The sequence below is a fragment of the Lacerta agilis genome, chromosome 2 (assembly GCF_009819535.1).
Source record: "Lacerta agilis isolate rLacAgi1 chromosome 2, rLacAgi1.pri, whole genome shotgun sequence".
In the NCBI taxonomy this organism is placed as follows: domain Eukaryota; kingdom Metazoa; phylum Chordata; class Lepidosauria; order Squamata; family Lacertidae; genus Lacerta; species Lacerta agilis.
This window is the reverse complement of record NC_046313.1, coordinates 19,330,098-19,394,015: the sequence shown is the minus strand read 5'-3', so window position 1 is coordinate 19,394,015 and position 63,918 is coordinate 19,330,098. Positions and strand designations below refer to the sequence as shown.

General features: G+C 45.6%; 3 protein-coding genes across 4 annotated transcripts; 2 read left to right on the top strand and 1 right to left on the bottom strand.

Annotated features, from left to right (window-relative positions):
* Positions 1-3,952: 3,952 nt before the first annotated feature.
* Positions 3,953-9,088, top strand: PYM1 (PYM homolog 1, exon junction complex associated factor). 2 transcript variants are annotated; one of them, XM_033138817.1, is made up of 4 exons: positions 3,953-4,076; positions 5,004-5,117; positions 6,284-6,377; positions 8,115-9,088. In XM_033138817.1, exons 1-4 carry the CDS (start codon positions 4,046-4,048, stop codon positions 8,626-8,628), a joined length of 753 nt encoding a protein of 250 aa, XP_032994708.1. In that variant the 5' UTR covers positions 3,953-4,045; the 3' UTR covers positions 8,629-9,088. The 2 variants fall into 2 exon arrangements, with proteins under 2 accessions (XP_032994708.1, XP_032994709.1); XM_033138818.1 differs by lacking the exon at positions 5,004-5,117 and having other exon boundaries at positions 3,954-4,076.
* Positions 9,089-31,741: 22,653 nt separating this feature from the next.
* On the top strand, positions 31,742-47,007 carry MMP19 (matrix metallopeptidase 19). Its single transcript, XM_033138815.1, has 9 exons — positions 31,742-32,130; positions 34,975-35,063; positions 35,745-35,875; positions 38,878-39,093; positions 39,930-40,175; positions 42,513-42,641; positions 43,436-43,600; positions 44,288-44,415; positions 45,998-47,007. The coding sequence occupies exons 1-9, from the start codon at positions 32,023-32,025 to the stop codon at positions 46,223-46,225; spliced, it is 1,440 nt and encodes a 479-aa protein (XP_032994706.1). The 5' UTR covers positions 31,742-32,022; the 3' UTR covers positions 46,226-47,007.
* Positions 47,008-49,555: 2,548 nt separating this feature from the next.
* Positions 49,556-63,183, bottom strand: LOC117040807 (transmembrane protein 198-like). The gene is made up of 5 exons (XM_033138816.1): positions 63,036-63,183; positions 56,442-56,679; positions 54,398-54,973; positions 52,252-52,400; positions 49,556-51,137 (listed from the first exon to the last, which is right to left on the bottom strand). The coding sequence occupies exons 2-5, from the start codon at positions 56,620-56,622 to the stop codon at positions 50,991-50,993; spliced, it is 1,053 nt and encodes a 350-aa protein (XP_032994707.1). The 5' UTR covers positions 56,623-56,679; positions 63,036-63,183; the 3' UTR covers positions 49,556-50,990.
* Positions 63,184-63,918: the final 735 nt, after the last annotated feature.

Sequence of the window (63,918 nt, the reverse complement as noted above, 5' to 3'; positions counted from 1 at the left end):
TTAGTTGCAATTCAGCAACTTCTCTTTCCAGTCTATTTTTGAAATTCCTTTGTTGGCATTTGATGACATACACAAGTGTACCAATTATTGGCATTTGATGTTGGCACTGTTGGCATTTGATGGCATACACAAGTGTACCAATTATTTCGAGTTGAGTGACTCAAATGCTCAAATGAGTGACTCAGTAGATTGTTATAATTCTTTTTTGTAATCTCAAATTGTACCACTGCCACTTTAATTCTTTAGCAGACCACACCTTATCTTTCTCTAAAATTCCACAAACGCATTTGAGTCACTCAACTCGAAATAATTGGTACAGTTTGACCTGAAAACTCTAAGACACTAGTAGGTAAGATTAACTTTCCCTGTACATTTCTTTGTATATTTCATACATGCGTTTGTAAATTTGTAGATGACTAAATCTGTAGACAACTTCAGACTTTCAATATGATAATTAACATAGGGTCTCGTAATCAGGGGTGTAGCGAGCCGCTTTGCCGCCCGGGGCGGCAAAGCAGTGGCACCTCCCTGGGGGCGGGGCGCCCCCTTAACGCGCATGCGCTGTAACATCACAGCGCGCACACAGCATCCCAGGTGGACAGCTGTGCAGTCCACCCAAGATGGCAGGTCCAAGCGGCAGGCACCCCTTCTGACCGTGCAGCGGCGGCACAGCAACTTTTAAGGCTGCAGTGCACAAACAGCAGCACAGACACTGTACTGCTGTTCACACGCTGCAGCCTTAAAAGTTGCTGTGCGCCGGGAGCGCCGATCGCAGGGGTGGGGCGCCACCCCAAGTGTCACCCCCCAGGGCGGTACCTGGGGCAGCCCGCCATCCCCCCACTCTTAATTTTCCAGCTGAGGAAGAATACCAAAACAAGGCCTTGTCCTGGCATTTTCATCTCATTTGTATTACAAATCTCAAGGAATTAAACCTACAAGGGGCTTGTATAATTTATATCTATCAAATCATTACTTTGCCCTGAGTCCTTGGTGTCCTTTTCGCCTCTTTTCCTGCATTATTCTACCAAGAACTCCAATTTCCTTTAGTGAGGGTGCAGTTCCTAGGATCTGGACCAAACATTGATATTTTTTGTTCTTTTCTAGTTTCATAGGTTTATGTTTTGGTTCTAATGATGTAATAGGGGTGGGGGCTCTTTAAATACCACACACTCCTTTTCTTCTTTAAAAAAATAATAATTTCCCCTCGTTTTCAAAAGCACATGCATTGTCTCTTTCTTCAGGTTCTTCAGTTACATTTGTTGTGAGACATTGGTGTTATATGCAGTATAGGGTTGGGAAGAAAAGAGGGGGAGGGCAGTTTTATTCTCACCCAGTTCTGGTACCACAACTGAACCAGGAAAGAAGAGAGAAGGGAAGAGACTGGGGGGGGGGGTTGTTGCCTTCCTCTCAGCACATTTCTTTTGTATGAGGTTAACCCCTCCATCCCTTATGTAAACTGGCAAATGTGCTTAAACTTGGTCCTCACTTTGAAGCCCTTTTGAACAAAGTGGTCCTGACTTTTGAGACAATAAACATATCTTCTCATTTTAGAAAGGAATATATATTTATCCCCAATATCAATATCCTAAGAACCACAGCCACCCAGCCATTTTAAAAACAGGCTAGAGGGTTTCAACCTTTCTCTTCAATATGGCCATTGTTACAGAAAGTGATATAACAGATAAAAGGGGTGGTTGATCAGCACAAAGGCACTTCAAAGCTGTCTTCCCCCTGTATGTTCAACAGTCACAACTGGGCTATAAGAAAGAGATGTACAGTGCAATTGCATGAAGGTTTGCTGAGAGGTAAGTCCTATTGAGTTCAATACTACTTACTATATGGTACTTAGAAACTATTCTGTTCTGACTCCTCTCTGGAAGAGAAGTTCTTACAATTTCCTTACCAGGTCTGGAAACTGGCAGAATTGATGTAGCCATCCCAACGTTATAGTCTTCTGGGTGAATTTTTGAGTATTCTTCTCAAGGTTCTGCTTTTTTTTTTAATGAAGTTACATGTTCATGTCTGGTAACTTTGCATCATTTCTTCACTGTTGTCAATTTTGAACCTGATTTTTATGTATAGGTCACATCACTTCAAATTTCCTCACTGTTTAGATGTCATGAGCAGGCTGTCCATACCATTATATACCAGTTCATTTGAGAAATTCTATCCCAGGAAATATTTTTCTACAAATTATCTTCCTTGTCTCCAGTCAAAGTATATTTGGGTCTTGTCTACAGGTGTCCTGTAATCTGGATATCCTCAACAGTGGGCCTTGATGTAGAGTGTGGGATACAATTCTTTAAAGTGCATAATAGAACAAACCATTGGGCTGAGTTTTCTGTGGAGCCCCTATATCCCTATGGTTTTCTTCAAATAGCACCACTTGCGTAATCGTTATCACTACTCTTTTATACCCAATGCTTTCATCATGTCTTTTTCAGTAGTTTATCTGCAAGTATTTGTGTTTCAATAGAAACTCAATGTTTGACTACCTGGCATGTGAGGAGGACGTTGCACAAGTTTATGCACAGCTCTGCATCTGAGGAATAGCCTAACTACATCACATGTTCAATTTAATTCAGTGCTATCGTTTGTAATTAAATGAGCAAGCTTGTCTTTATAGAGTTAATTTCCACTCATGGAGATAATCACACATTAGGGTTTTAATCCAGTCAAGAGACTTTAAGATACATAGGCAAGCTTTTCATGCCTGACTGATAAATCTTCCTTTAAATCTTGAGTTTGGAAGCACACCATTATCAAGTTGAAAACCAGATTCTTAAAAATGTCTGTTGCCTTTCAAAATGTTCTGTTGCTGTGGATAGTTCTAAAATGTGAGTAACACAATTCAGAGCCAGGATATGACATTGTGGTGCCTGCGGCCGTCAATATGATTCCTCCCATTTCATGTACAAAAGCCACCAAACTGGCAGCTGACTCTACATCAGCAGTGGTGACAGACTACCACCACACTAAGAGCAGAAGGCTAGCTTAGGTGTCACAGTCACAGTTCACACAATTCTTTTTTTCATCTCTGGCCCTCACTATGCCACCTAATGGCAGGGCCAGCACTGTTCAGATTCAAAGTCTCAGGTATGTGTAGGAATGAGTTTTTAAACTCCACAGAAGACAACCATGGGCTTAAGGCACCACTCTCCTAAGGTGCCCAGTCCTAACCATACTTACTTGAAACCAAGTGCCACTGCACATGAAGATAATCTTTGTTGCCTAAGATTTCAGTTATGATCTCCCTTATTACTGCACTTTGTGACTCAACATTTCATAGCATAACAATGAGAATCGTTCTGCACTTGGCAATGTCCTCTCTGCTCTCCAGGTACTTAAAATGTCCACAAACATGGATTTTCGAAGTCACAGAAAAGATTTAAAACATTTAACAAAAGGGCAGAGGAAAATGAGGAAGAGCAAAGGCCCTCCTTTCTTTGGACATTTTTGACCGGCCTCCACTGACAACCCCCTTCCTGTCAGAATAAGGAAACCAGACCAGGGCCACTTAGGCCAGGCTTGGTGAACCTGCGGCCACATAGGAACCTGCTTCTATTCCAAGTCATTCCTCCGGTTAACGTAGCTCTGTATTGCCAACACTGGCTGGCAACAACTCTCGGTAGTTTTAGGTCGCAGCTTAGTACATGCAAAACATATGTCTTCCTAACTCCCACCATCCTTGGCTAAGGCCAATGGGAAGTGGGAGACACTGGGAGTCCCAACAGCATCTGCAGCGCTGCCTTAGGGGTAAAGTTGAGACGACTCCGCTTTCCACCTCAGAAACGCTGGGTTTTGCGTTCTGACGTGCTTATGACGCTTGTCGGCGACTTCTATCCAGCCCCTGAGCTTTCCGAAACCCTAGCAACGACGCCGTTAACCCTTCAGCGAAGAGAAGGCGCTTCCTCAAAAACAAAATGGCTGCACAGCAGCTTTCTCTTCCTCCCTCTCCTCCCTGCCCGCACACACTCTTCTCCTCCCAATTACGCCATATCCGGAGGCGGAGGCGACGCGACCGGAAGTTGGTCGCGTTTCCAAGATGGCGACTCCCTATGTTACCGATGAAACCGGTGAGTGGCGGGGAGCCGCGGCTAGGATGGGAGGGGGGCTCTCGGGTGCCGGCGTCCCCCTTCCCGCCACTGCCACCACCCTTCCTTACGCCAACCCCGACAGGTGCCTGTCCCCACCCCACCCCCGTCCGGCCGCCGCGCTCCTCGGTTATATGACGCCCCTCCCCTTCTCCATCCTTGCTCCGCCTTTCCCTTCCATTCTGCTCCGCGACCACGCCCCCTCTGAAGGCCTTTCCCGCTCCCCGGTTGCGGCTTATCCCGCGCTGCCTTCCGTTGTGGCCCCGCCCCTTGGCTGCGGAGGCCCCGCCCCCGCGACCGTTAGAGCCGAACCTCCCCTCAGTCGCCTCAGATCCCTCTGGCTGGAGGGCGGAGGCGGCCTCTCCTCTCCGCCTTTCTTTTAGGACCGGCGCTATTGAGGAACAGCGATTGGGGAGGCGGGCGGATTGGGGAGGCCTGCGGCTCGCACTCTAACCTCCGTCCCGCTTTATATGAGGACAGTGATGGTGTATAAATCATGAGACCCTTAGTCTCAGGGTCATGGGTTCGAGTCCCACGTTGGGCGAGAGATTCCTGCATTGCAGGGAGTTGGACTAGATGACCCTCGCGGTCCCTTCCAACTCTACAGTTACATATATGGTTCTGACATTGCATATGGCTACTCTACGTGGTCCCTCCCTCCAGTGCCGGATTAAACCATGTGGAGGACTCCAGGTGGTCAAAACCTTGCAAATGATCTCCTAATACGTTTTTGTAATTTTCTTTCAAGATCGCATCGGTGTTATTTTGATCTGTTGTCGCTGGGCCCCTAAAAGTGCCCATTTGGTAGCTTTTCCTCACACAGGTATCCCCCCTGTTAAGCCAAATGCTGCTAGGGTTTTAAGACTGCGAGTGATTACAGGCCTCTTTTCTCCCACACCCAATACCAAGAGACCAGATGCAAAGTAGGAAACTTGGATAGTTGTGCAGAAGATGAAATTTCAGCAGGGATGGAAAAAGCTGCACCTGCTGCTGCTGCTGCTCTTTCTCCTCTAACAAATCAAGGTACAGAAGAAGCCCTTTCCTCAAATACATGTATAGTGGCAAGGCTTCGTTTTATTTCTGTTTGCTTACTGCATTTATATCCTGCCTTTCCTCCAAAGAGCTAAAGCAGCACCCATGGCTGTCCTTGCCTTTATTTTATTCTCACAAGACCTCTGTGAGACTGAGGTAGTGACTGGCCTAAAGTCAGCCAGAGAACTTTGTTGCTGAATGAGGATTTGAACCCAGTCTCTCATATCCTAGCCATGCTCAAACTGTTACGCTGCCTAGGCTCAAGTGACCAGTGGATTGTGCACCCTCTGACAGATAACGGTGGTGCGGTGCTTTCTTTTTTCTTTCTTTCCTACGTTGCATTATGGTAGTTCCAATACTCTTCCTCATGACTTCTAGTGAATGAAATGATTTGTGCATCAGCATATGCTGGGCACATGCTTATTTCAATATGGGATTTAAAATACTGAACTAGTTTACTCTCTGTGATCCTTGCAGTAGCCCTGTAAGTGAAGTGTTATAGAAATGTTAAATGGTCTGCAGCAAAAAATCCACTTGTGGGATAATCAGATGGGATGAGCTGTAGGGATGTTTTCACATTAATTTCTGCCTGCAAGCCACTTCCTAATGGGAACATGCAAAGCTGCTAAATAAAGTATGGTTCAAATAACTTGACTTGTTTGAAACTGATGTTTCTTTTTATTGTTTTGCTTTGGGAATGGTTTTATAGTAATTTAGTAAGTATATTAAATAACTATAAAACCATTTCCAAAGCCAATTTGCATAGTAGCAAAATTCCTCTTGCAGTAAAAATCAGAAATCAGTATGTACAGGCTAAAGCTCATCTGTTGGCTAGCAAGGCTGATTTTACACCTTAATAACTGTTGGTATTTATTATTGTGGTACTGTGTATTTTGGGTTTATGGGCCGCAATAAAGCTGTGTGTATGTATATCAAATTTAGGCACATCTTGAGCTTTGCTTTTTAAAAAGTTATTATGGTGTGATACAGCTTCATTGTTTGCTGCCTTGGGTGGACATGGTCCAGAAAGATGGCTTATGAATATTTAAAATAAATGAACATTCACAGGATTTTTTAGAACACTGAAAAGCCCACATGATCATGTAGAGATATGTAAAGATAGGGTATCTTTTCACAAATATTTTTGAATGTTTTAGGGAAATACATCGCTTCCACACAGCGTCCAGATGGGACCTGGAGGAAACAGAGGAGGGTGAAGGAAGGCTATGTTCCCCAAGAAGAAGTGCCCGTGTAAGTTAAACACTCATCTCTGCTATCCTCTCTTTCTTTCTTTTCTTCTTTCTCCAAACAATGCATTACCCTAATTTGGTGCAAGCAACAGGTACATTGCTTGGTATCTTCCCAACTGTACAAAGGAAATAATGTAGAAGGAAATATAGGTCTGTTCCATCTGGAAATTTGTGTGGGGCCCATCTATTGTATGTCACATCTTACCCGTTTACACGTATATGTAAACACAGCTCCTAATTCCATTAACACTATTTTATTTTTATGTATTTAATATAAATTTAATAAAATACTGTTAATGTAATTAGGAGCCATGTCGAGCATGTAAACAGATCAGATGTGCCATAAAACAGGCAGAACCCACACTAATTTCCAGATGGTACAGACCTATGCTCCTTTCTCCATTCCTCCCATTTTACCTTCCCTTCAATCTCACCTTCAGATTATGATTATGATAAACCTAAATATCTGAAAGAGTGGCTGGGGAAACTCAGCCACATGGGTGGGTTAGAAAAACTAAATTATTATAATAAGAAACAAAGGACAATCTTGTTGAAACTTGTTTTTCAAGGAATATCTTCTCCCCACTGCCCTCTGTTATTGGAAATGAGAACAACATACAGTTCTGTTTAGACATTTTGCATATCTGCAGTTATAACATCACAAACCAAACAGAAACTCCTGTCTCAGTAGTTCTCAGTGTGAAAGTGCAGCAAGAAGGAATTGCAGCAGGGATGGTAAACACACTTGTGTTTGACTTTAGATGCTCTCCCCCTCAATTTAAATAAATAAGTGGGGTGAGATCCAAAGAGCCACCAAATTAGTTCTGTGCCGCCAAAGAAGCTTGTTTCTCAAACAGCTCACTCTGCCACACAACATACCGCTTTTGAAATTGAGGGGAATTTCAAAAGCAATTTGCAATATTGTCAGGTATGGGGAATGGTTGTGAAAATTCTCCCTAGGCACTCCCTGGCCGCTCAGAATTTGTAAGGTATTTATTTATTTATTTCCATCCATCCATCCAGTGGTCAGGGACAACAGGACTAGTAGCCCTACAACATCACGAGGTTCCCAGGTTTCCCATTACGGCCCTAGGACCAGGTGCCTAAATGTGAAGATTTAGTATCATAAATAAATTAATGTGGCTTTATCACCCATGTCTTTCTGGCTTTAGAGACACCATTGATGTATCAACAAAAGTGCCCTGAAGGAAGCCATTATACCAGGCAGCAAAATAAATAAATAAATTCTGTACCTGCCACCCTACCTTTTGTAGGTGCTGCTGCTGCACTTTCCCCACCAATCAGTGTTTATGGGGCTTCCCCACCAGCACCACCAGCAAAATAACAAACCATCATAGCTAAAAACGTCCCTTTAGACTTGGGATGGGCGTTTACTGAAGCAATTACTCCAGACTGCAGTATGCGTCGTCCATCTGAGAACCAAAAGGTGGCATGGATTTTTCAGTGCACTTGCATGCAGTTGCAAAACCAGTATCTGCCCTAAGTAAGCAGCTGCATAGACACAACATCACTCCTGCCCCAGCACTTCATGCTGCAATATCTGCTGCTTTTTTATGGAAATGAGCTGGAATTACAAATGGACAGTTCTATTGTATTTTTTAGGGGTTCCCCCCGCTCTCATTTCTTATAGAAGCACTGAAGATAGGATTCCTGCCTCCCCCCCCCTTGATTTCAAGTACTGATAGAAGAGAGTTCTGATATCTTTTGTTCCATGCAGGTACGAGAATAAATATGTGAAATTCTTCAAAAGCAAACCAGACCTGCCTCCGGGCCTGAATCCAGAGGTCAACACCCCGGTGGCCAGGCAAGCTTCAAAAGGACCAGAAAGTGGTGAGATAGGTCTCTCCAAGACGGCCAAGAGGAACCTAAAACGCAAGGAGAAGAGAAAGCAACAGCATGAGAAAGGGGATCGTGATACAGATGATCTGATCCAGTCATTAGAGAAAACTACCTTGTCAGTGACACCAGGCAGCAGTGGGGATGCTAAGCTGGCTGTTCCCGATGGTAGCACAAGGCCCCCTGCAGGCAGCGGTGATTCCTCATCTGCCACAGCCAACTTGGAGAAGAACAAGAAAATAAAAAACGTGAAAAAGAAATTGCGGCAGGTGGAGGAGCTGCAGGCACGGATTGACTCTGGGGAGATCAAGCAACCGACCAAAGAGCAGATGGACAAGCTGGCTCGAAGGAAAGCTTTGGAAGAGGAACTCGAGGATCTGGAGTTGGATTTGTGAGGGGTTGGAATTTCAACCGGACATAGTGTGCATAGGAACAAACCGTCCCCAGGGGAACATTCTGAGAACTGTGCAACACACAGACCAGAAGAAGCTGTCTTCAGGCTCTTCCTTTGTACCTTTTATTTTATTTTATGTTGGGTGCTGTCTGAATTTTTAAAAGTATTTCTCCCAGCTATTGATGTGTTAGATACCTGAGGACTCTAAAACCTATTTGCCACCCTCCTTAAATTTCCTCCTAGTCTCTTCCTGCCTGTTGAGGTGGGTGGCTGGGAATGTCATGGCACAGGGGGGTGGCTTTCAGAGGAACCTGAGTGGGTGGAGTGTCCCCTATCTTCCTTCTCCCTGCCCCTGTATAATACTCAACACCTTTATGTTCTCTGTAGTGGCCACTCCACCTCCCATCTTCTCTTCTTCCTCATTTTTAAAAGAGATGCAATAATAAAAATTGCAGTAGTGATCTCTGCGTCTAGGATGTTCTTCCTCCCTTTTAATCCAAGCAGCCTCTTGGTCTAAAGCTTGTTTTTTTGTTTTTTGTTTTAAAAAGCTTCTCCATGGTAGCAATAATTGTATACCCTTCCCTTTTTTACGCTGGTAAGTAACTCAGTTAAACTATTCTTTCGTGTGGCAATTGTGAAAAGGGTAAATTCAGTGTGAGGGATTGAAAATAAAGCTGCCAGTATTGTAATGTATTTATGAAAATCTACGGTGTAAGGTAAAGGATCCCTGGGCAGTTAAGTCCAGCTTTTCCGGGTTATGGCCAGCATGACTAAACCGCTTCTGGCGCACGAACACTGAGACGTGCCGGAGCACAAGGAAATGCCATTTATCTTCCTGCCAAAGCAGTACCTATTTAACTACTCGCGGTGGTATGCTTTTTAACTGCTAGGTTGGCAGGAGCTGGGACAAAACAACGGGTGCTCTCTACGGTATAACCACATTTGGGACACTGGTTTCCACATCTCCCGAAGGATATTGTGGAGCTGGGAAAGGTATGGTAAAGGACAACAAAAATGATCAGGAAGCTAGTGTACTTCCCCTGTTACCAGGTTGGGAAACTTGTGGCCCACCATAAATTGGACTACAATTCCCCTCATTTCTGACCATCACTTGCTGGCTGGGGCTGATGGGAGTTTGTGATCCATCAGCATCTGAAGGGCAACAAGTTCCCTATCCTTCCCCTATGAGGAAGGGTCAAAGTGGTGTAGTGGTTAAGAGCAGTAGACTCGTAATCTGGGGAACCGGGTTTGCTCCTCCGCTCCTCCACATGCAGCTGCTGGGTGACCTTGGGCTAGTCACACTTCTTTGAAGTCTTTCAGCCCCACTCACCTCACAGACAAAACAAAATAAAAAATAAAAAGATTCCTTCCAGTAGCACCTTAGAGACCAACTAAGTTTGTTCTTGGTATGAGATTTCGTGGTATGAGCTTTTGCACATGAAAGCTCATACCAAGAACAAACTTAGTTGGTCTCTAAGGTGCTACTGGAAGGAATCTTTTTATTTTTTATTTTGTTTTGACTGGCAGACCAACACGGCTACCTACCTGTCACCTCACAGAGTGTTTGTTGTGGGGGAGGAAGGGAAAGGAGAATGTTAGCCGCTTTGAGACTCCTTTGGGTAGTGATAAAGCGGGATATCAAATCCAAACTTCTTCAAATGCGGAGAAAATGGGTTCGAGACCTTTTTCTTCCTCATAATACGTGAGCCGAGTATCATTCGATGATATCGATTGGCAGCAAATGAAAGGACACATTCAAGAAAGGAATTCCACGCCATGTGTAGATTTATGGACTTCGCTGCCACAAGATGTGTTTACGGCCACAGGCTTAGTAGCTTTTAAAAGGGGATTAGACACATAAATGGACTTGTCAAAGTATGATCCCTTTGAGTTATGGACCTGCTTTTCTGCCTGGCTGTGTTTAATGTTGTATCTTGGACTGACAGCCTTAGTACATCCTCTCTGTCTCTGTTCACGAGCAATGAGCTGAAGCTCTGAAAAAGCGAATAGCACTGAGTTACCCACCCATCCCAAACTAAAACACTGTACACTGTTCCTCTGCTAATCGTGTTCTCTGCCAGGAAGCATAAAAGCAGGGCTGGAAAACCTTCAGTCGGAGGGCCGCATTGCCTTGTGGAGGCCACATGCCAGTAGCAGGCAGGCCCAGAAGCAAAAGTGTTTTTGCAGGCTTCCTCAACTTCGGCTCTCCAGATGTTTTTGGCCTACAACTCCCATGATCCCTCGCTAGCAGGACCAGTGGTCAGGGATGATGGGAATTGTAGTCTCAAAACATCTGGAGGGCCGAGGTTGAGGAAGCCTGGTTTAGAGCAATGGATGAAAATATTCCTTTTGCTTCCACACACATCTGCCCATCTTGTGTTCTCACGCAGCCAAGCAAGAAGCACCAGAGTTCAGTTATGCATTCTATACAGGCAAAAATGCCTAGGGAGGTTGCAAAGCAGGGCTGGTGCAGGGTATGGTCTGGGGAGAGGCCTGGAAGGGCACATTTTACCCCTGGGCTTGAGGTTTGCCATCCCTGCTCAAAAGACAGGTCGGATAATGAGAAAATAGGATTCCATGTCTTGCTCTTTATTGTTACTGTCCAGCAGGTGGCACCAGAAGGTCTTATTAGTTGTGCAACATCCCAATACAGAATATTGTTCTATTACTGGAGTGTTGAGCTATTTTGCCCTTCCTGAACCCCCCCCCATACAGTAGGGGGAGGTAGTAAAGGATCCCCTCCTTTTTTTTTTAGCTGAGAAGGTGAAATGCCAGTGTTGGTTGGCAGATTCTGTAGCTGTCTTTTTAGGTCAGTGTGGCTGGCGGTGGATTTGGGGAGTATAGCTGACCTAGTTCCCATCCCAGACTCTTGATTATTTTCCACCCGGCAGCATCACCACCCAGTCTTCCAGGGCACTCCATGCTCCATATTCCTCAGGATCATTACAAGTGCCAGTCACTGAGATCATGGCTGAGAATAAAGCGGAAATTGCACCAGTGTGGAAAAAACAAGACTCCATTTGTGTGTGTTTTTCTCGGTTTGCACAGCTGGCATAAGTGGCAAGAAACTGCCTGCTGAGTTGCCAAGTGGTGCACTTGAGGTTGAAATTTTGCCCTTGGGAGACTACTGCCCAAATAGCTGAGGTTTGCTAGCCTCTTCGTTCAAATATGGTGCTTGTCACTTTAAAAGCACTCAGAAGAGGGGGCAGTTTTTGATCCACAACAGACAGGATAAAGGATGGTCAAATGAAAGATTAGTATGGAAAAGTGAATGCAGCCGCTGCTTTTCCCGCCATGCTTCTCGGTCAGGCCGGTTAGCTCCCCTTTCTTTTTCCACCTACTTGAACCAAAACAGATGTTCACATTTCTGGAAGCAGAGGGTAGTTGGTAGAATCAAGTGGTGTAGGCTAGGAGTTCTCCCTGAATCAGATGAAACAGAACTGGCACACTGGCACCTGTCCCTTCCAGACATGTGATCCTCTCTTCTGCGTTGTTTTAATTTCTACTGAAACCTGTGTTTCGAGATTACTGCATTTTATATCTTGCTGTTCCATCTAAAGAGCTTGGGGTGGCATCTATATTGTTCTGCCCATCCCTGATGTTTGACTTAACAACAACCTTGCGAGGTCAGCTAAGCTGAGAGATGGTTTATTAGCAGTCCTAATTTTCACGGCTTTGGGGATTCGAACCTGCTTTTCCTTGGCCCCAGTCTAGCTCCTGCTCCACTCTGGTTCTCAGAAATAGCAATAAATGATCCTCAAACTCATTTGTGCCCAAGCTGAGCAGCATGCAAAAAGCCCTCTTAACTCTCTCCTCCCATGTGTGAATAACAGCTGAGGCTTTGACAGTTGCCCACCAGGAACAAGCAAGAAATTTAATACTGTATCTCCCTCCCCAGTGCATTGCACAGAATGAACAACAGCTTAGGCTCTGTCAAGAGTTCTCACCTGCTCATTCCTGCCCAAATGACTACCTCATTTTTGTAGTATCCATATACATTCACAGTTTGCTGACATCTATCTGTGGATCGTTCCTTGCGGTGCATTTCGTGCTGCGATGATCCAATACATAGTCATAAACAAGCGTGGAAGACACTTGATTTTAAAACTTCCTGCTCAATTTTTATTACTCAAAGGCCTTGCCAGTACCTGTAGTAGTTCTAGTAGCAAACCTATAGTAAAACAGGCATCATTTCGCCCATGCATAAGGCAGTGGTTCTGCACATACACACTTGTCTCGCCATACTCTCCCCAGGCAAGCAAGAAGGATTATTACACTTCACGGACACATTGCAACCTGGCAAAAGCACTTGAGGATGCAGAGTCAGGCCAGCGGATAGTGCAACCTGTAGAACAGAATGGCCTGTAGAGAGACACAATTGCCTTCAATTTTATTGCATGCCTGCTATTACCCCTATCATTATGAACTGCCCCTTCCCAGCTGATGCTATTTATGGGGGGGGGGGACACCTGCACATTAAATGCAAATATGCATTTAATATTATGTCACGTTAGGCGTTCAGTGTATCGCCATTTGCAGTTTTGTGAGGTTAGAGGATGTCAAACCTGGATTCAGTTCCTGTTGAGTCATGAAGCTTGCTGGATAACCTTGGGCCAATAAGTATTCACAGAATTGTTAGGATAAAATTAGATATTTCTTATGTATGTTGCTCTGAGCTCCTTGGAGGGACAGGGTGCCTGCCTCATGTGATCCATAAATGATAATAATTTATTTCTCCTTAGTTTTGATATTAAATAACTCGGGGTAGCCTTTTATTTTAGAATTTGTTTCTGTCTTGTTTTTTTTTTAATATATAATTGGTTAACTTTTATTGACATCATTACCCCTCTAATTTCTGAAACAGGAAATGCTGTTTGTTTGAAGAATGGATAGAAAGGAGCAGGAGGAAGAAACCCACCCTGTTCTTTTTGAATGTTGCCAAATTTTATTCACACAGCATCTTGTTTACTTCCCATGATAAGAAGAATCCCTGTGTGTATTGCTGAAATTAAACACAAACATTTTGGATAAAGAAGTCTAGCAGGCGCATGTTGAACTTAGATTGCATAGGCTTGTTTGTAGGGAGCTGGTGCTGGGAATCTGGACAGGAAGGCATTTTGAGCCCTTCCGAATATGATTCTGCTTGGAGAAAGGCCAGCTCATTATATTCTGCTGCCTGAGATAGACAAGATGGAACCCCCTTTCCACATATAGTTGTCACCCAGACTATCAGTTGAATTTTATTTTAAAGCTTCTGCTGCTACTCCACAACCACCCACCCCACTATCCACTGCCTGAGGCAGCTACCGTACTCTGCCTAATGATAGGGCTGGCTCTAGATAAGAAAAGCATCAAGATTTCTGAGAGGAGCTGTATGTGCACATTAAGCTGTCGTACAGTGAGTCAGGGGGATGCGGGTGGCACTGTGAGTTAAACCACAGAGCCTAGGGCTTGCTGATCAGAAGTTCGGCGGTTCGAATCCCCGCGACAGAGTGAGCTCCCATTGCTCAATCCCAGCTCCTGCCCACCTAGCAGTTCGAAAGCACGTCAAAGTGCAAGCTGCTCTGGTTCACCAGAAGCAGCTTTGTCATGCTGGCCACATGACCCGGAAGCTGTATGCCGGCTCCCTTGGCCAGTAATGCGAGATGAGTGCTGCAACCCCAGAGTCGGACACGACTGGACCTAATGGTCAGGAGTCCCCTTACCTTTACAGTGAGTCAGACCATTGGTCTGTCCAACTCAGTGTTGTCTACTCTGATTGGCAACAGCTCTCCAGGGTCTTGGGCAGCTGTGGTTTTGTTTTTTGTTTTTGGCACTTTCACCCAATTTCTTTTAAGCAGCGATACCAGGATTGAACCTGAAATCTTTTCCATGCAAAGCATGGGCTCTCCCACTTGCCTCTCACACAAGTTAGCCTTTCATCTGGATTGCCCCCTTATAGAGTGATAAATACCCGGTATACAGTAATATGTCTCTCCTCTCAAAACATCTGTGCTACACAACCAGCTGTGCTCTCTAATGCTCTGTTGCCTCATAGCTTGTCATTCTTGTCGCAATAGGTTTTTATTTTGATTTATGCTTTGCCTCGTCCCCAAGGCACAGAGCAAATCACAAGATTTTTTAAAATCTTTTTTAACCTCGTAATGGCTAGTGTAACAGCAGAGAGAGGTAAGTGAAGAATCTGAGGGTTACAACCGTTGTCATACTCAAGGAAAACTTTCCACATGGGCCTGTCTGCCATAGGAACCTCTGAGCATTGCCAAGGATTCTAGGGGACACTTTAGTGTGTGCACCCATTTCATGTGGAAGACGAGTCAGCCATGTTGGATCTTCACTATTGTTCTGCATGAACCGAGGTTGTTCCCTAAAACAGGAGTTTTCAGCTTATTCCGTCTGGGAGCTATCATTCACCCAAACATATTGTGACATGCCATCCAGATCTCCGAGCAGTGAGAGATTCCAGGTGTTTACCTAGGGTTAATGTGGAAATCAGGCACAGCAGAGACTGGAGTGTCTTTATTAAATATGTCAAAACAAAATAAAAAATAAAAAATCCTTCCAGTAGCACCTTAGAGACCAACTTTGTTCTCCTTAGAGACCAAGTTTGTTCTACCTGAGCTTATGACGGAGGGGTTACAGTGTTGGCACCCCAATAGGTTATTGCTTCTGCCATAGCCTCAGCCTTGGATTCAAACATAAATCAAACTTGCTCTAAAATGTGGCTCTGACCCTTTCTCCAGCTTGCTGCATTTTTCAGACTGCAACATCGCTGCCAAAACCCAATCTGATCTCAACTCTAAAACTTTGTTCTTCTCTTCAGACCAACTTGGAACTGAGGGAGCGGCCCCTCCCATTTCCCCCCTGGCAGGAAGACCTCTATTTCTGGCTTTCCTGATACCCCATTACTTTTCCTTTGTCTTTGATTAATGGCTCGTCTCCCAAGCGATTTCCTGAGCATGGGAAGCTGGTATGACCTGTGTTTTAACACTTCACTAAATCCATTGTCTGGCAGTCAATTTTAACACTCCAAGCATTGATTAAATTCTAACACCTATCAGACCTAGGAATTTAGGGGGATCTGGAAGCTACAAACCCTGGCACCCACAACTCATAACAATATATTTAGGGACCCAGTTTGCATGTGCATCGTAGACCTGCCTCCAAATAATACCTGTTTTACATGAATGCGTTATTTCTAAGACAAGGTTTTTTTTTTTTGTATTCAGGGGTGAAAATAGACTTAATCGCTTGCATGAATGCCAACATTTTTATTACTCTGGTGGTAAAAGCCCTGGTTTCTTCTCTCCCTGGTGAAGAGGCAGGTTCCAGTCCTCAAAAAATGGGTATGTGCCACTCATGTTAAGGCAGGTTCTTGTCGCTTGTAAATAATAAATGTCTCCACGTTACCAGGCAGGGAAACTTAAATAAATTGGAAATAGGTGTTGGTATTTTAGGCCATCAGTGTGCCAAAAATGACTGACAGGTGTGTGGGAGGGCAGACAAACTGGTATATATGCTAGTGGGCCAGTATCTCTGGTAAGCTTAGTTGCAAAGTTATTTTACACAGATTTGAAAGCCAAGCTTCAAGAGGTTAAGCATCACCTCTCCAGTGTCTTATAGAGCATATTCATCCTTTGCTTTTTGTTCTCAACACCATTATTCTCCATTTTTTTTTACGTACTTAATGAATTCCAGATGTGAGAAGGCCCAGCTGTAGGTTCGCAGAGGTTAACGATCTGCAGTTCCTTGCTTCCATGTGTCTGTGTGTGTGTAAGTGTTAGCAACAGTGTTTGTTGGGAATAAAAGTTTGTGACTAATTAAAATATTCATTGCAGGGGCCGGGGAGGTGAGGAGTGAATGCCTTGGGGATGTTTCCATGGTGACCGGCCATGATGACTAACCCATCCACATGCCAAAAAACAAAGCAGCTCTGATCTGTCTGAAGCAGGAATGCCAAAGCATCGCAGCAAAATATATTTCAAAGTGTGTGATAAGTAAAAGAGGCAACTATTTGGGATAGCGCAGTTCCTTTCTGCAGAGATGAGACAAAACCTTAGCCTACTTCGTTTCCCAAACCTCTGCTACTATTGACACATCCTGGGTTGTATTTGACTAACCCAGGGAGCGGGTGGCGCTGTGGTCTAAACCACTGAGCCTCTTGGGCTTGCCAATGGGAAGGTCAGCAGTTTGAACTCCCAGGACGGGGTGAGCTTCCATTTCTCTGTCCCAGCTTCTGCCAACCTAACACTGCAAAAGCACACCAGTGCAAGTAGATAAATAGGTACCGCTGCGGTGGGAAGGTAAACAGCATTTCTGTGCGCTCTGGTTTCCATCACGGTGCTCCGTTGTGCCAGAAGCGGTTTAATCATGCTGGCCATGTGACCCGGAAAGCTGTCTGTGGACAAACGCCGGCTCCCTCGGCCTGAAAAGCGAGATGAGTGCCGCACCCCATAGTTGCCTTTGACTGGACTTAACCCTCCAGGGGTGCTTTACCTTTACCTGTTCAACTTTGAATCTATCTTTGCAGCATCACCAACTAACTGACTCAAGAGTAGACCCATCAATGTTAATGACCACATCTCACTTTCACTCCATTCGTTTCAATGGGTCAACTCAAAATTAGTTGGCTACCCTCCCCACCACCACCCCGTAAATGTAATTGTGAAAATGCCATTTCTTCTTTGATAATATCTCTAGGAGGCTGCTTTTGAATTCCGCAACTATCTGCTGTTCTAGCAAATACCGTTGCTTGGTCGCCCACATCCTTTCCCTCCTAAGTGGGGAAAGAAGGATGAAAATAGAAATAAAGTATTAGCTCAGGAGGACGTGGGGTTTGCCTTGCCACACAAATTTCCTAACTGACCTTGAGTTAATCATTTGCAGGATGCGTATCTATTCCTTGCTGGTGATGGTGGGATGCTGTGCCGTGCTCGGCTTGGCGGTTTGGCCTCCTCCGTCCTCTCAACAGTGGGGGCCCTGAGCACTTGCTAAGGAATATCGAGGGGGCTGACAACACCTCTGCCCCCTAGAGTTGCCTCTCCTGTTGTCCAGTGTTATTTATCATCCATATTACCCTTCACTCTAAGGTCCCAGCACAAGATACGGCATACAGTGTAAAACAAGTTGCAGTCATAAAAACTGTCTGTTCCAGCCTTCCCCAACCTGGACTACAACTCCCATGGGCCTCAGCCAATGAGGCTAATGGTCAGGGATTATGGGAGCTCTATTCTAAAACATATGGAAGGCGGCTAGTTGTGGGAAAGTAGGACTTCTTTGACTGCCAGTAGCTTTCCCAGTAGTAATGTATGGAAGTGAGAGCTGGACCATAAAGAAGACTGATCGCCGAAGAATTTATGCTTTTGAATTATGGTGCTGGAGGAGACTCTTGAGAGTCCCATGGACTGCAAAAAGATCAAACTTATCCATCCTTAAAGAAATCAGCCCTGAGTGCTCACTGGAAGGACAGATCCTGATGTTGAGGCTCCAGTACTTTGGCCACCTCATGAGAAGAGAACACTCCCTAGAAAAGACCCTGATGTTGGGAAAGATGGAGGGCACAAGGAGAAGGGGATGACAGAGGATGAGATGGTTGGACAGTGTTCTCGAAGCGACTAGCATGAGTTTGGCCAAACTGCGGGAGGCAGTGAAAGATAGGCGTGCCTGGTGTGCTCTGGTCCATGGGGTCACGAAGAGTCGGACACGACTGAAGACTGAACAACAACAACAACAACAACAACAACAACAACAACAACAAGAAGAAGAAGAAGAAGAAGAAGCTTTCTAGGATCCTGGGGCAGAGAGGTCTTTCCCATCCTACTTGGTCCTTTTTTTCAGCTGCCAGTAATCGAACCAGAAACCTTCTGCATGCAAAGCACACTGAGTAATGATGGACCCCGCCACCCCCACCCCCCGTCACCCAGCTGTTAAAGGCACAGGAACTTGGCCAGGAAAAACTAAACTAAACCAAAAGTAGAAACTCAACAGTGACAGGAATACTCCCTTTTGCAGGAAGAAGGAGATGTGATTAGATAAATGGGATGGAAAACTTTCTGATTAAGCAATGGAACAAGTTCACAGAGGGCGTGAAGCCTCCTTCCTTTCAGTGTTTGTTGAGATGTTTGAAGAAACAGCCCCAGTCCCTGTTTGCTGTTCACTTCCCCAAAGGACTGGAAGTTCTAGGGGCAACTGACTTGTGAGAAAAGAGTACCGGAGACTGGTTTTACAAAAGGTGGTATTAAACACTAGTCCTATTCAGCATAGACCCACTGAAGTTAATGGACATGAGTAGATTCGTAGAGTTTGAAAGGACCCCTGGGGTCATCTAACCCAACACTCTGCAATGAAGGAATCTCAGCTAAAGCATCCATGAGTGATGGCCATCCAACCGTTGCTTAAAAACTTCCAAGGAAGGAGAGTCTATAACCTTTCGAGGGAGACCATTCCACTGTCAAACAGCTCTTACTGTCAGAAAGTTCTTCCTGATGTTTAGTTGGAATCTCCTTTCTTGTAATTTGAAGCCATTGGTTCGAGTCCTACCCTCCAGAGCAGGAGAAAATGAACTTGCTCCATCTTGCATGTGACAACCCTTGAGATATTTGAAGATGGCTATCCTATCTCCTCTCAGACTCCTCTTTTCCAGGCTAAACATACCCAGCTCCTTCAAACGTTCCTCGTTAAGGCCTGGTTTCCAGACTCTTTGATCGCCTTCCTCTGCGCATATTCCAGCTTGTCAACATCCTTCTTAAATCGTGGTGCCCAGAATTGGACTAACCAAGGTTCATTAATTTCAGTGGTCTACTCTGAGTAGGACTAAGTTGACTACAACTAAAACATACAGTCAGAGTGAAGGGCGGACACAACAGATGAGCAATCAAGCATCATTAAAAAATAATAGTAGTAGTAGCATCAGTTTCCCCAAAGCACCAGCATGCCTTTCGGGCATTTCAAGGCTCCCCTTGTCTGGCCAGCTACTAAGAACTAGGGTTATAGTTTGTGGTTAGTGAGGAGAGAGGAGAGAGCTTAACTATGAGTCCTGGTTTGTATGACATACTAAGCCAAACCTTGGCTAAACTCAACATAGGGAGGTGGCAGTATAGCAAAAAAGCAAAAGAACAGGGAAGAGCAATGAGGCTGCAAGCCTTTCTACAGGAAACACCAATGATTGGCTTAGTGTGTTGTGAAAACTAGGATCTCAGGCTTTATGTAGGTTGCCTTTTATTTATTGCTTTTAACTAGAAATTCATTCCACGGTTTTTTATTTTTAAAAATCCCCCTTTCAAAAGATTTAAGACTATCGCCCCCTTATATATATATTTTATATAAGTTACAATATTAACTTACGCAGTTACCTGGGAGTAAGCCCCATTGAACTGACATGTTTAGAATTGTACCGTAAGGTGTTTATTTTCATCTCCTGTCTTCAAGATTTTACTACAAAAATGAATAAAGAATGATCACCACCCCAAGAAGAAATAAGCTGTGCCTCAGATGTAGCTTTGCCTAACTTTGAGCACCGAAACTCTCTGGGGTTGGGGGCTGAGCAGAAACTGGGGCCCATTTATTTCTAATCAGAATTCACCATGAAAGGAAAATGTTGGCATGTAAATTCCTTCATTTAACTTCCACGGAATGGTAAATTGTTTTCCCCTCAAGATACATGACAATTGTATCTAATCCAATCATGCTGTCGCAAACTGTTCCCGCTTTGCGCTTAATACCTTCTGAGAAAATACAACATTTGGCAAGATACAAAACTCATTTACATTGATTGCTGGAGTCTGTTCACTCTTAAGCCCATCAGCAACAAAAGAGAGTAAAGAGGTGCTTCCAGAATGTCGCTATTTTTAGCAGGATTCAATCACACAAGGGTTGCACAATGGAAGTTGATTCGTTGCTCTTGTGCAACAAACCTGTTAACCGATCCCTCCCGCAATCAGACCTGTTGAAATTCATTGGAGAGTGTGAGATAACATTTGACACAGCCTCCCTCCCCTACACACATACACAAACAAATCAGAATGAATGCTCAATATTGCCTAATGTAATCTAACCTTCCTGCAGACTTTGGGCAAACAAATCAGGACAACTTTCTCAAAGAAAATAAGTATGTCGCTTCCATTTGTTATTTCCCCTACACACACTCTCGTTTCCCTTGAGTGAGGGGTGGGGGCTGGCTGGTGGCACCTATGTGTACCGGTATTTATTTTTGGTACTTAATTAAAAATAATAATAATTCAAGCTTGTAGTTTGACATATTAGAGCTGAACGGCTGCAACAGAAAAGTTGCGGATCGTAAAGTGGCTCAAGCTCCATCTTCCATGATGATTCCCTCCACCAGCGCTTGCCTGGATACATTTGCATAGATAATATCACTGTGCAATGATTTGTCTACACAGTGTGACTGGCTTGACTTCCAGGCTTCTTTGAATTGTAACTGATAATCAGAGACCATGGTAAAAATTTAAAACAACAACAACAACAACAACAACAACAACAACAACTGGCTGTTAGCCGTTCATGTGGAACCTTGCAAGTCACTGAGCACAGTTCCAGATCGGAAATAGTTTCATTGCTGTTCTCTGCCCCATCCGCTACCCCACTGATTTAAAGTCCTCAAGGGAGAGAGACACACCAGAGAAGCGAAAAACCAAATAATTGCTTCTCTGTGCCCAGCACAACCAAATGCAAGCAGGAAGACATACAGTCACCCGTGTTACTTTTAGACTGTGTGCATCCCATACACACATAAAACACATTTCCTCCCTCCCCCCAAAGAATCCTGGGAAGTTTGCAGTTTGTTAAGCATGCTAGGAATTGCAGCTCTTTTGGGGGCGGGTAAACCACAGTTCCCAGCATCCTTTGCTGGGTGCGCGTATCTTAAATCTGAAGTGTGCAAAACACAATATAGGAGTGGGAAGCGAAGGATACTATGGGCAGAGGTTTGCCTCCCAGATGATGTGGCCAAGAAGAAGAAGAAGAAGAAGAGTTTGGATTTGATATCCCACTTTTCACTACCTGAAGGAGTCTCAAAGTGGCTAACATTCTCCTTTCCCTTCCTCCCCCACAACAAACACTCTGTGAGGTGAGTGGGGCTGAGAGACTTCAAAGAAGTGTGACTAGCCCAAGGTCACCCAGCAGCTGCATGTGGAGGAGTGGAGACACGAACCCAGTTCCCCAAATTACAAGTCTACCACTCTTAACCACTACACCACACTGGCCAAGGGCCTAACCATGCAGTTATTTAGGTTTCTAGGTAGGATGTCGAAAGCCAAGAACTTCAAGGTAAATTTATCTGAAATGCTACTTGTTCCATGCGTAGGAAAAGCAGCAGATTAAAAAAAGGGAAAGAAATGTTTTGATTTGGATTCACCCAGTGGCATCGTAAGAGGTAGTCTAGGGTTAATGATTTCCCGTGACCCCCTTCCAATCCATCAGTTCTATCACTATAAGCTACAGGAATAACTGGACGTCATTTGTTTTCTAGTATGGCGACAACAGATAAGTGATGCCTCTTGGCAGATATAGATTTCTGCTGGGAGCAAACGGGACATGGATACAATTGGAAGTGGTATTGCAGTGGGTGATTTATCAAGTGACAAATCCGGCTGTTTCTGCGATATAAATAGCATGCCCTCTCTTTTTCTCCTCTTCCTTCAATTGGCACTTTTTGTACTTTCTTTGCCTTGTCAGATCCGTGATTCATCACGTCCCCCCCCCTTTCCTCCCCCCCACCCCGGCCATCATTATGTAGGAGTATTTCTGGACAATTGTGCCACGCACATTTCCTGGCATAGTTGCCTCATCGCTATGCCACCTGCGCCAGTTTCACCCCACAAGATGCATGTGGGATTGCTGCCACCATCGCCCACTGAATCATTCTGGGGAAACAGCTGAATCCCGCAAAGGAAGCTGTTCAGAGTCATTGGTTTGTCTTTTGTGTGAGAAGGTTAATTTTCTTCTTGGCTGTAAAACTGGAGTCATCGTCCTTCTTCCAGCCAAGTTCAGAATAGGGATAAGTACTACTGACCAACCTTACGGTTTCACCCTCCCTTTGTCATAATGGGTACCCAAAAGACAGAGGTATCTCTCAGGCAAAATTGGAATGTGGGGTAGCCTGCGGATGGGACGGCCGGTAATGCTGGAGTCCTGCTCCCACCGCGCCGTGAAAAGGGTCCGCTGGCCACGATCTGAAGGTTTAGCTTGTGAGTTCGGAATGTTGTTGCCTCAGAAGTTTTCTGTGAGAGTCTGTGAGTTCCGAAAGGTTCCGGAGAAGAAGAAGAACTAAACAAAAGGGTGGCCAAAAACTAGACGGCCAAATAAAAGGTTTTTAAAACCGAAAATGAAATAAATACAACGGAGACTGCAGTCTGGTGAAGAAGCCTACCGCTACCCTGCGTGGTTGGTTTCAGTTTCTCTTTCTCTCTGTGCTTGCCACGCAACGATGTTCTTACTCGGCTTGCCTCGCGCTTTCTCCACACCACAACAGGGAGCAGCCGCGATTTATTAAAGGGTCAACCAACATCATAACAAGCATAACAACCAATTACAGTCCTGTTACCGTGCTAAGTTTAGGCGGGAAGAAGACTAATGACTGTTACCTTATTTAAAGTTAGAGCGCCTTTTTTACCCGCGGAAGGATCCATGCAGTGAGCTGCCTGTCGGATCCTTTTTACCCTTCCTTCCAAGGCGGAAGGATATTATAAAGTAAACATAAATAAGCACAGGTGCAAGGGCATCTATGAAACATATTCCCACATTGGAAAGAATTACACCAGGGTTTCCCTAACTCGCTTTGGTCTACAACTCCCATCATCCCTAGCTAATAGGACCACTGGTCAGGGGTGGTGGCAATTGTAGTCCAAAAACAGCTGGGGGATCAAGTTTGATAAACCCTGGATTAACCCTATCAGGAGAAAGCCTAGCACCTGCAGAGTTGGGATATACTGTATATTCCTAGTAAATGAAGGTTTCTGCAGAGACTTGGGGAGCCAGAGAGCAGGGGTTGGCAACATGGTGTCCTGCAGGTGTCGTCAGCCAGGGGATGATGGGAGGCGTAGTCTGAAAATGTCTGGAGGGTGCCATATTAGCTATCCCTGCCTTAGAGAAACACCCCAGGGTGTCATAGGCACCCAGCAGATAGGACAACATAACACTGTGTGGTATTAAAGTTGTTCAGGGCTTTGTAAATCCATTCAAGAATCTTGAACCCGGCTTGGTAGCTCATAAGCAGCCACTGCATTTATTTGAACAACGGTTAAATTGTCAAATGTTAACCAAATGTGGGTGGAGTAGGGGAACTAGGATCTACCCACTGTCCGTGCTCCTAACATCTTTTTTACGCAGGCAGAGGTGTGAATTAGGGACAGAAGAATTTGCCGGTTTTGGTTCTCTTAGTTTCTAATGTTTTCAGTTTCTCGTTAAATCCAGTTCTGCTCATTTCTGCAGCGATGTGATATTTTTTAAAAAAAAAACAAAACCCCTAATGAAAATTTATCAGCAATTCAGTTTAAATTTCTCTCAGTTAACACATTTTTTGTATGCCGTCTAAACTGACGTACACATTTTAGCAAGCAATTTTTTCCTAATATAATACATTTCGTATGTTATTTTCGTGAACGTATTTATATTTACGGTATTCATTGGTTCCTCTAATAAACACATTTTTCTAAATGTTGTTTGGTTGGAGAACTGCATCACAAAATTTGTGCAAGTTTGAATGTTGAAGGATGGGTGTTTTCTAGTTCTCCCCCATCCCTAGTGTGAGTACAGACCACAAATGTACAAGTTGTTCATTCATATCCCCCCCCCCTCTCTCCTTGACTGGGAATCCTGAAAAGGGTTAGGCTACCCAATACTGGATGAATCCCAAACCGGAATTAAGATTGCCGGAAAAAATATCAACAACCTCAGATATGCTGATGATACAACCTTGATGGCAGAAAGTGAGGAGGAATTAAAGAACCTTTTAATGAGGGTGAAAGAGAAGAGTGCAAAATATGGTCTGAAGCTCAACATCAAAAAAACTAAGATCATGGCCACTGGTCCCATCACCTCCTGGCAAATAGAAGTGGAAGAAATGGAGGCAGTGACAGATTTTACTTTCTTGGGTTCCATGATCACTGCAGATGGTGACAGCAGTCACGAAATTAGAAGACGCCTGCTTCTTGGGAGAAAAGCAATGACAAACCTAGACAGCATCTTAAAAAGCAAAGACATCACCATGCCAACAAAGGTCCGTATAGTTAAAGCTATGGTTTTCCCAGTAGTAATGTACGGAAGTGAGAGCTGAACCATACAGAAGGCTGATCGCCGAAGAATTGATGCTTTTGAATTATGGTGCTGGAGGAGACTCTTGAGAGTCCCATGGACTGCAAGAAGATCAAACCTATCTATTCTTAAAGAAATCAGCCCTGAGTGCTCACTAGAAGGACAGATCCTGAAGTTGAGGCTTCAGTACTTTGGCCACCTCATGAGAAGGGAAGACTCCCTGGAACAGACCCTGATGTTGGGAAAGATGGAAGGCACAAGGAGAAGGAGACGACAGAGGATGATATGGTTGGACAGTGTTCTCGAAGCTACTAACATGAGTTTGGCCAAACTGCAAGAGGCAGTGGAGGATAGGCGTGCCTGGTGTGCTCTGGTCCATGGGGTCACGAAGAGTCGGACACGACTGAACGACTGAACAACACCCAATACATAACCTATGCACAAACTCTTCTATACACATACATTCTATTCAGACGTCTGGCTGAATGACTAGTGGTTGAGACATTGATTCCATCTTGCTTCTCCCTCCATGTGGTTGTCTAAAAAGGCCTCTAGGGCTTAGGGAAGGACTATTGGGATTGAGGAAGTTTCACATATCAGTACACAATCCAGTACGGGAATGAGGAACCACTGGCCTTCCAGATTATGGGTGTTGGGCTACCCTTCCCATCGTCCCTGGACACTGGCCATACTAGATGGAACTATGGGAGTTGGGAAGCCAAGAAGACCTGGAGGCTCCTCCACACCCTTTATCTAGTCTTTCTGCATGACACTTCTTTGCTTGGATTGTTGGCAGAGGAGAACATGCCCAGGGACATGTTGGGTCCTATAAGGTGATGTTGTGACAGAGGATCTCAATATACGTTAATCCAGTGCAGTCCCCTTCGACTATATTTGTTTAAGATGTTGGGATGGCAATGTCTGCGGAATACTGATGTATGTTCTGCACAACTCCACCCTGTCACCGCCAGAGCTAGTAATGCCTGCTGAAGTAGCCTGAGGCCTTCTTTCAGTGCTTGCAAACAAGGAAAATATGTGACCCTACAAAAGCAAGCAAAGGCCATGCGAAAGGGAGATATGTTTGGCTGGGTAACTGTTCTGGCACTCTGAGTTGCTTCCGGACAGTCCTAGCGATTCCCTTGGCAATGTTGAAATCCTAATTTTCCACACTATCGTCAGACTGTTTATTTTTATTTTTTTAGGTGGGTGTATTATGTAACATGTTATGGTAGGGTGGCAGGGTTGCCATACGCCCGGAATTTCCCGGACGTACCTGGAATGCTGCAGTTGGAAGCCGTGTCTGGGCGGAAATTGCTCACATGTCCAGACATATGGGAACCAATGTTGGAAGTCTAGATTTTGGCAGTTTTCCTTTAAAATAGCAAAAAAATAAAAATAAAAAATAAAAATAAAAACTGATTTATTTTTTTTAAAAAAAGATTTTGCACTAATGGTGGGTTTATAATCACAGCATTCCACTCCATTAGTTGTTCTGCGGTGCTTCCGCAAGGTTACTGCATTATTGTGCACCAGCAGTGTGGTGATGCAAAATAGTAATTTTAGAGCCGCATGCCTGTTGTTTTTGTCCATGGAGTTTTCTTGGCAGGGATATGGGAGTGGCTTGCCGGTTCCTGTTCCAGGTGGATCACGTTTAGTCAAAACTCTCCACTATGGCCAGTCCGTCTTGGGTGGCCCTGCACGGCATAGCTCATAGCTTCTGTGAGTTATTCAAGCCCCTTCGCCACGACAAGGCAGTGATCCATGAAGGAGAGACCCATGGACTGCTAGAAGATCAAACCTATCCATTCTTAAGGAAATCAGCCCTGAGTGTTCACTGGAAGGACAGGTCCTGAAGCTGAGGCTCCAATACTTTGGCCGCCTCATGAGAAGAGAAGACTCCCTGGAAAAGACCCTGATGTTGGGAAAGATTGAGGGCACAAGGAGAAGGGGACGACAGAGATGGTTGGACAGTGTTCTTGAAGCTACTAACATGAGTTTGATCAAACTGTGGGAGGCAGTGGAAGACAGGAGTGCCTGGTGTGCTCTGGTCCATGGGGTCACAAAGAGTTGGACATGACTAAACAACTAAACAACAACAAGAGCCGCATGCAAGGACCATTGAGACTGGAAGCAAGTGGACAATGAAAGCCAGACAGCTTAAGTTCCATGGGGGCTTAAGATAGTGCCAGTGTTATCTTCACACTAATGACGAGTTACTCAGACTAAGGAGTGAGTGCTGAGAGCAGGGCTTTATAGGTCAGGGTGGGCAAGGATTTTTCCCTTGGGGGGTAAACTGGCTTAATACTCAAGCAGGCTGGCACAATAGATCATAGAAATGTAGAGTTGGAAGGGACTGTGATGGTCATTTTAGTCCAACCCCTTGAAATACGGGAATCTCGAACCCACGACCCTGAGATTAAGAGCCTCACGCTCTACTGAGTGAGCTGTGCTTCAGGGCTGTATGTGATGGTGCCCATGATTCGCATGATTCAGTCTGCCAGGCTTGCAGTGGGAATGGAGCAACGGGAGTGGGAAGGGATAAGGTATCAGAGCCTGGGATCCATTGTTCGAGGCACGCAAGACTGCAAAAACAAACAAACAAACAAACAAACAAACAAACAAACAAACAGGTGTATTGTCAACCATCCGGCATGCTACAATATTTGTGGCTGCTGGATTGTGTTGACCCAAGTGAGACACATGGGAATGTGAAGGACATTGTCTTTGGTAAGACCATTAATGAAGTCTGCAGTGATGCCTTCTACATTGGACAGTTGGACAGATGGAATATGTATTCCAGATACTGGCTTTGCATGTAAGGAAAGGATAGCCCCAGCCACTCTGTCTGGCTTCCAACCTATATAAAACCAAAATAAAACATTATTATATATATATAAAACCTTTCCTATACAGGGCTGCCTTCAGATGTCTTCTAAAGGTTGTATAGTTACTTATCTCCTTGGCTCAGAGGTCACATAACTCCATTCCCTCCGGCATTTCTCTGATGAAAATAGGGACCTCCTAAGGAAATGCGGGACATTCCAGGATCAAATCGGAAACCAAGATGACTTCTGTAAATCCGGGACTGTCCCTGGAAAATAGGGACACTTGGAGGGTCTGTAAAATCTCACAAACATTTGACGCAGCAGTGGTTGAATCATGGTTCTTGTACAAAAAGGGGAATCCTTTGATTCATGGTAAGTCACAGTGCCTGTGTAGACTATACAATGTGCTGTGCACTCTTGACGCTGGTTTGTGTCCATTGCTGTGTTTGTAGTTGATTCACATGCCTGTTGTGTGTGTGTGTGTAGGAGGAATTCATATCAAGGCCAAAAACAACATCTTGTTAGGATAAAACGAAAAGGCTGCCGGCAGATGCTTGGCGTGAATGATGGGAACAAGGAACGAGAGCCTCTGCAGTCGCTCTTTTCCAGCTTATACTTTTTCTAATTGGAGTTTGGGAGAATGGTCTGCTTTTAAAAAAACTCTTGCCATGAGACTGAAGTAGAAACATGTTCTCTGGGGACACAGGAGCAAAACTCTGCTTGGAAAACGGGGTGCTGGGTTCTGCTGGAGCATAACCAGTAACCAGTTTTTAATGCTCAACATAATTTTTAAATTTTTAACAAATGAAACCTGTTTAAAGGGACCCCTGACCATAAGGTCCAGTCGTGTCCGACTCTGGGGTTGCGGCGCTTATCTCGCGTTACTGGCCGAGGGAGCCGGCGTACAGCTTCTGGGTCATGTGGCCAGCATGACAAAGCCGCTTCTGGCAAATGAGAGCAGCACACGGAAACGCCGTTTACCTTCCCGCCAGAGCGGTACCTATTTATCTACTTGCACTTTTGACGTGCTTTCAAACTGCTAGGTTGGCCGGAGCTGGGACTGAGCAACGGGAGCTCACCCCATCGCAGGGATTTGAACCGCCAACCTTCTGATCAGCAAGTCCTAGGCTCTATGGTTTAACCCACAATTGGCCTACTTGTTTGGTGCTGGTGTTTTGCCAGTTTTCATTCGGTGATGTTGCCACATCGACCACCAGATTTGACTCTGATTTACCCCACACAAAGACCTTGTGCCCATAGATTCTTTACAGCTGAATGGGCAACAGGGTGGGATGCAGGTGTCCCGAGCAACATCTGTAGAAAGTATGAGCTGCTGTTCTTTCAAACAGAGGTTAATATATTCAGAGCTGTGGAGCCTTCCCTACCATTAGGGTGAGGCAGCTGATTTGGGCTGTCATTAAAGGATGGTAGAATGATTGTTGTTGTTGTTGTTGTTCAGTCGTTCAGTTGTGTCCGACTCTTCGTGACCCCATGGACCAGAGCACGCCAGGCACGCCTATCATTCACTGCCTCCCGCAGTTTGGCCAAACTCATGTTAGTAGCTTTGAGAATACTGTCCAACCATCTCATCCTTTGTCGTCCCCTGATTAGTTATTTGATTTATTAATGTTGCAGCTTTATTGCTAGGGAAGGGGAGAGGTGCTCAGCCCATAGCTGTCAACTTTTTTTCCTTTTTTAAAGGGAAATTCCCTTATTCTGAATAGGATTTCTTGCAAGAAAAGGGAAAAGTTGACAGCTATGCTGAGGCTCAGCCTCAGCTACCCAAATAACCAGGCTGGTCTAGGTTCTGTATCTTAACTTGAGGGTGGGGGAAAGTGGCATTTGCTGCTGTGTGTCAGGCAGCAAAATGTCTTGGGCCAGTCTTGTGGCCAAAGGGCTCAGGATTGTTTCAAAATATGCCCTTTGACCTGAGATCCCTACCCCTTTACTCATCCAGATAGATCAACGACTCCAGGCAGCTTGTTGTATGTCCTGCTGCCATATGGCTTGGTTCCCTTGAAGGAGTCATTGCCGCTGCTTTGTGAGTCATCTCCCCTGCATGAGTCATTTCATTTGCTTGGTAAGCACGTACTTCTTGCCTGAGTATGGAAAGAGGACAACAGAACGGGTTGCGGCTCATCTTTGGAACAGGGATTCCTTTACCAAATGGCATCTAGGAATCTTCAGGTTATAGGTTTTGGCTCGGAAGACTGTTATTACTCAGCGATATGGGGGAAATGCACTCTGTACATGCTCCGTGACTTGCCTGTCCCAATTATTTATTTCACTCCCACTGCCACCCAGCCTGAGTCCCGGTATTCCCAATAGGTGTGAGGCCTGGCAAGCGTAGGGCGTGTTAAATTCTTGAACGTTCAAATTCCAAAAAAGGAGGGGTGGTAAAAAGTTGAAACAAGACTTGCGAATTGAAAAGTTATTTTGGTTAAATTAATATAATTTAGTTTTGCCTGGTAAGCAAAATGTGTGTGAAATTGCATAGAAATCATTAAAAACTATTGCCAAGTTGTTGTTCAGTCGTTCAGTCATATCCAACTCTTCGTGACCCCATGGACCAGAGCACGCCAGGCACCCCTATCCTCCACTGCCTCCCGTAGTTTGGCCAAACTCATGCCAGTCACTTCGAGAACACTGTCCAACCATCTCATCCTCTGTCGTCCCCTTCTCCTTGTGCCAAGTACTTGCAGTTATTCTATACATCAACATTATTATTATTGATATATTATTATTATTATTATTATTATTATTATTATTAGGGGTATACGGAGTGTTAGGGGAGGGGTAGTACCTCTGGTGGGGGACACATTGAGCTTGCCGATCAGAAGGTCGGTGGTTTGAATCCCTGCGACGGGGTGAGCTCCCGTTGTTGAGTCCCTGCTCCTGCCCACCTAGCAGTTCAAAAGCACGTCAAAATGCAAGTAGATAAATAGGTACCGCTCCGGCGGGAAGGTAAACAGCGTTTCCGTATACTGCTCTGGTTTGCCAGAAGTGGCTTAATCATGCTGGCCACATGACCCGGAAGCTGTCTGCTTGGACCACATCAGCGAGGCCGAGAGCGGGAATATTGTTGTCTGGGCAGCCCAGGACCTCCAGTGCACACTGCCCAGGATTGCGCCCAGGGAGGTCACTTCAGTGCCATCATCACGGGTGCCATCATCATCATCATCATCATTATTAAACATTACTTGACATTTTCCGAAGGTAAAATTACAATTCTTTGGTTTTCCCAAAGCAATTTATGTGCTTCTTTACCGAGTGTAGATTTACCAAGCTAGATGTTGTCCCAAATGACAAACATAAAAGCAGATATGAATTCCTCACGCCCAAAAACACATTGCAGAATAAATTTGCAAAAAATTAACTTTCACCCCCTTAAGATGACATGCCCTCCAGATGTTTTGGGACTACAACTCCCATCATCCCTAACTAACAGGACCAGTGGTCAGGGTTGGTGGGAGTTGTAACCCAAAACATCTGGAGGGCCGAGTTTGCCTGTGCCTGGCCTATCCAAAGCATTTCTGGGGAATAAGAAGCAAGTGAGATTTCCTCAGTGCAAGGCCTTGACAGAATGTTATGCAGGTTTCAGTCCTGGCACTTGTACATCCATGAGTACAAACTGTAGGGAATTCTCTGAATCCAACTGCAGAGATGGCAGTGTGCCAGGAGTGGGGGCCCTCCAGATGTTACAAACTCCCATCAGCTCAAGCCAGCATAGGCAACCGTCAGGGAAGATGGGAACAGTAGCACCACATCTGGATGACCACAGGTTTCTCCATCCCTACTACAACAGGCCCTTGCAGCTGCAGAGAGACTCTTTTGCTTTGTGTACTTTTGTGTGTGTGTGTTTGTGTGCTACTTTTCTTGTGTCTCTAGATTGCAGGCCTTTATCTGAATCGCAATGAGACCCCAATGCCACCATACAGGCCTTGTTATTAGCAGCCCTTGCAACAGGAGGGCTTGCAGGAAGTGTTTGCTCTGCAAAGAGTTAATATTCGCAGAGGGGGCTCCTCCAGGCTTTGCGGTTGCAACATGTTTGAGTTGGAAATGACTCACTCCTGCTGTTAGGAGATTTATAAATTTGAGAAAGCAGGGAGCGAAGATATGGATGGATAGAGGGAGCAGGGAGGGCAGAGCAAAGCTTGAGCCGCGGAGGGAGGAAGTGGAGAGAAAGAGATCCAGCGTCGCTTTGGTTCCGTTCCAGCAAAAGCCGTTTCTGAAGAGCTCTGTGGAGTTTCCTGCAAGGAAGCGTTGCTCTGTGTTGCTGTCGGGGTCTGCGGAGAAACTGGACAATGAGGCTGTCACAGCTTCCGTTGCTACTGCTGCTGTTCCAGGTCTATGCTTTGATCTTCTCTTCCAAAAGTGCTGCTCTCAACCGAGCAGAGAAGAAAGAAGCCATGGTATGTAGGGCATGGATGGCCCCTCTTCCTCTAAGCCTGTAGACTGAGAAGTGGAGTCAGTGCATTTGCAGTGATGGGGGGTCACACGGGATAACGTGAACAAGCAGGGTAGGGTGTTCCTCAGCTGTGACCTACCACCCCAACCCCAGACTTTTCTGACTTTCTCCAGGTCTTCGTTCCTGGCAATTGAACCTTGAAATTTTCCTAGATGCCTGCTTCAGCCTTATCCGAGTATCTTATGGCTTATCTTGCAAAGCTTTGTGTAGTGCAAACTTTCCCCAGAAAGGGACAGGAGGCCTGGGGGAAGATTTCCCTGGCCAAAAGAAACCCTCAGCTGCCTGGGCCTCCCTGTAGCAGCAGGAACCAAGCTGAACATTTACGGGCGGGTGCGGTGGGCAAACCGCTTTGGCTGCTGTGCAGAAGATTGGCAAGGAGTTTCCATCCTTTGTGAGCTGTTTGTGGTGTGTTTGTGCAGGATGAGAAGTAGGAAAGCAGAGTCTCTCAGCTGTCCTAGTGCTGACTTCTCTATTCCTTTTTCTTCTTCTTTTTCTTCACAGTTTTACTCTTGTTCCTTGAACCCAGCTTGCATTCTCCACTGTTCCCGCAACCTTTGGTTTGCTTCTGCTTAGCGAAAGGCCATAGCTCATGGGGAAAACATCTCCCTTGCTTGCAGAAGGTCCTAGGTTCATTCCCTGGCATCTCCTGTAGAGCTGGGAATATTCCCTTCCTAAAAACCCCGAGGGTCCCTGCCAGTCACTGCAGACAGTTGTGAGCTCGATGGACCAATGTTCTGGCTCAGTGTATAGAAGGCAGCTTCCTGTATTCTTACCCTCTTCCAAAGAACCTCAAGATATATCTGTCTTATTCTCCTGAGACATAGGGAAGATTTTCTTGGCCAGTTGTCCTAATTCCTGAAACATCCATTCCCTTTGCAAGATTATCCAGTTGTTTTAGGCACCAAAGAAGTCTCTCCAAACCAAGGGCAAGTTAAAGAATGAGATATATTTGGGAAATGCTAGAAGGAAGACTTGATGCTTTCTCTATGACCTATCTAATATGTGCTGCTGCTGCTTTGAACTTGGAGGCTTCTTTCTTTCTTTCTTTCTTTCTTTCTTTCTTTCTTTCTTTCTTTCTTTGCCCTTGGTGATGCCTTGGCTGTGTTAAAACAGTCATTTAACTGGTTCATTTGCCATGAGCAGAACTTGCAGCTTTGGCTGACATGGAGAAGACTTGAAGTGGCATGTAGAATGGCAGTTTTGGCTCACAGCAAACAAGTCAAGTAATATCAGTCTGGCATGAGTAGTGGGGCAGTTATCACCAGCAGATTTTTTAAAAAAAGCAGCAGATTAGTTCTCCTCACCAGCTCTCAACCCACTGGATGTTACTTAAAACGGGATACAGAACCCCTCTGAAAGACGAGTACAGCAAATGGGAATGTTGGCTCCAAAAAGGAAAACTGGACATTCTTTGTAAACCAGTATTTGTTAGGTAAAGTTGTGTTTTTTGTTGTTGGGCTATGTATCTGTTTTGTGCAAGATGGAGAAAGCCTTTGCAAGAACAAAGGGCAAAGCTACATCTTACACTGGTGTTCCGTGCTTGGGACTTCCCATGCATAGCTGTCAACCCTCCCTGCTGTTTCCCAACGCTATAATAAGGGAATTTCCTGCAAAAAAAGGAAAAGGTTGACAGCTATGTTCCCATGTAATTTTCTTTTTCAAATAGCATCTGCTTGGTGTCTCAATTTCGGTTTGGTTTGTGGACAGAGGTTCTAGCCCTTTGCCCCTGTGCTGATCCACTGATTTAAATCACCTCCCTGCTCCCAGTTGCTAATAGTTGTAAAAAAATAAAATATATGGCGCAATGCAAAATTCATGGGAATTTAATTGTCTGTTTCATTTACGGAGTTGAGATTTAATTGTCTGTTTGATATACAGAATTGAGATGGACTCAGAAAGTTCTGGGAGAACAGCCTTAACAATTACAAACTTTTTAGAAGTAGTAGGAGAGTCTGGGGTATCTGAAAGTATGTGGAGCTTGTTGAAAGACTAAGGTACCCTTTCGAAGAGTGAAGAGTTTGGGTATAAATGTTTTGCCCATTGTTCCTGAGCATCACCCAGTTTTTCTTCTGTGAAATAATGGTGCTTGCAACAGTTTCTTGGATTTCCAAATGCACCTCCAGGCAGAAAAAGTTGGAGGACCCCTGCCCTGTTGGATATGGGTGGGGAAATCTGTTTGGTTGTAGCAGCAGGCAGACCACAGATCCAGTTGTGGAAAAGTGCAGAAAAACAAGTACCATGCACATCATTGTAAAAGCAAGGAATGATGCCGTGAAGAATTTCAATTCCAGACAGGGACATTTGAGATTTCTATTGATGGAGGAGGGTTGCTGGCAGAGATGGCTGTGGCCAGCCTCTTATTTGCTGAGTAAGCATGGTGGTAGTTTGAGTTTCCTGACCCATGTCTAGAAAGGAGAGGCCCTGGCTTTTATGCTTAAGTGCGGGAGTGGAATCGGGCCTATGGTGATGGAAATCAGGAGGATACCTTGTTCCCACATTTAGCTATTAAGTTAGAATAAGGGACAACATGTACACATCTCTTGGCTCCAGACCAGCACAACCACATTCTGCTTAGTAAAAAGAAGTGGGGGGGAGAGTATTTCAAGAGATATAAAGCATGGGAAAAGCCAGTCCAAACTGTGGTCTGTTGCCCACCCAGCAAAACTCATTGCCACAGAAGAGGGTCTCTTTATAAGAACGCCTATGTGGGCCTCCTGCCCCGTTCTCTGAGAGACTGTGCCAGTGAGTTGGGGCTGAGAGTTGGTTTTAACAAGTGTCATCATTTCAGGACTTCCTGCTCCAGTTCGGATACTTAGAGAAGCCACTGGAGCAGTTCTCGGATGCCTTGACAGAAGAGGAGATCGAGAATGCTGTGAGGTAAAACTTGAGCCGTGAGGTGAATGAAACAAGAAACACACAGCCAAACTCAAACAACAAGGGGAAACCATTACATAGGCTTTAATTTGCCCTGCGAAGCATCTCATAATGACCCGGTTCCCACAACATGGTAGGGCCACATTCCCACCATATATTTAAAGCACCACCATGAAACCACTTTAAACAGTCATGGCTTCCCTCCCCCCCCCCACAAGAATTCTGGGAGCTGTAGTTTGTTAAGGGTGCTGAGAATTGTTAGGAGACCTCTGTTCCCCTCACAAAGCTACCATTCCTATAGTTCCCTGCTTGTCAAAGCACTCTGGCAACTGTTGTTTTGTGAGGGGAATAGGGATTCTCCTAACAACTCATCACCCTTAACAAACTACAGTGCCCAGGACTCTTTGGAGGAAACCATGACTGTTTAAAGTGGTATCATTGCACTTTAAAAGTATGGTATGAATATGGGCTTAGTAAGAATATATGAATACGTGGGGTCCCACGGCATGGCTGGGGGGGAGCAAAGTGGCTGTGAACTCCTCTCTGGAAACCTGCACATTTGCACAGTCTCGCTAAGGCATAGTTTGGTTCACCATGTTGCACAAACCTCCCGTCATGTCAGAACCCCAGTTAAATGCTGACTTCTTCCCTTCCTGCCCCCCACCCCAACTTCTGCCCCCTTAGGGCTTTCCAGCTTGCATCAGGACTACGTTCTACTGGACGTCTGGATGCAGCAACCCTCTCCCAGATGCGGCAGCCCCGTTGTGGCGTAGAAGACCCGTTCAACGAGAGGACCCTCAAATATCTACTCTTGGGTGAGCATTCTTCAAACTGTTGAATTTGGGGCCGAGCAAGATGCTGGGCAAATGATCTCTCCTCCCGGCCAAAGCAGAGTGGTGGATAGGGCTGAGGGAAGCTGGTGCGAAGGCATTTCCCTAAAAAGGGAGTTCGCCTGCTGTGTGGATCTTTAAACAGAGAATTGAAATGTTGGGATGAGAGGTCATAATAATGCTGGGATTGGAGCTGTCCTTATAATGAACAATTCCGCTGGAGGGTTGAATGGACAGTGTGCTTCACAGGCGCGGCCAAGCTCATCTGCGCAAGAATTCTAGGAAGTAGATTTCTTAGTCCTTCAAATTGCTTTGTGTGGTCAGACTAGTGCCATGCAGTGAAACTCATTGAAATCTATGGAACTTCTAAATGGAGGCCTATAGAATTATGGTATTCATTTATGAGCCAAACCCTGCCCTTGCCCAGAGACAGAGGGTTTTCTCTTAACTGTGCAGGAGGTATGGAGAAGCAAGTGGGAGAGGCTCCTCTTGTTGTTTTTGCTCTTATACAACTGCAGCGCAAAACCCTGCTCTTATCCCAAGTCATCGCACTTGCCAGAGGGCCTGGGTAGAGTCATTTCTTCTTGTTTGGAGAAGCTAAAAAATAATTTGAAAAAGCAGCAATCTTGTACTTTTTAATGTTCATACACAGCCATGGTGAGCTAGCAAGCATGTAGCTAATATCAGAAGCAACTGGTGAGCTAGCAAACAGATTTGTAGATGCCTTGAATAAGGTCTGTTTAGCGGTGGCCCCACAGTTTTGGAATGTCCTCCTTGTCTTTGCTAAGTTTTTGGCAGGAGATGAAAGCTCCCCTCCCACTTCTTTATAGGTGGTAATTAACTTGGGTTGCTGGTTTTTGGGTTGTTATAAAAAAAATCAGCTGAATTTGATTTTTGTTGTTGTTATTGTTTCTGTTTATGAAGATGCTCTTCTCATGGTGCGTTCCTTTTCTTGGGGGAGGGGAAGCAGCTAATACTTTTTAAAATAGCACAAAATATATTTTCCATTTTTCCCCAGTTGGGAAACTGAGGCTAGACTTTCCCAAAGTGTTTCTGGGTAAACAGGAACTGGAACCCAACTCACTTAGGCCCAAACCTGAATCCCCATCCGCCAGCTGAAACTATGATTTCTGACCTTATGGCCAACTTGGGTACCACTCGAGCCATGTGCCATTGTTGCCATGTTATGCGCCAGCCAGTGTCATAGCCAGAAGTGGAGTCAAGGAAGATTTGACAAAGCTTGGATTAAGTCCTGCTAGCTGAGGACGTGCTCTGTAGCTCCCTGCTTGTAGAAAGTGGGTTATCTAATTAACCCGCCCCCGCTAAGAGAAGTTGGAATGCCTTATGTATTGTTCCATCCACACTGATGACGGCGGCATGTAAAGGTGCAGATTCAGCACTTGGCAAACAACCAAAGTCTGTGGTTTTCAAACTTTTTCTATCATCAGGGGATTCTTGTCTGCTGAGAAACTGTGGCACATTGAAGAGGCATGTTCTGCAGCACAAACTCATGTAGGGCAAAAGTCAGGTCTGTTTAAGCCTCACTATTACCCAACTTTCAAGGACAAAGTCTCCTGCAGATCCGCATTTCCAGGGAAGATCAGTAGTGGTGATCATGTATGGCTGAAAAAATGGTTGCAGAAAAATGTGGGGTTGGCTTTTGCTGCCCAACTCCCCAAGACATTCTGAGCCCCCAAAGTCCATGATTGGTCAGAGAAGAATGAACGGAGGTCATTTCTGTTGCAACAGTCCTGTCCCCGTCCCCATCCCCCCATCCCCCCCCCCCCGCTTTGCAGGCCTAAACAACCTCAATTAGCTTCTGAAGCAGCACAGAGTTTCCTGGAAAACAATTTTGAAATCCATTGAAGTTGGTGACACATTGGCCACAAGCAGTGATTAAAAAAAAAAAAAAAGACCCCCGATGGCAGAACGGGGACATGAACCGGCTCTGAGTCAAGAATTGGGGTCCAGAGACGACTGCAGCATCATGAATAAGACATGCAACTGGATCATGTTCAAAAGTAAATCCCATTGATTTCCCTGGAACTTCCCCCCAATTAAGTCTGAGTAAGGTTGCAGGCTTAGTCAAATGACTGTCCGGAACAAATTGGACTGCAACACAATGTTGCAATGTGGAGTGTTCCTGTTCGTCCAGCCAGCCAACCAGCAAGCAATGACCTTTCTCAGGATATTCCATTCCATTCCACCAGTTTGTCTGTTTTTCCCACCTACCGTCCATGCCCAGTGAGCACGTTCTCTTCTTCACTGAACTGCTTGACCACCACAAGCGTTTTCCCCATAAACTTTTTTTTTTGTACTTCTGCAATCCTTGGAGTGCCCTCAATCACCCAAGCCTCTTGTTACATCTATCTTGTTGCTTGGGTGCTGTAAGGTTTTCACGCTCTGAAAACCGGGCTCCCTATTAAGTAAAGAGTTTGTTCTCGAGGTTGGAAGACTGGAGAAGTACCAACGAAAGAACAAAGGCAAGAAAAATTGATGAATTACGCAGAATTAGCCAAGTTAACAGACAAATTACATGAAAAGGACAATAGTGACTTTAAAAAAGAATGGGAACCTTTCACAACTTACCTACAGAAACAACAAAAAGAGATGGACTCATTGGCAGGTTTTGAATAAACATTCACAATTTTATTCCAGTAAAATATGAACAAAGGCAATGCAATAACACTTAAAGTTATTTAACATGCAGAAGATAACAAATAATGTAACAAACCAGAAGGGGAAGATGAGGGAAGTCAATGGGGGGGGGGGATTGTAAAATATAAAATTGGATAATTGTATTTGCAATTTGCTATAACAAAAGAAATCTAATAAAAAAAATTATACATATAAAAAAGAGTTTGTTACGCCTTCTCCCTGTAACCCAGGCTAAGCTGTGACTTTCCTGCCCCCAGCTCCCACGCTACTTCAGAGTGGGATAAACGCCCCAGTTTCTGACACCTCTTGCTCTGGGTCTCCCCCTGCAGGACGCTGGCGCAAAAAGCACCTGACCTACCGGATCTACAGCCACAGTGAGGATTTGGGGGCCGCAGCCACACGCACCGCTATCCAGACAGCTTTCAAGTACTGGAGTGACGTGACCCGGCTCACGTTCCAGGAGGTGCGGAGCGGCCGTGCTGACATCCGCCTCTCCTTCCACGGCACTTCTACTTGGGGCTGCTCACGGCCCTTCGATGGACCTGGTACGGACCCAAGCTTTGCTCTCAGGGGGTTGGGGAGTGACTTGGGGCGTAGAATAGGGCTGGCAAGGAGCAGGGATCTTGAAGCGATGTGCCACAGGGAGGTGTGATCTGCTGTGCTGCAGGGATTGGATGGATGGAGCATCTGCTGAGGGGGTGTCAGGGGGTGCCAGCAGCTGGAATTATCAACAGGAGGTGCTTCGTGGTCAGGTGGAGCGATGAGAAGGAGGCGCAGGACAAGCAGGCCTCTTGTGCCAGAATGGGTTGACTTTAAAGTAGGGCTGGCCGATATCGTGGTACGTCGTCCCAAACTGGTTTGAACAAGAGCAGGCGCCGGTAAAAATCAGGATGCGGTCGAAAACCGTGAAACCGGACAATTCCTTCATCCTTATTTTAGACATCATGATATATATTGGTACATTGCAATGTCTGGCTGCTGACATATCACGATGTTGAAAACCAGATATCGCCCAGCCCTACTTTTAAAGCTGAGGCCGTTTCTTAAATCGCAGGGCAGAATGGATTAGCCTAAATAGCTGATTCTGTCTTTTTGTGCTGCAGAAAAAGAAGCAAAGATTCATCCTTGTTGCATCTCACTCAGTATGATCGTTAGCATGTGCCTATTTATAGTTTATACAGGGCACTTTCACTAGATTTGGTATAGCTTTTTGCTACATAGGCAGGGTGCAACACATCTGCGTACATTATAATTATTATAGATTATAGTTTAGCTTAGCTTAGTCTAGCCTAGCCTATCTTATCTTAGTTTAATGTAATTTAGCTTAGTTTGCAAGGGCTTCTTGCAGAGCTCTCAACCCACCGTCCTTTATCTTCCTCAGGACATGTCCTGGCCCATGCCGACATCCCTGAGTTAGGCACAGTTCACTTTGATTCCGATGAGCACTGGACGGAAGGAACCTCGCGCGGCGTCAACCTGCGCATCATCGCCGCCCATGAGATTGGCCATGCTTTGGGGCTGGGCCATTCCCGGCAACCGGGCGCCCTTATGGCCCCCACCTACAGCGGTTACCGGCTGCGCTTCCGACTGCACCGCGATGACATCGAAGGCATCCAGGCCCTTTATGGTACGGACTGGGGGAGGGTTTCAAAGCACAGCCCACTGATGTGCCCCTTTCGCTTTGCAAACCTGCATCCCTTGCTTTGAATGCGATGGGAGCAGATCTGGGTTTAAACAACAGACACCTAATTTGGCCCTCAGACCTTTCCATCTAGCGGACCTCAGGCACTTGACTGAGGTGTCCCATAAAGGCAGGGAAGGGTCTTGGGAATCAAGGCTGGAGGCAGATGTGAAGTCCTTGGGGCCAGATAATGTGTGTTCCCTGTCTCTTCTACATCTGCCAGTTGCTTATGCCTCATTTGGATCATTGGGAGCATCCCAGAGTCCAGCTAAAAAGCAATCCAAGTATAACAAAGTCATGAAAATAATACTTTTTTATTTTAAAACAAGCCCGTTTTCTGTATTGTAATACAGTGGTACCTTGGTTCTCAAACGTAATCCGTTCTGGAAGTCCGTTCAACTTCCGAAACGTTCGAAAACCAAGGCATGGCTTCCGATTGGCTGCAGGAGCTTCCTGCACTCAAGCAGAAGCTGTCTTGGATGTTTGGCTTCCGAAAAATGTTCGAAAACCAGAACACTTACTTCCGGGTTTTCGGCATTTGGGAGCTGATTTGTTCGTCAACTAAGCCGTTTGAGAACCAAGGTGCCACTGTATTTCTTAACTTCTAAAGTACTGTGAGGTTTTGTAGCAGTGTAGACATTTTGGACACGGGTAGCGCTGTGGGTTAAACCACAGAGCCTAGGGCTTGCCAATCAGAAAGTCGGCGGTTCGAATCCCCGCCACGGGGTGAGCTCCCGTTGCTCAGTCCCAGCTCCTGCCCACCTAGCAGTTCGAAAGCACGTCAAAGTGCAAGTAGATAAATAGGTACCGCTCCGGTGGGAAGGTAAACGGCGTTTCCGTGCGCTGCTCTGGTTCACCAGAAGCAGCTTAGTCATGCTGGCCACATGACCCGGAAGCTGTACGCCGGCTCCCTCGGCCAGTAACGTGAGATGAGCACCGCAACCCCAGAGTCGGACACAACTGGACCTAATGGTCAGGGGTCCCTTTACCTTTACTTTACCTAGACATATCTTTAAAACAATGATGGATTACATTTGAAATAAATGTTTAAATGAAGCCAGGGAAGATATGGTCTATATACATATTATTCTTATCCTCTACTCCACCCCACCCCATTTTAATGCACAATGTGTGCAAGTTCGCCTTTGAGGCAGCTGTTTTGCCAAAGGTGTGGTGTCCATGTAGAAAATATGTATGGTCGGTCCTCGTGACAAACTATTAAGTGATAATCCTAAACCTACAAAGAAATAGTTCTGCCTTTCCTCTGGATTATCCCCTGCCCCAATTCCAACACTCATTTCCTCTCTCTGCATCCCCCCACCCACCCACTGCTGCCTTCACGCTCTGTTTCAGCTATTGTATACCCTAGCAACAGCGAGGCCTGTTCCTAATTACGAGAGGATTGGGCCTGTTTTCAAATCATGAGGTGGGCCGCTGCTCTCTCTAGGGGAGGTGCGGACGGTTGCCAGGTAACACCAGAACTTCTTCCTGATCCTTTCGCCAATGTCAATCCAGTGCCAAGGGATCAGTAGCCGGCCAAGCATTCGCCCCTCTTTCTCACCCCAATTATTTCCCTTCCTTTAATAAATATGACTTCTCAATTTTATACATTTTAATAATTTTACAACCATTCCTTCCCCCTCTTCCTGTGGCTGCTTAAATTTGTTTTTTTATATTTCCTGTGTATTCCAAATTAACGTAATCATTTATTCATCTACTTTAAACATATACTCTTATAAAACTGCAGGTTATTACAATAATCCTGTCAATGTTTACAGTTTGTTTGTAAATATTCAATAAACCGTTTCCATTCTTGTTTTTTTTAAAAAGTTTTATCTTGATTTCTTGTTTTTCCGGTAAGTTTCGCCATTTCTGCGTATTCCATAAGTTTTTGTATCCATTCTTCTTTCGTGGGGACTTCTTATTTCCATTTTTTTGCAAGTAACATTCTTGCTGCTGTAGCCGCATACGTGAATAACTTTCTGTACAGTTTGGGTAGTTCTGCCCCTGTAGTTCCCAAAAGGAAAGATTCTGTATTTTTAAAAAAAAATTCAAACAAATGTTATTTTAAACATCTTTTTCAATTCATTATATATCATTTCCCAGCAAGCTTTAACCTTGCTACAAGACTACCTCATATGAGAAAAAGAAACCTTCTTTCTCTTTCCATTTCCAACACTTTTACAATTATTTCCCTTCCTTTTTCTTTTTCTTTTTTTGGGTGGAGATGCTGGGCACCAAAAAAAGAAAGAAAAAAAATCCCTTCCTATTATTTTCCTGCAGGCAAGAAGAGCGTCCCGACAACATCGACGACAGTGACTTCACCTGCCCACACTACTGTTCCGGCTGTTTCACAGAAGCCTAGTAAAATCCCTAACCCATGCAAAGATGGACTGGATGCTATCATGCTAGGTAAGTACCCTTCCTCACTCCAACCCCTAGATCCAGACATCATCACCCTCCAGAACCTACTCCACCCATCCCAGGTTTGCATAAATGGATGTCTCCCCGATGTCCCTTTCTAGCTGGCTATATGCTGTTTCGTCATACAGTGGTACCTTGGTTCCCAAACTTAATCCGTTCTGGAAGTCCATCCCAAAACCAAAGCATTCTAAAACCAAGGTGTGCTTTCATAGATTGGATTTCACACTTCTCTGATTTTTGTGATATTGGCTCAAAAAAAGTTCCCAAATGCATTAAAAGTATGTATTTTATGATAGAATACATTTAAAAACACGCACATCGAGACAAAATATGTATTTAAATATGTATTTTGTGACAGACATTTCCATGCAGATTTTTTTAAAATCCAGATGTGAGGAAATAGATTTATGCAGTGCTTTTTTTCTTTAAAAAAAAAACGTTTAGGGGTACTCTCATTCCATCTGAGACTCAGGAAACACCGTGACAGGAAATGAGGCCGCCATCGGGTGTAGCAACGGAACTGACGATTCACCGTGCTAGAGAATAAACTTTATTTCTCTCTCTTTTTTACATTTTTAGTTTCTTCTCCTGTTAGATTCACAAAATGTTTAGGGGTATGCGTCCCCCTGTGTCCCCCCCCCCCCAGAAAAAAAGCACTGGATTTATGAACACATGCAAAACTGACTCAAAAGCAGAAACACACACCTTTCAGGACTAAAAATATTAGCATGCTAGATTCCCACATTTTAACATTTCGTCTATCTCTTCTGCACCTTGCCTAGGGCCCTATGACAAGACTTACGCTTTCCGTGGCGATTACGTGTGGACGGTGACAGACTTTGGTACCAACCCACCCATGAAGATCTCGGCGCTGTGGAAGGGGCTGCCTGGGGGACTGGATGCGGCTGTGCATTCTCCCCGTACTGGGCGCACTTACTTCTTCAAAGGTCTGTGGGTTCGAGGGAGTTGAGAAATAAGCTCCCCGCTTCCCTAAATGATATAAACTTGGTCCTTTGGAGAGAGATGATGACTATGATTATTACACCAAAGACCGTGTATCTCTGCAGATGCGGCTCCTTGTCTTGACCAGCTCTGTTCAACTCAAAAGTGTTGGTGCTGACCTTTAAAGCCCTAAACGGCCTGGGTCCTGTATACCTGAAGGAGCATCTCCACCCCTACCGTTCAGCCCAGACACTAAGGTCCAGCTCCAAGGGTCTTCTGGCGGTTCCCTGACTGAGAGATGTGAGGTTACAGGGAACCAGGCAGAGGGCCTTCTCAGCAGTGGCACCCACCCTGTGGAACGCCCTCCCATCAGATGTCAAGGAAATAAACAGCTATCTGACTTTTAGAAGAAATCTGCAAGCAGCCCTGTTTAGGGAAGTTTTTAATGTTTGATGTTTTATGGTGTTTTTAATATTCTGTTGGTTGCCACCCAAAGTGGCTGGGGAAACCCAGCCAGATGCGTGGGGTATAAATATATTATTATTATATTATTAGTCCCCTTTTTTTCTCCCACAAGCCCCAAAGGGCCAAACACCAAGTGACATAGATTGCATTTGTATTACCAGCTTTTAGTCAGCTGGAGTGTTATCCTTGCATTGCCTCCTTATTAATTCATGTCCCTCTGGCTACAGGTATTAAACTGTGGCGTTACCGGGGATTTAAGCTGGATCCTGGCTATCCAAAACCCCTCACCCGCATCCCAGCTAAGATCGATGCTGCCCTCTACTGGCCTCAAAACAAGAAGATCTTCATCTTTAAGGTAAATTGCAATAATAATAATAATTGCAATACATTATCCCTTACGCTATCCAGACATGTAGAACGCAGACATGTGCTTTAATCTTTTTTTGTTTGTTTGTTTACTGTCAATTTTAAGTAACTTTTGAACATGTTTAAATGCCTGGTTTTAATGGTCTTTTGTTGTTAATTTAATATTTTAGGTTTTGGGTGGCTGTTGTTTTTTGGAAACGGCTTAGAGGTTTTATCGCAATAAAGCGGTATATGAATGTTGTGAAATAAACCTAAGGGACCGATGACTATTGGCTAGTATTGAGGCAGGAATAATTTCAACAAATGGGCTCCCTAGCAGCAGAATGTGAGCAGGGGGACAAATAATAAAAAATTTGGGCGAATGAAGGATTATGGTGTGGGGATATTGGCCTTTTAGTCATAACAGTGTTCGTTCTGTGGTGTTTAAAAATTCCTTTCAGCTGATCCATGCGGCACCTTTCATATCCTGATTCAGTGGCATTTACTTTGGGGGGGGGGGGAGAAGCAGGAATTCCCTAGGCCCCAAGGCATTGTGGGAGATTTTTGAGGGGACATAATGGGCACAACAGATGCTCTCTTAGTGTGAGCCTTGACAGGTGGGTGCTAGCTTTGAGGTGATGAGAGACATAAGAGAAGGGTGTGGAGATGGATTGAGTACTCTCCGTAGGAGCAGGCAGAAGGCAATAGAGGGAAGAGGGAATCACACTGTTCTAGCAGTGGCAAAATGGCCAATAACATCTATTTATGGCTCCCAAGACAATGGGAGGTTAGGGTGATCACTGCCCACTTTCTGGCTGAATGCTTTTCTTGTTTGCCTTTCCCAGCAGCACGTTTTTAAATAGTAATAAAAAGCCTTTTGCTTGGAACAGTTTCACGTACACTTTTTAATGTCCAGTGGTGACTTTCACCTCGAAATGGAAAGGTTAGATGATAGATAGATAGATAGATAGATAGATAGATAAGGTAAAGGGACCCCTGACCATTAGGTCCAGTCGTGTCCGACTCTGGGGTTGCGGCGCTCATCTCGCGTTACTGAGGGAGCTGGCGTACAGCTTCCAGGTCATGTGGCCAGCATGACTAAGCCGCTTCTGGCAAACGAGAGCAGCGCACAGAAATGCCGTTTACCTTCCTGCTGAAGTGGTACCTATTTATCTACTTGCACTTTGATGTGCTTTCGAACTGCTAGGTGGGCAGGAGCTGGGACCGAGCAACGGGAGCTCACCCCGTCGCGGGGATTCGAACCGCCAACCTTCTGATCAGCAAGCCCAAGAGGCTCAGTGGTTTAACCCACAGCGCCACCCGCGTCCCATAGAGAGATAGAATAAATATAGTTCTCCTAGTTTCTTATCTCTGTGGGGAACACCAGAGGAAATGGAACCACCTTTAGAAGTCATCTGAAAGCAGCCCTGTATAGGGACGTTTTAAATGTTTAGTGTTTTGTTATGTTTTTGTATATGCTGGAAGCCACCCAGAGGGTCTGGGGCAGCCCAGTCAGATAGGTGGGGTACGAATAATAAAATTATTATTACTATTACTAGGGAAAGTGCAATCATTCCTCTCTTTTTTCCTAGGGCACGGGCTACTGGCAATGGGACGAACTGGGAAGCCACTTCTCCACTCTCCCCAGGAAGATCTCCAGCCTTTTCTCAGGGGCCCCATCACACCTGGACGCTGCGTTCACCTGGGAGAACGGCAAAATCTACTTTTTCAAGGGCGGCATCTACTGGAGACTCAACGACCAACTGAGAGTAGACCGGGGCTACCCACTGAACACAGCCGAGCGCTGGATGAACTGCTAACGCTGGCAACGATGCCCTGGCACGCTCCTCAGGACTGGCACGGGTGTGCCAATTAGACAGCACACAACTATTGTTAACAGACCCAACAGTGACGCCTAGAGGTGGTGTGTAGGAACAGCAACTCTTCTGGAAAGAACCAGGCTTGGGAGAGCTGGAGCAAAACTATAATTCTGTTCCTGCTGCGGATTTGCCCTTTCAGTGCTGGACATCATAAACATCCCCATTTACCTTGGCATCAGCATGGGTGGCAGAAGGGACCCATCTCAATTCAGGACACAGGGAGCCTTGGTTGGGGGACACGGGGTATGTGCCTAAGTGTCTTGTCTCGATTTGAGAAGACAGTAGAAGAGTTCAAAGTTGAAGACAGGGTTTTTTCCTGTTTCTGTTGTGTTTTTGTAAGATTTGAAGGGGGTGGGTATGATACAGGCACCATTGCTCATCAACAGGCCTGCAAGTTTTGGTAGCAGAATACTGACTGCTCACTTTTATCTTCTCAATCAGTAGAAGAGCTAGCTGTTCATTTTTTTATTTTTATTTTAAAATATAATTAGGATGACATTTTTAGGGGAAGGGTCTGGCATACCCATTAAGGGCATAGGGCTGGTCCTTGCGTCAGACACACACACACATGATTTCTGTGGCAGACCCAGAGGGTTGTTACTGACTATATTCCATGTGATCTTGTGTATCTAGCAATATGAATGATGACTCCAATTTGCAGGGCTTGAATGGCACTCATGCCATATTTACTCAGCCCACAATAAAAGGGATATGTGCCCCTCTCCCCACTCTCTTTTCCTTCAAGAATTCAGCATCCTTTTAGCCAGTGGTTTTCAACCAGGGTGCCGTGGCACCCTGGGGTGCCTTGAATGACAGTCAGGGGTATCGCAGGCAACACTGGCCTCTGTCCCTCTTTCCTTCCCTCCCTCCTCTGATGCCCTTTCGCATCTCTGCCTCCCAAAGGGTTGCACGGCCCAGGTGAATTGTGCTTCTGGGGCTGGCCAGGGAGCGCTTCCCAGACCCCTGTGGGACAGTGTGAGGAGGCACCTCAGAGACCAGGGGCAGCAACTGCCCACAGGACTCCCAAGGAGAAGGGAGAGGAGGCCGAGGGAACACTTCACAAAACAGGGTGTTCAGAAAGCGGTGAGGGGCTGCCGGCTCTGCAGGCAAGGGGTGACGTAACTGGGCTCCTGAGCCCCACAGGGGTGCTGCAGAAAGAATGTTGCTGGTCAAGGGAGCTGTGGACTCAAAAAGGTTGAAAACCTCTGCTTTAAGCAATATTCTAACCCCCCCCCCGCCAAATTTAGTGATGAGAAACCTGTAGCCTGCCACCTGTTGTTGAACCCCACCTCCCCTAATCCCTGACCATGGGCCTGCGGGTATAGCAATTGGGCTTGGGGAGGGGCACACAAATTTGCTATCTCTGCTGTAAAATTTCCTCCGTGTACATCATTTTTGGTGCTTATCTTTATTAAGATGCTCACTACATGTCATCTCTTGTCTATTTTCCATGGGGGGGGGAGGAATCCAGTCTTGTTAATGTGCAGGTGGGATTTACTTTCACTCTTCGCAGAAGTAAGGGTGGGTAGTGTTTCCGTTTTCTGCAATGTCACTCTGGCCCCATTTTGCAGGAGGTCACAGTGCAGTACCCTTTTCCGTGTTGGGCACCCGCCACCTCACATCCCAACACACTCAGACACGTGCTTCAACAGCTAAAGGAAGCCAACTGACCCTCCAAACAAAGAAGCCATAGCCATTTCCAGGCAGCAAACATTCCCAACCTCCAGTAATTTGGCTCAACCATCTCCTCTTATAATACTGTACTAGAACAACTCGATCACAGGAGACAACCCGATTGCAGGGCACCATGCTCAAGTATACAAACTCTTTTTGTAGATCCTACACGAAACTGATGGCTTTCATTTATTTTTCTTGCTCCTGGGAATACATTATCTTTCCTACTGCAAATGATGTGCACTGCAGAGAAGGCAAAAGCCAACACTCGCCCGGGCAGAAGGGTGTGTGGTTGTGCGAACACCTCTTCATATCCTTTTTTTTCCTGCTGCGTGATGGAGGACTTAAAATCCAAGGCCTCAATCCCACTGTACATCTGCAGCAGTCACAGCAACAGACTCCTCCAAATCACAGAAAGCAGGTTGATGGGGGGGATGACAAAACCAGTTTCTTCTCCTCCCTGTCCTCAGAAGCAGCTGATGGGCATTCCTGTATTTTGAAGAGAGCCCCATGCGCCATAAGCACATCAGGCCCTCAACCTGCTGGGACAGTCTTTCCCACACGGTAGACCTGGGGACACCACTATGCCGCAAGGAGGCTGCGCACCATGTATCTGCGTGCTTCAAGGCTCTGGCATTGCCCCCTTTCTATTCCACCTCCAGTCGGCGATGCAGTCATTCCGTCACAAATGTGTATCGCTGGCTCAGCGCAGCACGAGATGGCAAGGTTACAGGTCCACCTAGTCAAGAGATGCACTCGGAACAACAAAGTAATTAAAAGGGGTGGCACCCTTTGCTATCACACTGTGGAAGTGTACTTTAGTTACTGGGTATTCAGGAAACACTGAGGTTAGTGCCATGCCCCCAGCAATTCAGATATATATATATATGGATCAAGTTCCAATCTGTATTCAGATTGTGACAGCGAAGCAGTAAACCTAAGTTTAATACCTCTGAGGCAAACATTTCTGAAAGGGGAAAGAGCTAACTTTCTATGAGATCATCAGGCATTAGAATAGAAAGTTCGGCAACAGCGAAATTATTTCTAATGCAGCCCAAGTCTCAGGCTGGTAACTGCTTGCCCGCTTTTTAACTTTTGTGAACAGGACACCAGAACCTTTTGTTTCCACTAGGCAGATTTGTATCATATTACACTCAGATACACAAAACTGCCCAGCAGCAATGTTTGGACCCAGGTGGAGAAAGAGTCAAAATAAAGCAATGTGTGACTGTGGATATCAACGGAATAAGAACTAGCCCCCCCAACTTTCTTTTGCATACAGGGGGCAATCAATAATTTTGTGATGGTTTTGGGAGAGCCCTTTAAAAAAGGCTTTATGTCTCAGATCCATGGTTTTGCATACTTGACTGCTCTGTAAAAATGGGTGGTTTTTACAATTCACTCAATGATGGAAAGAGATGTGATTTGAAATCCCTGGGAAAATTATACAGTTTCAAAAGCATCCATTCTGCTGGATCTGATGTGTGTACACACCTGTGCTCTGACCCCCTGCTGCACCCCATTTTCTCTCCCCCCCCTCATTTCACCCAACTCCAACCTCTTTATAGTGTGACCCAAGTGATTATAGAGACAGACTGCATAGCAGAAATGTATCAGTGTTAAGTATTACAAGCAGAAGTTATAAAAACAGTAACAACAACAAATATCCACAGGAAACAATCTGCTATAACAAAACAGGTCTCTTGACCAGGATTCAAACCCACTGTTTACTCAGTGAATTCAGATTAATAGTTTAGGAATTGAAACCTGGGTGATTAGCCTACAGTTTAGAGTTCAAACTCCCCCCCCCTTTTAAAAAAAGAATGGTTTTTAATCCTTCTCTATGTGTTTTCAAAAAGCACCAGTGTCAGGTTAAACTGAAAGCCACTTCAGTGCAGGTAAGGCTCTGTATAGACAAGAAAAGGCACTTTGGATTATAATTAGAGCCCTTTGGGGGAATTATTCCCTTACACACTTACAGCCATTTGAGCGGGAAGGTGCGGCCATATTTGCGAACTCTGCTATCCCTCTCATAACATAATCAAGGGTTTATGAATGACCAAACGGGATCTGGGAAGGTAACCTTTGAGTTTGATGGGAGGCGGGGAGAGAAAAGCACAATTTTCCCTTCTTATATAACCCTGGTGTGGTAAACTTTCGGGCCTTCAGGTGTTTCTGAACTACAACTCCCCTAATCACTTGATTGGCCATTGACCATGTTTGCTATGAAGGGAGATGTAAAGTTCAAATAACTATGGACGGTCCAAACGTTCCCCACGGACGTTGTATCGGCAAGCCAAACTGCCGTAGGGAAAGGATAATTGAATGGCGACTCTACTCACAAGATTCTGCCATCCGACCCACATACAAAAAAAAAGCAAAATGTTGTGAAAAGCACCATAGATCAGAACCATTTACCTCACCAACCTGTGGTGCAAAGATTTCAAGTTATCCCCTAGCTATTTTACCCCTGAGGTAAAATAGGGCCGTTCATCTAAGCCAAAAGGTAAACAAAGTACCCTGTTGCTAGTTCTAGACCTCTAGGGCAAATAAACCTCTAGGGCAAATAAAAGAGGTGATGTCCATGGCTTAACTGAGCCTGCAGAGGACAGATTCTATACTAGCTTCAAAGTTAAGGACAGCCACCTTAAGAGGGAACCAGTTCATTGCAGCATAGCTTGGAAGGCAGCTGCAGATACCCTGCAGAAGAAGATGGCTTGCTTCCTTCACTTGACTTAATTGGGAATAAATTAATAGTGTTGCTGTTGTTTTTCTATTTAAAAAAAAAATCCCTTCTTTCCTACTGCTTTGATTCAGTCACATTGTTGGCCTCGAGTCCTGTTCCAGGGAAACGAAACTGCCTGCTTTTGAACAACATTTTTTTAAAAATATATATATAGCAGGCTAGCCGAGGGTGCTTGCATATCAGTCAGGCGGCTGCACGGGACAAAAATATTCAGACCCCCCCAGTGAGGGCCGAGTTGTGCTATGTCCCTGGTTAAGGCACAGGCGGAAGTAGAAACCGTCCCCTTCAGAGGCAGCCACGGGGCGTGGTGAGGGGAACAGTCGAGCCAGAGTCGTAATCCAGGTCCACAGCAGTGTGAGCACTGGCACTGAGGTTGCTCAGAGAAGTACCAGTTCCCAGTTGCTGGCGGTCGCGCAGGCTCTGAATATAACTCTTTGGGATGGAGAAAAAGAATGGTATGCCAGTGAGTGAAGTGGGAAAAGGGAACAGCATATTAACCCCTCCCCACACCCCTCCATTAGGAGCCAATACACATTGACAAAGAACCTGCCTTATGCTCAGTTATAAACAGCGGCGTAGCGTGGGGCAGGGCCACAGGGGCGGTTGCAAAATTGTTAGGGGTGCAAATTGTTCAACACCAAGTGCTGCCTCAATACAGCTGCACACTTCCGTTGCTGGGCTCCATTGAAACCGGCTTCTCCGTGCGAACCAAGGAACCAACCTCTCCAGACAATAGAACATCTCTTTTCTCTGTGGCTGCAATCTCCTGGGTGATGCAGACACAGTTAGGCAGTTGAACGTGCATGTGTATTCCATCCGTTTCCCTCTCTCCCACCCAGTGCGGCCCCGGGCCCTGGCAAGCCATGCTACGCCACCGATTATAAATGTAAAGGGTGGAAGGGACAGAGCAGATATGTGCAAAGGAGTGATGGTCCATACTCCCATTGGCTGGCTGCAGATAAGGCATGGGTAATAGGGCGGTTCATACAAAACTTTTTTTTTAAAAAAATGCCTGTTCCAAAGGTCTTATTTCAGTACCCTAGGGATTATATAGCTATATCTGAAATTTCATTAATATCAGTTAATATCTTGACCCTCCTCCACTGAATTGAAATTTCAGCCTTCGCGACATAGGAAAACGGCCAAGTAAACAGCTATTTTCATGGAGGAGGGTCAAGATATTAACTGATATGCATGAAATTTCAGATATAGCTGTATAATCCCTAGTGTAGTGAGATAAGACCTTTGGAGCAGGCATTTTAAAAAAAAAAAGTTTTTATGAACCACCCTAATGGGGAACCTTTTCAGTTCTCATCATCCCTGGCGGCCATTAGCCACGCCTGTTGGGGAGTTGAGGAACAGCTAGATGGCGAAAAAGTTCCCCCACGCCTGCTCCAGAGGATTGAGAAGATGCCAGGGAAAGGCCAAAGGGGCATTCTGAAGGTGACGACGCAGCTGGGATCGTGGGTTTGGCACTGCATGTCGCAAACGGGGGCCAAGAGTAAGATCATGAACATTTGTGACAGGAACTCTTTCAGCCACTCACCGGTGCAAGGACATCTCCTGCACAGCGCTTCACAGCGCTGGGCTTATGCCGGTACGAGCCATCCTGAGGAAGCTGGCTCTGCCTCTTCTTGGCTTCGCGCTGCCGGATCCGTAAGAGCTGCAGCTGCTTCTGGCGCCGATTCAGGACCACTGGGCAAGAGAAGAGGTGTGAGAAAGCAGAGGGAGACTACTCCTAAGAAGGCTAGTTTATAAATACAAATTTACACGTATGTGTAATATACACACACACACACACCCTCTTTGAACTCTGTGGTTTTACATATCAGAACGTAATAGCAATCATTTGTTCCTTTGCAGGTCTTCAAGGGAAGAAGAAGAAGAGTTTGGATTTGATATCCCGCTTTATCACTACCCAAAGGTGTATCAAAGCGGCTAACATTCTCCTTTCCCTTCCTCCCCCACAACAAAACACTCTGTGAGGTGAGTGGGGCTGAGAGACTTCAGAGAAGTGTGACTAGCCCAGGGTCACCCAGAAGCTGCATGTGGAGGAGCGGGGATGCGAACCCGGTTCACCAGATTACGAGTCAACCGCTCTTAACCACTACACGACACTGGCTACCGGTTAAATACAACCTCAAATGAACAACAACACATGGCATATTACACCATGTCCTGATATGTAAAACCACAGAATTCAAAGAGGGATGCACTTTCCTTTCCATGACTGTATTTGTGTATATATATCTATATATCTTTTTTTTCTTTTAATGAGAGGCAATGCTAAGAAAGAAAATGAACGCTCTCTTTTCAGCTATGGGGGAATTCCTTTCCTGACCAGAGAATCAAATGAAGGCAAGTGGTGGTGGGGAGGAAGCAGGAAAAAAATTGTCCCAAACAAGTCTCTCTCTTTTACATGCTGGGAGGCGAACAGAGTTCTACACAGTTATCATGCCACATAAGGTTGCATCCTTCAGAATTTTGAGAACTCTGAATTTTTTTCAAGTCTGTCAGATTCCTCTAGTCTGAGCAAAGTAATAATGGATATAGTGTCTCCTAATCATCACCAACACTATCTAGCTATTATTATTATTTAGTAGTAGTAGTATTTATTAAGTTACTACGTTTTTACCAGACCCTTCATCCATGTAGCTCAGAGGGCTGTTCTTGGCTCTCATCCTCTTCCCCAACCCCAATCTTACTGCCACAATTACGGTCCTCAGGCCAAGAGAAAGTACCGGTAACTGGCCCAAGATCACCTAGTGAACTTTCTGGGCCAACTGGGGATTCAAACTGGGTCTCCCTAGTCCTTGTTTCATACTCTCGACACTCTGTGTCATACGACTGAGAAATGATTTGCACGAGGCCTTTGGGGACAAGGATGGGCAGAAGAAAAAGTGATTAACTGTGCAGCACACCTCCCTGTCTCTCTATGACTGTTGGCACTCTGCTGCCCATCAACCGTCCCTCCACCACCCACGTTAGAAACTCAGATATATGAGCTAGGTGCCAAATGGCTCCTTAAACCAAGGTTACAGTCGCCAAAACGGAATGTCTAGTTGCCATTTTGGGGCAAGACGGCTCTAAATTCTTCTCTTTCTCTTTCTTTTTTTTCAAATGATGGACTGATTGTGATTGATTCTCAGTTAAATATCTGGCTAGTTTAGATGACAACCTTGAGCTAGGTTAAGAACTTTTGAGAACATAAAGGAGAAAAGCCACTTTATCTAGGGACAGTCCACATGCATACCACCTCCTTTTTCCTTAGTCGTGGCAGCACCTGCTGAGGCTGCACAGAAAAAGCATTTTGGTTCCCGAAATTTATTCTGATTGCGCAGATAAAAATATAACTGATTGAATTCAACAGGATTTCACACAGTTAAGTGTGTGAAACTAGTCCAGAGCCAACGATCCTCAGAAGGTGGAGATGTCAGGCACAATCTTGGCACCCAAGCATCTTCACTTGGTCGGGTGCAAAATCTGCCTGGTGCCTGCCTAATCTCGCACACTGTCTGCTACTAAAGTCTCTTACAAAAATGGGCTACATTTCATCGGGCAGGAGGTAGGCAGGTACAGGCCCTCCTCCAGACTTTTGAGGGGGGAGGCCCCCCCCGGGCAGGTTGCCATTAATGCCCCCTGCCCGGAACTTCTCTCCTCCGTCGGCAGGGTCCTACAGCCTTTCCACTCACCATCTGTGTGAGAGAAGCCCTCTGCGGTCACTCTCCACTGCAGCAGCATTCCCATCAAGGCCAGGACGGGCCACGTGGCCAGCACGGCCCAGCCACACCAGCACAGCGGGGAAGGAGGAGCCAGGCGGAGGCGGTCGTACACGTGGTGGCCCAGTGCCAAGTTCTCCACGGCGTAGTCCAAGCAGAGGGTCAGCACGGCGCCCCCAAACACTGCCGTGGAGACCACCGTGAGGGCCTTCTGCCAGCGCAAGGCCAAGACAGCACCCAGGAGGGCTGATCCCAGCAGCGAGCCGGCAGGGACCCAGGCGCTAGGCAGCTGGCACAGAGGCTCCGTGGCCACCAGTCCAGCCGTCGCCAGGAGCAAGCCCAGGAGGAGCCCCGTCAGGAACAAGCCAACCGAGTGCACCAGCATCGTGACTAAGCCGCAGAGGACTCCGATGCCCAGGGCGATGCCCGCACTGACTTCCAGGCTCAGTTGCGTGTCCAAGATGCGCTCTTTGTAGCAAAGCAGGAAGATGACAGCCGAGCCAAAGAGCAGGCCAGAGAGGAACATGATGGCTTTGAAACAGCGGTAGCCTGGCAACAGAAAGAGGGCCAAGTTTAGCAGAGGGGAGAAAGAAGGTTCTTTTTATCATATGTGGTGGTCCTGTAGTAAGGTTAAGGCAGGGGTGCCCAAACTTTTTTCAAAGAGGGCCAGATTTGATGAAGTGAACATCCATGAGGGCCGACCAGAGTTGTTGAGCTTTTTTAGGATTGAAGTTTACCCCAACATTGTTGGGCTATTGGTGATGTCTGGGGACTTCTGCACACACCAAGTTTAGAAGAGGATATCTTTTAAAAAAAGGTGGGGGGGGGGCTATATTTCGTCAATAGGATATTCTGAGACAGGGGCTACTGGAAAAAGGTTACATCTAAATTCTCATTATGGTTAAGCTAGAATCTCTTAAGACTGAAAACATGGCAAGAAAAGCTACCGTACCTTGTTTGGTGTGTGTGTGTGTGTGTGTGTGTGTGTGTGTAGGGAAACAGTCCTTCTTCTGTAAACATCAAGAAAGAAAAGTTGTATGACGCAGACTCACTGTTATCACAATTACTGGAGGACAACTTGCTACCGGTACTTGTTGCTTTTTGAAATAGGTCAAGTATGGAGGACACACAGTTCTTATTAGCTTGGCTATTTCATGTAATTGAAACATGAATTGAGAGGTTGTTGTGGTTTTTTTTTCAGGGTGCCAGGGAAGAAGAGATGCAATTTCTGACATTTTAAAGAAAACACAACTCTGATTCCCCCTAGCATTAAAAAAAATATGAAAAAGGCAATGAAAAATTATACCCCTCTTCTCTCCCTCCCCTGTCGTTCCTCACTCTTTGAAGGCTAAAATCCCCAAGTCTGTACATGTGACAGGATCATTTAAGACTCATAATATATGGTTTTGTTCAGCCTACAGAGTTAGGTTCCAAATAAGTCATCACTTATAAGCCACCAATCTTCCACAATAGACTCTGCTTTCTATCTCCCTTGCAAAGTTCAGGTTGTCGAACCTACCCCAGATCGGAACACCCCAAATATTTTGCCTCCAGTTGTGACATATTCTTAATTACTCAGTTCACTTAATGGGAAAATACGACAAAGGACTCTTTTCAGTGTTTCAGGTATATTTCCTAGAACCACGATTACGTTCAATGAAACATCCTAGAGTTCTCCTGCTCTCTTGGCAGAATAAAACAAAACATACATACAGCAACAGTGTTGTGTGTTGTGTAGGCTCCCATGATGTAAGTAATGGGCATATATAGCATATATTCAACACAGAAAACAGTGACAATTTGTTGTTGACAAAGGACAGCTGGATTTATAAAGGGCCCCATTACCTTCAGTAGTTTAGGGCCTCATCAAACCTAAATCCGGCCCAGCCCGGGCGCCAAGCCAACCACTATCCCTGGTGCATGTAAACAACCCATTGGGAACAGAGGAAAAAGGAATGAGAAGTGAAGTTTGAGAAGGGCTCAGAGACAGAACTGCCTCTTTCCCCTCTCTACTCACCAAAGCAGCAGTAAACAACTCCAAAAACGCAGCAGAGGGCACAGATCACACAGGGGATCACCTCATAGTGCCTTTCGGAAAGGAGGGCGCAGGGATCGGAGGCAGGATCGCCGGGCTCTGTTGCCCCCTCATTAAAGCCCCGTGGGTCAGGAGTAACTGGAAGCAGCGGTGTAGGGTCCATGCTGGTCAGCCGGGATGCAGCTCAGCTTTCAAGAGCCATCCAAGCGGGAGGGACAGCCTGCAGAGAGGGAAAGAGGTTTACCCTCAGCTTGAAGAACGCCAAATGCCCCCGACTTGAGAATTTTAGAAAAACCCATAACCAGCCAACTCCTCTTCCTCCAGGAGCACGGCAGGGGCCATCTGAGATCTAAATCCTTTAGGCGACACGAAAAGCAGGAAGCCTGGGGGAAGATTGAGAGATGGGGCTGGAGGAGGATAGCAGTGCAAGGAATGTCAGATGAGAGCGTTGGGGGAAAGAGCTGTGGTGGCACAGCTGAAACAGAGTCACAAACCCCACCAAGTATTTTTTGTTTAGGGGAAGTTATGCGATTCAAGAAAGAAGAGCACAGCATAACAAGGGGACACACATTAGGGCATCAAAATGATGCTAAAATGTGTAAGAAAACGTAATAAAAAAGGTGCCAACTGCCCAGTACGTACAGGTGAAACTTGAAAAATTAGAATATCGTGGAAAAGTCCATTTATGTAAGCAATTGTTTTCATTAGCTACTGGAGTTTAATATATGAGATACTCATGACATGCAAAGCGAGATATGTCAAGCCTTTGCTTGTTATAATTGTAATGATTATGGCGTACAGCTGATGAAAACCCCAAAGTTGAAATTGTTAATTTGGGGTTCTCATCAGCTGTACGCCATAATCATCAAAATTATAACAAATAAAGGCTTGACATATCTCGCTTTGCATGTCATGAGTCTATCTCATATATTAGTTTCACCTTTTAAGTTGAATTACTGAAAGAAATGAACCTTTCCACGATATTCTAATTTTTTGAGTTTTTAATGTGTGATATTAATGTGTGTATAGGTAGAAATATTCCTCACGGATACAAATTAGGGTTATAATATTGTGCCCTAGGCATTTGTGACTGCACCTCTGTCACTAAAGAAATTTATTTTGGGAGGTGGAGGAAGAGAGATTTCTGTTGTCCCTCCCAGCACTCCTCAGCCCAAACCACAAGAACAGGTAATTCCACTACACATAAGGATATAACCACATATTTGCATATTGAATAAATCTAAGTTACTGGCTCTGAAACTGATCAACAGTCCCCCAGTGTCTCCTCCCTAGAGCTAGAAAAGGTGCAGAAAAAGGAAATCAAAGCAATCAAGGGGTGAAAGCAACACTTAAGCTTCTCAGTTTAAGGGGAAGACAGGTAAGGGAACAAAGACTTAAATTTAAGTGTATATGATTACTTATGGTAGAGAGAGAGAAAGAGGAGCTTTCTTGTGTTGAGCGTACTTCTCCAGTGGGTGGAGGGATCCTGGCAGTCATTGAGAATATAAACAGGTGTGTGATGGGCATACAGACTGCAGAGTAAATTGCCTGCCTGGTAGGGCTGGGCGATATCTGGTTTTCAGCTTCATGATATATAACCAGCTAAACATCGCAATATACTAATATATCGCAATGTCTAAAATAAGGATGGAGCTACGTAGAGACATTGGCTGACTTCACCATTTCCCCACACACTGATTTTTGCATAACACACACACACACACACACACCAAGATTCATGATATATTACCAGGTCAAAAATTATGAAACCGATATTGTGATATGGACATCAAACCAGTTCTGGACGATATATTGTTATATCGCCCAGCCCTACTGCCTTATGTGAAGGTTGCGGACGTTGCCCATCACCTACACAGTGCGGTAGTCAGCGGTCATTTGGCAAATTGGCACCAATGAGAGAGAGCCAGCGTGGTGTAGTGGTTAAGAGCGGTAGACTCGTAATCTGGGGAACCGGGTTCGTGTCTCCGCTCCTCCACATGCAGCTGCTGGGTGACATTGGGCCAGTCACACTTCTCTGAAGTCTTTCAGCCCCACTCACCTCACAGAGTGCTTGTGGTGGGGGAGGAAGGGAAAGGAGAATGTTAGCCGCTTTGAGACTCCTTCGGGTAGTGATAAAGCGGGATATCAAATCCAAACTCTTCTTCTTCAATGACACGGGGGAAATGTAGTTGTGAGGTCCTGGAAGCCAAAAGGAATGGGCTCTATTTGTACTGGGATGGAACCAGGCTGATTGTTAGCCGCTTTGAGACTCCTTAAGGGGAGTGAAAGGCGGGATATCAAGTCCAAACTCTAGTTCTGTTGGAGCTTGAAATAAACAAGATGGTAGAGCAGTCTTTAAAGAGATTAAGAGTGTAAAGTTGGCAAGACCTGAGGAGGGTCTCCCTACACTGTCAGAGGCAGTATGTCTCCGAATACCAGTTGATGGAAATCACAGGTGGGCAGAGGGCTCTTGTGCTAGAATCCTATTGCTGGCCACGGTGAGAACAGCATGCTGGACTAGATGGGCCATTGGCTTGATCCAGCAGGCTATTCTTATGTTCACTAGGCCCTGCCACCTCATTTCCTATCCCCCTTTCCCGCTCCCCAAGGGTTAAGCTGTTCACATGACCCAAGTGGTTGAAAGCATAACTCATCTCCGTTCCCACCCCCCAAAACACCCAGATGGAATTGGCAACGGATTATTCCTCCCCTCTTTCCCCAAATCTGGCACCCGTCACACACAATCCAAGCCAAAGCTTGCGCATACAACCTTTAACCCCCCTCCCCTTGCACCAGGGAGAGATGAAAGGGGGTAGTTTGGGGGCTGTCGAGAGACACAAAGAGGTGGAAGTCAACAATTACATCTAAATTCAACAACTAGTAAACTTGGTCACCAGCCATGGCTTCTAGGTCCTATTCCCAGCTCTGAAGGGGAAGGGGAAACCTAGTGAATTGGAGCAGGAGATAGAACTAGGTGCCAGAACTTCTGGGCTCTTTTCCCAGCTTCAAGGGAGAAGGTATCCATCGTTTTTCATACAGGCCCTGGGTGAAAGGCAAGGAAATGTAGACAGCCCCCAAGACTTCCCTGTCAGTAGGGTTGCCAAGTGCCCCCTTTCTCCAAGAAATGCCCCCATCATTCAGAGCATCGCAGTCTCCCACAGAACATGACAACAAATTTCCTGATTTCTGTGGAGTGTTGTGTTCTACAGTTAAAAGTTGGCAACTTTGCCTACATCCAGCCCCTGTTCCCTTTGTGTAATACTTCGATGGAGTGGCCTCTAAAATAACCAGTAAAGCTGGCAAGGAGACTGATGGCCAGCAGGAATGCTGGGGGCTCAGGGCTGACACTTTCACCCAAAGTCAATGCAGGAGAAAAGTGGAACATTTATCCTGGGTGCAGACCTTGTGGGGGGGGGGCACAGGACAGCCAGATACTGAGCTGCACAGTGACGCTCCTCAAATTTGGCCCCTAATTCTAGTCATATGTACCCAGGACCTTGAAAGAAGATTCTTGGGCAGCTTTAAAAGAGAATTAGACAAATTCGCGGAGGGTATGGCTATAAGTGGCTACTACTCACAATAGCTCTCTGCAACATCTGCAGGATGCTTCCGAGTACCAGGAGAATAGCAGCCAGAAAGTGCTGTTGCCCTCTTGGCTTCCTATAGGCAACTGGTTGGGCAACCCAGCAGGACTTTCATTCTCTTTGCTTGTTGCTGCACATCACAAATGGGAAGACTGCTATTGCCCTGATTGTGGGCTCCAAATAGGCATCTGGTTGACCACTTCTTTATATGGTTCAGGACACCAAAGGTTCAGCTTTCCTCATATGAACCTGCCCAGACCCCACAATGATCATCTGAGGCCCTTCTCTGTATGCCACCTCAAAGGAAGGTCCAGAAGATGGGAACGAGAGAGTGGTCTTTCTGCAGCAGCCTCCCCATCTATAGAATGCTCGCTCCAAGGAGGTCCACCGTGCACCAACTTTGTCGTTCTTTTAGCTCCAGGCCAATATATTGTTGTTTTCTCAGGCATTTGGGCAGCACTAATGACTGGATGTTTTTATGTTATGTTACCTGTTTTTATTAGTGCATTTTTGTGGAAATTCACAAATTCAACAAACCTAAAACCTGTAAGAACGTAAGACTCCACTTGATGGGCCTTTAGTCTAGTCCAGTTCTTACAACAGGGCAATGAAATATTAGAAGGTAGTCGTGAGAGGAAGGGATCTCAGTTACATAAGAAGCAGGAGATGTATTCACAAAGAATGCCTCTCACCTGTGCAAGGTGATGAAGCAGACTCAGCTAGCCATGAGTAATTGTAGTTGCAATTCTGTTATACCATCAACAAAAGATTACACTTGATTCCATTATTCTATCATTCTCGCCACTCCTTTCAGTATTCTCAGTCGCTAATGTGCATTGAAGTGATTTTAAAATTCTACTTTTTTAAATCACCCTAAATGTGACAGGATGGCTAAAGCAGATAGCTTAATTCAAAACTTAAAGCAATTAAAGACAGTACCTTTGAGTCATGTGTATTTCGTAGCAGAAAAACAACACCAAACCCACATGGGGAGAGTCAGGTGTGATTATCATAAACAGACGCCTATCAATTTGTGCGGACGAGGAAACGACGATTGACAGGGGGTTGGTACACACGGTGTTTGGTTATACATGGTACATAATGACTTCACATAGGAAATTGCATGAAACTCTCGTGCCAGTTATTAAGTGAGAACTCTTCCCCTGTAAGAAAATTAGCATGAAGCAGCACAATGCTAGAGACATCTATAAAGGTAAAGGGACCCCTGACCGTTAGGTCCAGTCACGGACGACTCTGGGGTTGAGGCGCTCATCTCGCTTTACTGGCCAAGGGAGCCGGCATTGGTCCGCTTCCGCAGACAGTTTTTCCAGGTCATGTGGCCAGCATGACTAAGCCACTTCTGCCAAACCAGAGCAGCGCACAGAAACACCGTTTACCTTCCCGCCTGAGCGGTACCTATTTATCTACTTGCGCTTTTACGTGCTTTCAAACTGCTAGGTTGGCAGGAGCAGGGACCGAACAACGGGAGCTCACCCCATCGCGGGGATTCGAACCGCCGACCTTCTGCTCGGCAAGCCCTAGGCTCTGTGGTTTAGACCAGTGTTTTTCAACCACTGTTCCGCGGCAATTACTTTATATATAGTCAATATAGGCACAGTGTTAAATTTTTTAACATTTTCTAATGGTGGTGTGCCTCATGATTTTTTTCACGAAACAAGTGTGCCTTTGCCCAAAAAAGGTTGAAAAACACTGGTTTAGACCACAGCGCCACCCATGTCCCAGAGACATTTATAGAGAAGAGTTATTTCTAGGAAAGTACATTTAGGGCTGCAGCCTTGTTTCTGAACTTTCAGGACGGGTGTCAGAGCTCATCTGCTGGAAGCTATGGCCCATCTCCTTTGAGGGGAGGCAAGGGAATGCAGCATTAATTTGGGTGAGTGGAGAGTAGTAAAAGGGGGAAACGCTCTGCAAATATGCAGAAGCATTTTTTTTCCTTTACTATCACCTGTATGTATAATATGATGACCTTGCCCCAGTTTCATGGCTGAGCCCTGGCTCAAATCAAAACTTAGTCATACTCCCTGAATATATTTGCTCCCATCACACACACACACACAGCATTTTCAATCGCAATATTTCACTCACGCACGTGTGCCACGTTGAGGACGGCAGCTGAAGCAGTGGGTCCCAAAATCCTGGCTATTTGCATGTGTATATACAATATTGGCTACAGAGGTGCTGCTGGCTCCTCCCCGTGTCTCTCTCTCCCCCCCCAAGCCATGGCTTGACTCCCAGACAGGAAAACGGTGCTGTGTTTAACGGAAATATTCCCTTTGGGATCAGAGAACAAGAATCAGTGTAGAATACCATTAGCTTGCTTGAGCTCAGAGGGAGGGAAGAAAGGACACAGCTGGGAATCTGGGAGGTGGGTGGAAGGGCTTAGCAAGCAATCCCTAAAATTTAGGGCTCGCAACAAAGTTCTGCGGGTTGCTGAAGAAGTGCTAAGAGAGAGCCATAAAAAAATAAAAAAAAATAAAGCAATCAAGTTACGGACAGTGGTAGGAGGAGGCTCGCACTGCTTGGCCCTCGTTCTCTTCTGAACTCAGTAGTAAAAGCTTCCCAAATATTAAATTGAGGAATGCATTCTACGGAAGCTCACAAGGACTCACAGAATAATCCGGACACTGGGAGGAGAGAACTGTTGCTGGTCTGCCTCCCCCCCCCCCTTTACCCATCTTAAATCTCGTTCAGAGATCACTCGCCTCCCTCCCTCCAGTCACCCTGATCTGAATTCCAGCCAACTTTCCAAGTTGGCAAAGACCTTCTGAAACCATGCAGAACATTTCCCCAAAAACATTATTTTTTTGAAGCGCGCACGCACAGTCACAAACAAAAAACTATACTGACTTGGAGGGGCTGGGCGGATGCGCGAGACAAGCACCCTTGGAGCTAAGCATAAAGGGAGGGAGTCCGGATTTCTATTCCACATCACCGGAAAAGAAAAGTAAGCCGCTTGGTAGATATAACTTACCAGTCCAGAACAGGGTTCCCACCACCGCACATAGACGGGACTGGTTTGCAAAAGAACCATCCCATCCATCAGCTCCACCCACTCCGGAGAGTAACTGTTGGGAACTGAAAGAGCATGCAAAATAGGTGCCTAAATAAAAGATCAAATCTCCTCCTCTTCTCCCTCCCCCGCACAGACCCCACCCTCGATTTAGCCCCCCCTTTCCTCCAGTTCAAAAAACTCGGGGCAAAATAATCTCTCCCCCCTCGACAGCTGAAGAGTGACCTCATCAAGCGCTGGGCGGGGCCAGCGGAGAAGCTGGGCGACCCGAGGGAGAGCATAATGGGGTCCCGAGAAAGAAAGGAGAAACTAACCGCCTCCTCCTTCTCCATGTTTCTGGCAAAAAAAAAGAGGGGTAGCACAAAGAGCGAGAGAAAGGAAACTGGGCTCTTGAATCTTGCGGAAAGCCGCGGCTGAAAAATAATGGTCTATTCCTCACCCCCTCTCTTTTTGGGGGCAAGAGGGTTGGTTCCTTCCAGTTGCAGAGAATGGTTTGATTGTCTTGCAGAGAAAGGAGCAATTTAGACTTATCTGTGCGCGGGGAGAGCGGCCTTGTGGGGGCTTATATAGGGCCAACTGTTGCAGAGCAGGGATGGGGAGGAATCCCGGGGGCCGCCGCCAGCACGCCTCGCTCTTTGCATCCCACCCACCCACTCCCCAGCTGGGCTGGTTGGGGACGTTGGAAGCTTTGCAATCTCTCCTTCCCGCCATTGGGCCCTTTCGAAAGGTGGGATAATTGTAGAGTTGGAAGAGACCCTGAGGGCCAATCTCATCCAAACCCCTGCAATGCAGGAATATGCAGCTGTCCCATACGGGGATCGAACCTGCAACCTTGGCATGATGG

Excerpts from the sequence above, each read along its gene's own strand:
- PYM1 (XM_033138817.1), top strand. The coding sequence starts at position 4,046 with ATGGCGACTCCCTATGTTACCGATGAAACCG. Across the intron at positions 5,118-6,283 it reads TTCTCCTCTAACAAATCAAG|GGAAATACATCGCTTCCACA; the intron begins GTACAGAAGAAG and ends TGAATGTTTTAG. Across the intron at positions 6,378-8,114 it reads CCCCAAGAAGAAGTGCCCGT|GTACGAGAATAAATATGTGA; the intron begins GTAAGTTAAACA and ends TGTTCCATGCAG.
- MMP19 (XM_033138815.1), top strand. The coding sequence starts at position 32,023 with ATGAGGCTGTCACAGCTTCCGTTGCTACTGCTGCTGTTCCAGGTCTAT. Across the intron at positions 35,064-35,744 it reads GAGATCGAGAATGCTGTGAG|GGCTTTCCAGCTTGCATCAG; the intron begins GTAAAACTTGAG and ends CTGCCCCCTTAG. Across the intron at positions 43,601-44,287 it reads GCGCACTTACTTCTTCAAAG|GTATTAAACTGTGGCGTTAC; the intron begins GTCTGTGGGTTC and ends CTCTGGCTACAG.
- LOC117040807 (XM_033138816.1), bottom strand. The coding sequence starts at position 56,622 with ATGGACCCTACACCGCTGCTTCCAGTTACTCCTGACCCACGGGGCTTT. Across the intron at positions 52,401-54,397 it reads GGGCTTCTCTCACACAGATG|TGGTCCTGAATCGGCGCCAG; the intron begins GTGAGTGGAAAG and ends TCTCTTGCCCAG. Across the intron at positions 51,138-52,251 it reads CAGGAGATGTCCTTGCACCG|AGTTATATTCAGAGCCTGCG; the intron begins GTGAGTGGCTGA and ends TCCATCCCAAAG.